The 60,948-nt window shown below is 43.0% G+C and overlaps 1 protein-coding gene and 1 long non-coding RNA gene across 4 annotated transcripts in view; both read left to right on the top strand.

Moving 5' to 3' along the window:
• The first annotated feature begins 2,136 nt into the window (after positions 1 to 2,136).
• Positions 2,137 to 35,838, top strand: LOC128315508 (uncharacterized). Of its 2 annotated transcripts, XR_008298313.1 has the most exons (5): positions 2,137 to 2,423; positions 30,464 to 30,539; positions 31,097 to 31,238; positions 31,826 to 31,911; positions 32,044 to 32,257. It is a non-coding gene; the product is annotated as an uncharacterized LOC128315508 (long non-coding RNA). The 2 variants fall into 2 exon arrangements; XR_008298314.1 differs by lacking the exons at positions 31,826 to 31,911; positions 32,044 to 32,257 and adding an exon at positions 34,860 to 35,838.
• Positions 35,839 to 59,331: 23,493 nt separating this feature from the next.
• Positions 59,332 to 60,948, top strand: part of TNFAIP3 (TNF alpha induced protein 3) — a 14,162-nt gene continuing 12,545 nt past the window's right edge. The window contains exon 1 of one of the 2 annotated variants that reach the window (XM_027056783.2): positions 59,332 to 59,464. The gene's annotated coding sequence lies outside the window, so the exon portion shown is untranslated. Of the gene's footprint in view, positions 59,465 to 59,726; positions 59,767 to 60,948 lie in introns of those variants that run through there. The other variant, XM_027056784.2, reaches the window with a different exon arrangement.

Below are 60,948 nucleotides of genomic sequence, written 5' to 3'. Positions count from 1 at the left end.
AAAATTGTCCTATTTCTTTTCTACCTTTGTAGTGATGCTTTCAGGGTTGGGAAGAGATTCAGAGAAGTTAAGTCACCTGTCAGGGACACCTTACTGCTGAGTGGCAGAGTTTAGATCGTGAGCTTGGGTTGTCCACATATCTACCCACCTCACTGTCTTGCTGTTGTATTACCAACAATAGCTTGTGGCTTCTAACTGTTCTTTAGCTAAAGCTTCTCCATACACTGTTCTATGGCCAATGAGGCCTCCATATCTGATCCTTTAGATCAGGGTTCCTCAACCTTAGAAATATGGACCATTTAGGCCATGTAACTCTTTGTTGTAGAAGCTGTCCAGTACATTGTAGGATGTTTAGCATCACACCTGGCCTCTACCCACTAGATGCCAGTAACACACCCAGTTGTGAAATCAAACGTGTCTCCAGACATTGCCAAATATTTGGGAGGATTAGGGGCAAAATCACTCCAGGTTGAGAATCACTCCTTTAGTGGAAGAAGTAGGGGACGCACGCACACACACACACACACACACACACACACACCCCCCATGTGCTTGGCCAGGAGCAGGGAAGGAACCACACATGGAAGAAAGGCTTTGACTTTGACTTTCACAGAATGGCTGAGGACCACTAGTCTGGTAGTTGGGGCTGCAGCCTCGTAAATCTTGTCCTTTCAGAAACAAGAAGAGACCAGTGTTGGCCGCAGTGTCCTCATTTCTTCACCCTATTCTTTTTTCTGGTTTGGTTGCAGAAATGCCTGAGAAGAGCAAGTCACAATAAAAACTGTTCTCCTTACCAAAGATGTTTGCAGCTCTGGTTTATTGTGTATTTCTCTATCTTTAGTGAAAACTAAAGTCTCATTAAGTCCCCTAAAAGATCTTTGGGGGGAAAATGTTAATGAGTTTGGTCCAAGACTGAGCTTCAGATTTTATACAGCTGCAGACCACAGCACAAAAGCGACTTCAGCCTGGAAAAGTCTCAACTTAAAGCCTGGGAACAATCAAAAAAATTTTTTTTCAGGATTATTTCCCTGCTACATTCAAAACTTTGCGTCTTTCCTCTACTAACAAGAAACATATATATATATATATACACACACACACACACACATATATATATGTGTATATATATGTATATATATCTATATATATGTATGTGTATATATACACATATATATATGTGTATATGTATATATATGTATGTATGTGTATATATATGTATATATGTATATGTATATATATGTGTGTATATAAATATATACACACATATATATACATATACATATTTCAGAGCAAGAAAACTTATGAACTGAAAATCAGCCTAATGTGCTTTCACCTTTTGCCCGAACATTCTGTACTTTAAATGTACTTGAGAACCAATGCCGTCTTTGTTCTGTGGCCATTTCCGCCCAAACTGTGTAAAGGACTATTCCTTTCCCGCAGTCAGCAAATAATCAGTATGTACCAAAGATCTGCTATCTCGCTGGTACTGTAGGAAGAACAAAGAATCATAAGGTCCAGTTTCTCTACTCTCAAGTTTAGGTCACTGCTATGAGAAAGCAGTTTTGTGTCTGAGATGGAATAACATTTGCAAACATTTCCAATTTGCGAGTTCTACACACAAACATGATAGGTTGTAAAAGTGGGCTCACCGCTTGTTGTTTATAAGTAAAAGGAGACCAAAAGGTGTTTACAGTTGTCTTGCTGCTTGATGTATTTCCACCAAACAGAAGTGGGAATGATTCCTTTCATGTTTTAGAATTGGACATAGGCTCTTTCTCTATACTCGGATACCTTATGGTTGCATTAGGCATCTTTTGACTGAAAGAAAACAGCTTCAACTAAAATAAAGATCTATTGAGGAAGATTATATTTCACTTGATGATCTTTCCAAAGTTCTCTGAAATCCCTTTAGCAACCACAGTTATGCAGATGCCAACAAACGTTAAATTTATGAAAACCTCAGTCATTTTTTTACCACATTTTTACCATGCTTGAGTTTGAGGTTATTAAGCCCGCAGACTAGACTTGCTTACATGAACCTTAGGCTACTGTGTATCTAGTCTCCATGCCTTGGCTGGGTAGCCTGATGGATCCTATTTTATATCTGCTATTACGAACCTAACGCTCGGCCTTGATCCTGATCCCTCTAGTACTTTCCACTACGCGGCCGCCAAGGATGAAGACTGCCTTCCAAATCTCTACGACGGGAATCAGGAAGCTTCTAACCTTGGGAAAATCCCTGCTAAACTGACTATGACGTCACAAACATTAGTACAAGGGTAGGCTGACCTGACCTCTCTACTTCTCGAAACCAACATTACTAGAGGGCATTGTACGGTGCAGGAGAGGAATAACGTTTCCTCTCCTCTCATGTTTGCTTCCCGGAGGCTGTGAAATAACCTGACTGAAGGAAACCAGAGCATGTCAGCCCAAAACATGCCACTTTGGCATATTGGTTATTTTGAATTCAAGGCACTTAAGAAACAGCAGGTACAAAAGGGACACTCTGATCCTCCTTTTCTCCCAGAAAGTAGGAGATAAAGCCCCCATGTGAAAGATGCCCTCCCTGTAGCGGAAGGAAGGCAGGCAGGCTTATCACCAGAGACAGGGAATTTGGGGCCAGGAAAGCTGTACTCACAAACCTTGTTAAACTCACCCTTATCTTCCTGGTTACTTCCTCACAACTCAGTACCCAAAGCCCAATCCCTTTGCCTTGTCAATTTTTCACAAGTGGATGGTTTCTTTATCTAAAAGGTATCACAGCTTCCTGCTCTTCATTCTCTTGTGAAGGCTTACCTGAAGGTGTTAATCGGTCTTATGTCAGTTTAATTCTTAGGCCCAGTTTAAGACACCCAAAGAGATTAGAGGAGATTTTGTCCCCCCTGCATGACAGAAGACAGATTCACAGGAGAAATGCATACAAATTTATTGGATGTTACTATTTTAATGTGATGGGGAAGGCCTGCAGAGGAAAGAAATGAAAACCCCCAAAGAAGACTCAGGCTTATGTACCATTTTAGCTAAGGGCACTAAATTATAAAGGGACTAGACGAAGGAAAGGGGTTTGGGCTTCCGGGGAGTGACTAGGAAATATATGGGCGAAATTAATGGAAGATAGGGTTATTTTCATAAGATCTGTTTGTGCAGAATCATCTCAGCATTAACTCTTGTCTCTAGTGATAAGAATATTCTCCTTTCTGGGGAGCCTGGGTGGCTCAGTCAGTTGAGTGTCCGATTTCAGCTCAGGTCATGATCTCACAGTTTGTGAGTTTGAGCCCCGTGTCGGGCTCTGTGCTGACAGCTCAAAACCTGGAGACTGCTTCGGATTCTGTGTCTCCCTCTCTCTCTGCCCCTCCCCTGCTCACTCTCAGTCTCTCTGCTTCACTCTCTCTCTCTCAAAAAAAAAAAAAAAAAAAAAAATTTTTAATTTTAAAAAATTATTTAGTTGGAAGAGTTTCTGTGGTGTACATTTGGAGGGAGCTATAATTCATTGTTTATCTCCTTCTAATCTCTTAGAAATAGTGTAGTGTAAGGGCAACAGAGGGAGACTAGGGATCAAGGTACTTGCCCTATTTCATTGCTCATTTGCTCTCAGACCCAGGTCTCTGGACCTCAATTTGGTTGCCTTTGAAAGGAAACGGCAGACTAGATTATTTGAATTTTGCATCCCAGTGCTTAGGTCCTATAAAAAGCTATTCAAAGCCATGCATTCCTGTTCATTCCAAAAGCTTTTACTGTGGGCAGTGTTCAGTGCTAGGTGCATTACACCAAAGGGAATCAAAAAGTGGCCATTGTTTGAGAGTTAATGGTCTAGAAGAAGACATAAGATAAGCACATAAATAACAATAAGCGATGTATAAAATGATAATCACTTTTGGGAAGGAACAGATAAAGCAATGTCTGTTTAAAGTTGGTGGTCCGGTGTGTGGGGTTATAGCTCAGGGGTCGAGCATTTGACAGCAGATCAAGAAGTTGGTGGTCCATTTATGGATAGCCAGGTAAGATGTTACCCCTCAGTCAGATTGCTTATGTAAATGTGATTAAGGGCAGGGAAAAAATGTGATTTAATTCCCTTTCTTTGTTGAAATAATATATTTTTAATGTTTATTTTATTTTTGAGAGAGAGAAAGAGAGAGGGAGAGAGTGGGGGGAAGGGGCAGGGAGAGAGAGAGAAAGAGAGAGAGGGACAGAGGATCTGAAGCAGGCTCTGTGCCAACATCAGAGAGCGCGATGTGGGACTCTAATTCATGAACCATGAGATCGTGACTGAGCCGAAGTCAGACGCCTAACCGACTGAGCCACGCAGGCACTCCTGAAATAATACTTTTTATGATTATTAAAGTATTATTAACGAAAATTCTAAATAATACTGTAAATAATAAAGATTATTAAAGAAAATGGGGGGGAGGGGCACCTGGGTGGCTCAGTCGGTTAAGCATTCAACTTAGGTTCAGATCATGATCTTGTGGTTCGCGGGACTGAGCCCCGTGTCGGGCTCTGTGCTGACAGCTCAGAGCCTGGAGCCTGCTTTGGATTCTGTGTCTCATTCTCTCTCTGCCCCTCCCCCTCTCGCACTCCACCTCTCTCTTTCTCAAAAATAAGTAAACATTAAAAACATGAAAGAAAGAAAGAGAGAGAGAGAGAAAGAAAGAAAAGAAAATGGGACTACCTGGTGGCTTACTCAGTTGAGCATCCAACTCTTGATTTCAGCTCAGGTCATAATCCCAGGGTCATGGGATTGAGTCCCACCCTCTGTTCTGGGTGTGGAGACTGCTTGAAATTCTTTCTCTCTCTCTCTCTCTCTCCCTCTGTCCCTCTCTCCCAGTCACTTGCTCTCTCTCTCTTTCTCTCTAAAGAAAGGAAAGGAAAGGAAAGGAAAGGAAAGGAAAGGAAAGGAAAGGAAAGGAAAGAAGGAAAGGAAAGGAAAGGAGAGGGGAAAGAACAGAAGAAAATGGGTGAGAGACTCCAACAGGCAGTCATGAAAGGCCAGTCAACACATGAAAAGGGGCTCGTTAGTTGACAAGGAAATGCAATTTACCATCCTGAGATACCACTCCACACCCACCCAAAGGGCTAAGATTAAAATGACTGATAACTCCAAGTGTTCATTAAAATGTGCAACAATGGCAACGCTCCTAAGCTGCTGGTGAGTGTGGAAATTCATACAATCATTTTGGAAAATTGTTTGGCATCATGCTAAGGCAACTAAATGTGTACCTACTGGAGGATCCAGATATTCTACTTCTAGGTTCAAACCCAACAGAAACGTATGTGCCCTTGTAAATGAATGAAAAGACATGCACAAGAATATTGGTAGCAGCGTGATTCATAACAGCCCCAAACTAAAAACAACCCCAATGTCCATCAGCAGTAGAATGGATAAATATTGGTAGATTTATGAAGTATATATAACTTCATCTCTTAGGGATACGCTGTAAAAACTATGGTATGTTTCTTTATGGGTTTTTTTGTGCGTATATAATATTAAGGAAACACACCCTACATCCTTTCCTTAAAAATGTAATAAACACTTCTTCATACGATAAAAATTATAAACATGTTAATATCATGCAAAAGTTGACTTTATTCTTGTTATTATGATACTTAACATGCCCTATTTGTCAAACGCTGTGTTAAGTATTTTGTATTCTTATCCAGCCTAACCCCCAAGTCTTGTGTTCCAACCCAACCCTGAAGTCCTGGTCATTTGCTTCTGGCCCCAAAGCCCCAGCCTCAGGCCTCTGGTATATTAGCCCGCAGACCATTCCTTTACGTCCTTACCAAACTGTCAGCAACCAGGGCCACCACCTTAGACCCTCTGGCTTAGACAATTCCATCTACCAGGGCAACACCAACACTTGTGACAAAGCGGTTCTAGAGCCATACTTGCTACTGGTATGGCTGTTCTCCAGGTCCTCTAGTCCTTTCTGAACTTTCTACCGTATCACTTCACTCCTGCCCAAACAGTCCTGCTTAAAAAACTAAGTTCAAGAGAATCAGAACACTGACAATACACTTCTATAATTGCCCTATTCCCTTTTCCTTCCCACAATCCCCTAGGCGGGAAAGCATTGACTTGACATCACCTCTCCTTGGCTGGACCTCCTCTTCCTAAGGTAGTAAAACCATATGGTCTAACTATAATAGGCCCAAAGGAAGTCTTTTCTATGCAATGATAGGAACTGTATGGTCTGAGTCCAGGCTCAACCCTTGACATGGGACCAGGAGACAACTAGCAATTAGTAAATATCCCACCCAAAAATGCATCCTGTACTATCTAAAACTTTAGATCCTCATCTCACAATTATTATTTTGGGTACAGCATGAGTGCTTGCTTCATATGCCTCTCCTGAAGTGTAATCGTCATTTATTTTTTTGAATCACCACATTTACAGACAAAAAAGAGAGAGAGAGAGCGAGAGAGAGAAGAAAAATAATCTTCAGTTATTTTAATTTCAATATTTTAAATTCCTAACATTGAAATGTTTTTCATTTGTTAACAATTTTTATTTCTTTTTAGTTTCATGCAATGTTGCATTTTTTCCTTATACTGGAGTTTTTCTCAGAGATTTTTATCATTTATTTTGAAAAAATCAAATATAACAATTGTTTGTCATGTTGGTTGAAAATATATTCCCCAGTTTATTTACCTTTTAATTTGGTGTATGTAGTCTGTTTGTTGCACCGAAGTTTAAAAAATTATGTTATCAAATTGATCAGTGTTCTCTGTTTCTCATTACCTTTAAACTTGAAAGATCCTTCCACATACAAAGATCTGGTAAATATTTACGTACCTTTTCCTTTTTTAAAAACATTTATTTATTTTGAGAGAGAGGGAGAGCAGAAGGGCAGAGAGAGTGAGAGGGAGAATCCCAAGCAGGCTCCACACTGTCAGCTAGACCCAACATGGGGCTGGATTCCATGCTTAACAGACTGAGCCACCCAGGTGTCCCATGCATGCTTTCTAAAATGTTTATGGTCTGATCTTTTTATAACTAAGGGTTTCCATGAGGTTAAAAATCTAATATGTTTACATTTATTCTCTTAGTAAGATAAATTTCCAAACTGGAAACTTCTTTTATTGACTACCTACTATGTGCCAAATATTTTGTATATGTTTTCGTTGACTCTGCTTGAAATGCTTGTAGATGGACATAATTATTTTCCCTTTACAAGATATAAAATTCAAGATCAGAGATATCAAAAGCACCAATTTGCCCCACAATGAGGACAGCTAGTGAATGGAGCAACTGGACTTGAACCCAGTGGGACTGATTATAGGACAGAGGGGCACTGTAGATCTTCCCGCCTGCTGTGGCTATTTGCTAAGCCAGGCACCGAAGGGCTGAGTCATGACTGCTAGTGTTTAAACACAGCTGATTTCTCCAAGTTTCCTTTTCAGTTTCCAAATTCACAGTGCTATTTCACATAGCTTCAGTTGGGGTAAAGAGAGTGACTGGGCCACATTTCTGAGGAAAATGATGATGGGTTTCTCTTCTTTTCATCTCTACTCCCACTCCCAAACCATGTTATTAAAAAGCAACAGCGGGGCCTGGGTGGCTCAGTTGGTTAAGCATCCAACCCTTGATTTCAGCTCAGGTCAAGATCTCATCGTTCATGAGATCAAGCTGCGTGTCGGGCTCTGCCTTGACGGTGGGTGTGTAACCTGCTTGGGATTCTCTCTTTCTCCCCTCCCCTCTCTCTGCCCCTCTCCCACGCATGCTCACTCTCTCAAAATAAATAAATAAACTTAAAAAAAAAAAAAAAGCAACACTATCAACAGATGTCCTGAACCTCTGTTCTCCTCTTGCCACACTATTGCACTACGGTCTGTACTAGTCTTGCTCAGTAGAATTTTCTGTGATGATGTAAATCTGTATTCGCAATGCCCAATATAATAACGTGCTACTGGCCACATGTGGCTATTGAGCACTTACAAATGTGGCTAATATGATTGAACGTTTAGTTCTATTTAATTATAATTCGTTTAGGGAGTCACACGCGGCAGTGACTACACCCGTGAACAGGGCACGCCTATATAGATCAATTCCTTGAGATTAAGGACCAAAGACTTCTAAACCCCAAACTTTAAATTAAAAATGCTTTCCCCCTTGGGGCGCCTGGGTGGCGCAGTCGGTTAAGCGTCCGACTTCAGCCAGGTCACTATCTCGCGGTCTGTGAGTTCGAGCCCCGCGTCAGGCTCTGGGCTGATGGCTCGGAGCCTGGAGCCTGTTTCCGATTCTGTGTCTCCCTCTCTCTCTGCCCCTCCCCCGTTCATGCTCTGTCTCTGTCTGTCCCAAAAATAAATAAAAACGTTGAGAAAATATTTAAAAAAAAAATGCTTTCCCCCATATTGGTCTAGTGTGGGTGAAATACTGCAGCTTAGCATTGGGTTCACTTTGCCCGCATGACATTATTAGTCACGTCTACCAGCAGAGAGTCAGGTCGTGATGGGCTGATGGAGCTTTGCTGTTTCTAAGGAAGAAAACATACGGACCTTACACAGCACGTGCATGATTTTTTGTTAAAATTGCTTGCATTGCGTCATCCAAGCAGGAAGGATAACAGCGTCTGCCATCATTCAATCCTAACCCTACCCTGCCTAGCTTTTCCACATCTGTGTTCACATCTCCCTGGAATCCTGAATAGAAATGGTGGCTGCCACCACAAATAACTGAAGGCCTAGAGACTCCCATTTCTCTTTGAACATTCACCTGTGGCTTCAAGCTTTTAGCAAGCAAGAATTGCAAAAACCAAAAGTAAGGTAGGGGAAGAAACCCAGAATGGTAAAAGTCCAATAAGTCAGCAGAAAAGTCTACTCTTCTGAATTGGACCAGTCACTACATCCTTTGGTTCAAAATAGGTAAGGTCCCTCCTCGCCCTGCTGTCCTCCCTTCCCTCCAGGGCTGGATCTCCTGGGACTTGCTCCTTTATTGTATATGGCTAATTGCCCTTGAGCCTTTTAGGTTTGTTCTGGTTCCTGACGGTATAAGGCACTTTTCTCTGGTTACCTTTGGCTTCAAACTGTGGCGCACTATTCTGACAAGGTCCTACTCCACTACTTTTCCAGGGTTTTCCACTGTTTGGGGCCTCCAAAATTCTACCTTTATTCCTATCCCATTAATTGTTTCATGTTGGGTGGTTTACCTATTGGTGTTTAGCAACCAATTGCCAAAACATGGTCCACCTCTCCCACATTGGGAATGAAGTAGCTGTTGAACAAATATTTTGTGAATGACTCATAACCTGGGAACATTTCAGTTGCAGAATGAATGACCAAGTCTGTCCCAACCAGGGGACGGATGTTGCCATAACTCATTTCATAGTAGTGTCACAACTACCAAAATACTTTAAACTTCTGTAACAGAATCACCATTTTTGAAGCATTGAGTCAATATCGTTTTGTTTCTAGTGATTCCTTTTCTGGAACTGTCTCACAAGTTACTACCCATTGGATCCATTGGGCAGAATTCAATGAGAATGAGAGCTGCCACTGCACTTTGTTTGAAAATGGATCTTAAAAGATTACAGTTAGACAAATGTCTGAAAAGAAACACTTTTGTTTTGCAAAAGCTGAGCCTTGCTGAGGAAAAAAAAAAAAAGGAGGGGTTAAAAAGGAAATGTGTGTGGTCTGATGGGCTTGATGTTGGAGGACTGGTTCTGGGGCAGAACGGAGAGACAGGTGGTTCTTAACCCCAAGAAGGGACTAATTCACTAAATCCCACAGCACCCTTCCTGGGCTGCAGAAAGGAACTGGATGGCCAGATGGGAGGGACAGGAGAAGGGCCAGGGCTGGACCAGAGCACAGGGTCAATTAGAGAGGTTTCGGGGAACCTGGGAACACAGCGTGAGCTTGGAGAACAGTCAGTTCTTGCAGACTTCCAGCACCCTTGACCTGAAGGAATGGACTGGCTTGGGGCTGCCCAGGGTTCCAGAGGGCTCACACACAGCAGCGTGGCGCTAAGATGGCAAGGAGCACATGTGACTGGGGGAGAAGGGAGGATATACATGCCAAGGGGACTATCTGACTGGATGAGGCCTGAGGACAGAGTAGACAATCCACAGACCCATGGAGACCTTGTGAGCAGGTCCCTGAACATCAGTGGGGAACAACAGCACAATATCCAGGAAGGATGGGGCTAATCACCCCTCTATGAACAGCAGAACTCAGGAAGCCCACTCCCCAACAGAAGGATAGGGGCTGCAGTGGGCAACTTGGGAACCCCCTCACCCTTCCACCCCCACACAGTCCTCCAGTCTTGAGCAAGAGAAGAGGGGGAGGGAAGTTCTTCAAAGGGGAGAAACTGTCCTGAATGAGGGTTTAAACTTTGAATGGATTCAGTATTTACCCCACAGAACCTTTGCTGGCCTGGAGAGAACAGAAATTGTCAAGGAAAAGATCCCCTTCTTCTCATCAGGATAAACAGGAGCTCTGAGCAAGATGAGCTTGTAAAGAAAAAGAAAGAAAGATGTACTCTTTCTTTTTATGAATATCTGGTTCATTTTGTGTGAATTTTGATCCCACTACAAATATTCCAAGCACTTTTCCATCAAGGTTAAGAGGGGAAAAAATGCCCCCCATTCCCCAGATTAGAAGCACTGATTACCAGATTGCACCTTAAATCCAGAAAGTTCCCTCACTCAATATAGACTGGGTTCTTGATATGCACCACGCAATGTGCAAGCTCTATAAGTTCAGATTAAAAATGTAATGTTTAGTTTGGACATTGTGAGCAAATTATCCTCACTCTTAGGGAAAAAAGGAAATATTCCTAGAAAAATAATATCTGCGTTAGTCATAATATTTTTAATGCCTTCACCCAAGACCTCAAACCAAGGTTATGTGTGTGCTCATTGTGATTTCATATCTACAGTTAACCCTCCACACCTCTAACTCTTCTTTGTAACCTATGTATTGATGTTTAAATTGTCACTTAAGCCCTTAAAGTTAAGCAATACCTCTATATGCAAAATTATATTCCTAAATTCATAATATATCATCACCATTAGCAATAACTTAAGTTTATTATATCAGTTATAGTTTACACCATGATTCACATTATTTCACTTGATCTGAATGGCAGGTAGGGCCTTTATTACACCCATTCTACAGATGAGGAAAGAGAAGCTTCTCTGTTCAATAGTCTTTCTAAACCAGAACAAACCCAGATCTTCAGATTCTCATACCTGCGCCAGCATCCTACTCAAATATCTACCTTGGCTTTTGCCATTCCTGGGAGAGCTGATCTGATCTTTGCCACTTACCGACAGCTGTACTTAAAAAAAAAAAAATTCTTTATTTTGAGCAGGGGGAGGGCTAGAGGGAGAAGGAGAGAGAGTCTTAAGCAGGCTCCGTGCTCAGCACGAAGCCTGATGCAGGGCTCAATCCCAAGACCGTGAGATCATGACCTGAGCCTAAATCAAGAGTGGAAATTCAACCGACTGAGCCACCCAGGCGCCCCTACTTATAATTTCAAAGTGGAGTGTAGTTCCAGATCCACTGTTGGCACAAACACTTCCCTGGCCAACCTTGTCCACACCAGCCTCACCTTCCTATTAACGCCCACAGCGTATCTGTCCTCTTGATATTGCCTTGGTAATTCATCATATACTTCCTCGAACACCTCTTACGCTGCTACTCATCTATCAATATATTTACATCTCATTGCCTCAACTAGACAGAGCTCTTAAAAGATCTGGTCTTTCCATACTCCCTGGCAGGGTACTTGGCACACCACAGGTGTGCATATATTTCCAGATTTGTTGATTGACAAAACAGTTCGCTTTCTCCCATTCAAAGAAAAAGGGCCTCCTGAGATTTCTGGACCCCTGGGACAAGAGGAGGACTCCAAAAAGCAGGCAACCACACTGAGAGAGCTGATGTCCCGCTTCACGTTTTGCTTACGACCACCCCCGCCAACCCCAGCAATTAATTTCTTATTTAATCCAGCCCGGTAAAAACTGGGTGATTTCGTCCTTCCAGCAAAAGTTCTCTTCTGTATTTAATGACTGAAACATGCATGTGTGGCTTGCAAGTATTATAGTAATGACTTGATACACAGATCAATGTATGCCCAGGCTACTGCCTTGCACAGCACTACCAAATGTAATCGGGCTTTCTGACCTTGTGACACAGCCCATCAGCTACAGAGTGCCCTATTTCCTTTACTTAAAAAGTACGTTCAATCTACTCTGGACTTTCCCATCTGTCAGTGCAGCTTGAGGTGACTTCCTGCTCTGTCAGCTGACCGTGAGTCACATCACGGCTGCACGTTAGTGAGGCTGCTTCTGCATGTTCAGCAAGCAGGGAAAGAGAAAGATAGGCGTGAGCTCTCAGACCTCCTTCTCAGATCTCACACCTCTGGGATCACCCTTTTTCCATGTCATTGAAAGCTTCCACAGTTGGGAGCTCTGATCTTCAGCTTCTGGCTGTGTGGTGATGCTTCAAAAGACAGGAAACCCAGTTTCCTACTTTCCAGAGTGAAAATGACATTTAAAAAAATCCACCTCGGTAGTGAATGAATCATTTATCGGGCAACCCCATTCTCCAAGAGGGTCCTTCCTTTGAGCCACATTTCTGGGATGTCTTCAGTGAGGTAAATGGCGATGACCGAAGGGCTAGTTCTGGGATTTGACATGATGCAAGTCGAGTTTAAAAGGAATTTCAAAATTACAGGAAAGTAGCTGTGAGGGTAGATAGGGTGGATGTGAAATCAAACAATAAAACTTCCTGGATTGAGGAAGCTTTTGGAGCAAAATCATGGGGAAGCTGGGGGCTTAAGAATAAGAATAATCTATGGTTTTATTAGAGGAATTTGGGGACCACTTCTGCCTTCTGCAAATATCTTGCATATTATTTAGCTTTTTAGGTTTAAAGTCGTTCTCATTAAAAAAAAAAATGACAATAAAATAAAAAATAAGGCCCATCTCATTAAAAGAGGATAAGAGAGCAGTGACACTAACTTATCTCATCTGATGCTTTAGAAGAAAAGCCAACGAAGTGTGATTGTAGTGTGATAATGTAAATAAATTAAAATGTAAATAAATTAAACATGTGCTTTTCCTAACTAGACCAGTAAAACAATAATCCAGTTCGTTTGTCATTGCCTCTGATTTATCCAGACATATGGCTCATTAGCAGTACCAAGATATTGCCTTGTTCTTTTTGTTTCATTCTTTTCTTTTTTCTAAGGACTTCTGGCATGAAAACTATTTGGAAAAGAAAAAAAAAGCAGATAAATTAGAGATGTGGATAAAAGAGTGTACATTTACATATACTCTCACACCTCCTAACAAGAGGTGTGTTTGATGGGGGGTGGAGAGGAACTGGACAGCCAAAGTCTTTTGAGGTTTAAAATAGAGAGGCTCACTGATCCTGACATAGTAAAGCTAAGGGAAGATCTGTAAGCCTCTCCCCCCTAAAATGTTCCATCAACATTCTACATATTTCAGTATCACTAGGGATTAAATTACTTGTAACCATTCTAACCAAAATGCCACCACCTAAGCTACTGACATATATGCAGTTTAAACACATGGCAATCTTCCATTCTGGATCTTATTCAACATCATCTCAATTCGAAACATTCTTGTCCATTTGCTGGGCCATGCATTGGATCATATAGCCTGATACTGACTTCAGAAAAAAATGTGTCAGGTTTTTTTATCGAGGAAAATCAGGCTAATGTCCGTCAAAGGAATAAGTGATGAATAATGGGAACTGGATACAAATTAACAGTGGCTTAAGAAAAGATAGAAGGCTCTTCTCATATAAGAGTCTGGAGGTAGGAACCTGGGTCTGGTATGGCAGCTCTCATTTCCAAATTTTTTGGAGGCCCAGGTTCCACCCAGGTTTCTCTTCTGCTGTCCCAAAGCTTTGGTTCTGAAGTTCTGGTCCAGGAGGGAGGTACCACTATCAGACCTACATTACCAGTAGAAAGAGAGGGGAAAGAAGAAGCCTAAAGGGCTTGGAGCACAGATATCATTGGTCTGCTAGGGAAAGTTCCCAGAAGCTACCACCGATGTGGCACTTCCCCTTACAAGCCATTAGTCAGAAGTTTATCACTCAGACACACCTAGCTGCAAGGGATCCTGAGAAATGCAGTCGTTTTCTGCATAGCCATGGACCCAGCCTAAAGTCCATCACTGAGAATGGAGCAAAGCTAGATATTAGGGGTAATTTGCCATCTCAGCCACAGAACCAAAGAGCATGATATATCACTTAAACAAGCTCTACAAACTTCCATGTAGTATGCTAGTAAAGTCATCAGTGTTGGGGTGAAAGTTTGGCTAGAAACAGAAATAGTAATTTATATTCAATATAATAATTTAGGGATCGTTTGGGGATTCTAAACAGGACATAACCATCTATTAGCTCTATCTTATCATGTGTATATCTAACTACTTCTTTATCCCGGCCTTTCTTGGTTGGTAACAATATAGATTTATGTTGGAGAAATAAATGTAGCTATTAACATCTTGGGGGCAGCACCTTTAAGCCCCAAAGAGAAAAACATGTGTGTAGGTCAGGGTCTTATCTTTAGAGCATTCATTGAAGTTATTCTTGGTGTGCTATTTTAGAGAAATTCTCTCCTGTACTTACATGCATGTTTACATGTCTTGTTTAACAAATTGGTTCAATTTTCTGTATTCCTTCCCATAAAATCTGGTGATTTTTGAGCAGTCTTCCATTGTCCATTTCATAAAATTTAAGAAAATTCAGTAATATAGATTGAGGATCTGGTGCTGCTCAATTAAATTGGAAAAAAACTCAAAATTGTAATAAGGAGAAGCTTTACCTGTTATCTAGAGATAATTGCTGTAAGATTAGCTATTGGTTTTTATTTAAGAACACCCTAAAACCTCTGTCATAGGGTTTGGACACTCTTGTTGTATCTGACTTACCAATGGAAACATGGTGATCATTCTCCAGGGTCAAACGTACTATTCCTAGAAAGGAAATGAATAATATTTTAAACTAGACTTGAAGTAGAATCTTTAGGAAATAGTTCATGAATCTTTCGATTAAAATGAGGCCGCCTTTTCAAGATAACATATTCTGTAAGGAATTTTTATAGGTCCTGAAATATGACTTTAGAGCCTAGCTCTAGTGACTAAACCCCCACGCCAGGGAAAAGATAAAATTCTGTCCTGACTCAAAGGCAGAATTCTACTACCTGAGTCACCTACGACACTTCAGCAGTAAGCTGGATTTTCCTAAAAGGATCCTCAGCCAAGGACTGGGCAGGTTGAACCATGTTCTGTTATGAAACCAGCTGATGACACAGTCACGAGGACTTCAACTCAAAGGTTATGGATTGGGCTGGTGCCAATCCTGGTGCAATGCCCTCCATTCAGTACAAAGAAATTGAATCTCTTTATATATCAAGACTCTTGAGTTCAAACATCTATGTTATCTGCTCATGGGAGAAGCCCTCCTTTCAACTCTATCTTATCGTGATAGCTAAGGGTATTTAGTCCATGCTGAATCGATTCTGTCCTCTCTTGACATTTATGGAAAACATGGGCTCATTGTCAGCTGCATTTGCTCAAAACCATTACTGAAACCATTGTAAGAGCCATAAGGGCTTTTAAAGATCTAGTCCAAACTCAGTTCAAAGCAGGGTGCCCACATCAGCATTCGCCAGTAGATGTCCAGTCAGGATTGGGCCCTGGAGGGGCATCTGGGTAGCTCAGTCGGTTAAGCCTCCAACTTTGGCTCAGGTCACGATCTCATGGTTCGTGAATTTGAGCCCCCGTGTCGGGCTCTGTGCTGACAGTGCAGAGCCTGGAGCCCACTTCCCATTCTCTGTCTCCCTCTCTCTCTCTCTGCCCCTCCCCACCTCATGCTCTGTCTCTGTCTCTGTCTCTCTCTCTCTCTCTCAAAAATAAACATTTAAAAAATTTAAAAAAAAATTAGGCCCTGGAAATTTTCAATGCCCATAACTTTGACACAGACATTACACATCTGGAAATTTAGTTCACAGATACTCTAAAATACATACAAAGATATTTGTACAAGTGCTCACGTCGCAGCATTGTTTGTAGTCAAGAAATACTGGAAACAGCCTATCAATAAGAGGACGTCTATCAATCAAAAGCTGATCGTTCAAAGTGATGGGGGCATGTGCAAGTGATTGCATATGTGGAAGGAGTGACAGAATGTCCACAAGCCTGTCTTAATAGTGGTTCTCTCTAAGGGATAGGATTGGCTAAGCAACAGAGGAGGAAGGCTGTTCACATTTTTTGTTATACACTCCTGTTGCAAGTTTTTAAAATGGAGCTGGTAAGGGGCATCTGGGTGTTGCAGTCAGTTAAGCATCTGACTCTTGATCTCAGCTCAGGTCACGATCTCACAGTAGGTGAGTTCGAGCCCCGCATCAGGCTCTGCACTGATGGCATGGAGCCTGCTTGGGATTCTGTCTCTCCTTCCTTCTGCCCCTCCCCAGCTTGTGCTCTCTCTCTCCCTCAAAATAAATAAATAAATAAATAAATAAATAGAAATAAACTTAATTTTTTTAAAGAAATAAACATAAAGTGGAGCTGGTAATGGGTAAAAAGAGCACAGGTGTGACTTCCTCTCAGGTGGTCACCCTCTCCATTAAAAGTGTCAGGGCAAATTTTTCCCAGCTTACTAAAAATGTTTATCAGCTTGCCCCTTTCCCTGCTGTCCAGATAATATAAGATAAACATATTCCACATTCTTTTCTGTTGGGTAATGCTGGAAATGTGATTTTTTAAAAGCTTCAGCACAATGGAAAATGATCCATTTTCCCCATCGATACGTTCTACAGCCTGTTAAGGTCACCTAGGTGATGATATGGGAGTTTTGATAAAACTGTGTACTTTCCTCCCTTACTGTGACACTCTTCAGTGGACAAACTATGGCCCTTTACTGGAATATTTCTCTCTCTGAATCCTGTGCATGGGGATGAGTCCTGGCTGTGATAACATTAATACTATAATTCAAGTTTCCTGTGGTCTTACCCAACTGTGCAGATGAGAACACCAACTCAAATTCCTTGGCTCTTTTGTAGCCTGGGAATAGCAGACCTTCAACCCTCCCTGAAAGGCATCTTTCAAATACTTCTGGAGGTCCCTAGAAGATATCTTCCATGTGTTGGTGAATCAGGTCCCTGCATGAAGCTAGTCTAAGGTCTCTCCCGGCCATTTGCTGGCCATCACACTGTCACTTGCTTGGCACTTCCTTCTACTTCCACAGCTGAGGCCCTGGAAATTGGAGACGTTCAGCCTGCATGGCATTCTCTTTTCGATAGGAGGGATGCTTCCTTTCCCCAACCCCGTGCCCAACCCCATGGAGGTTACTCAGCAGCGTGGCTTCTGGCCCAGTATATTACAGAATGACTCGTAATTCAGAATTTCAGTTTCCCCTTGCAGTTCCTCTACCTTTCAGAGGAATCAGGCTTTCATTTCTAAATATGTATTGACTCCCTGCTCTGTGCAGACACATGTAATATACACAGCAACGAATGAAACAGCTAAGGACGCTGCTATCATGGAATTTTCAGTCTATTCATGGAGAAAGGTAACAGACAAGTACATAAAAGCAAATAAATATATAACTGCAAATTGAAACAGATGCAGTGAAGACAGAGGGGTGTGCAAGAAAGGAACAAAAGAGCCACTTCTGATGGGGTGGTCAGAAAAGGCCTCTGAAGTAGTGACAGTTCATATAACAACTAAGTCACTGAAAATCCAGATTTGGGCACAGAGATTAAAGGCACAGCATAGGGCACATGGGCAATGGTATTATAATAGTGTTGTACAGTGACAGATGGTAGCTACACTGGCAGTGAGCATAGCATAACGTGTAGACTTGTTGAATCATTTTGTTGTACACCTGAAACTAATGTAACATTTTGTGTCAACTATACTTCAATAAAAAAAAAAAAACAGACTTGGAAAAGGGAAGGGAAGGAGTTTCTAAAAGAAAGAGAAGATGGTGAAGGAATAGGAAGAGGAGGGAGAGGAGTTAACATTTTTAGTTACTATGAACTAGGAACATTCTAGGAACTTCATATATACCCTTTAATGCTAACACAGTGTCCTGTGAAGTAGAACTATTGTTAGCTCCACATCACAGATGAGTAAAACGAAACATAGACAGGATAAATAATACCTTCGTCACACAGCTAGCAAGTGATGAAGGCAGAACTTGACTCCAGGCAGTGTAAGACCCTAAAGAAGGAAAGATGTTGGATTATTTCAGCAACTTAAAGGTTAGTGTGTTTGAAATAGAATGACAAAGGGGAAATCGGCGTGAGATGGAGTTGTCGAGGCCAGCAGGGACTGGACCACGCACAGGTAGGTGGCCATATTTCGTCCTCACGTAATTCATGTTTGATTAACACTACTCCACAGGAACAAAATTGTCCTGAGGAGCCAGCTGGAGGAATGAAGACAATGATCACTTATATTATTTCTATATATATATATTTCTATATATTATTTCTATAATATATATTTCTATATATTATTTCTGTAAGCTGAGGTATTAGAAAGTAATATTTCTGTAATATATATTTCTATATATTACTTCTGTAAGCTGAGGTATTAGAAAGTGAGGGTGCTTCCCTCATGAATAAGATAGGAGATCAAGATCCCGGAGACTGAATTACACCTTCTGGCACATATGCTGACCTGGTACATAACTTAGGAAATTACGCCATATCCAGCACCTCCCTGTAGTAACCTGCACCTGTGTTAAAGAATTATGGGTAGCCAAATCAAACAGCATTGTACTTGTGGTTGGATACTGAGTTAGTAAATACAGGGACACAGAAGGGAAAGGAAGGAGTCATTATCACAGTGAGCTGGTCCTCTCCAGGCAGCGATGAGTTTGGCCTTGCCAGGAGCAGCTCTGGGTGACACCCTTTTCATGGCCATTGGCTACAAACCTGGGACCTCTCTCTACACTACCTGACTTGGACGATAAATCCAAGATGGAGAAGAAGAAGTACCAGCGTCTGGTGAGCCAATGCAGAATAAGAATGAAAAGGGGTGACGTGACTGCTTCTTTTACAACACTGTCAAGTTCTATCAATTGAAAGAATGAAGAAGCAACAATTTTTTGTTTTAATCCTTAAAGTCGGCTTTTTTTTTGTTCGCTCTCCTGAATCCCTTTAGAAGATTCCTTCAACTCAGGAAATCTCAAACTCACCAAAAAATGAGAAAATAAACTCAGTCTAACCACATAAACTGAGTCTAATCTCAGCTCCGGTCACATAAACTAAGAAGAAGTCACAGAGAGGGGATTTCCCAAATTCTGTTTGCTTGTAATGGTAAACCTTTACTGGTTAACGTGCTCCTTGCTGACTAGCATGGACATCCATTCTGCACTTTCCCCTCTCCAGCAGCCCTTCAATTTCTGCTTGGGGACCCATGTGTTTCCTGAAAGGCTAATTCCATCTTGGTGGTAAAGAGGGAACATGTAGCTGAGGCTAAGCCATAGCACATCTTTTCTCCTGGCCACCGTGACTGTGACCTAAGCCAGTTACTTCAGAGTGACTCTCAGACCTCCTGCTGAGAATGCAAGATAAACCTTTTCTGTACCCCCTTGCTGTATTTGAATGACAATCCCCGGAGATAGAGCTGTCTGTGGATCACAGGAGGGGCCTGACTTAGGATAGAGTCAACACTAAGGAACACAAAGTAGACCATGAAAACGATGAAGAACTAGGTCCTGGATGACATCATTGAGCTAAAGGACTCCACCTCACCAGACACCTGGACCTTTCAGGGATATCAGTTGGTGAAATTGAGGTCAACAAATATTTATTGAGTATCTACTTATGTGCCAGACACAGTACCAGACCCTTAGAATGCATTAATGCATGAAACCAATACAAATCCACAAATCCCTGTCCTTGTGGAGAAGGAGACAAACAATAGGCAATAAGCATAACAAGTAAAGTGATAGTATGTTGGACAGTGATAAGTGCTGTGGGAAAAAGGAAAAGAAGTACAAGGTAAGGAGGTAGAGGATGGGGGAGTAGGAGCTGGGGGACGGGTTCTCTATCATGTAAGCCGGTATGAGTTGGTTTTTCTGTTACTTGCTGTCTACTACTTGCAAATAAAACTACAACCCTTTAGAACATTTTGAATATTTGTAACACCTCCACACCATCCAAATACACATCCAGAAGCAGAAATTATAATAGACTAAAATACACACATACATAAATATATAAATAAATAGCAAAGAAAAGGAATGTCAATTTGATTTGCCTAAGGAGGAAAAAAAAATGTTGCATTTGAATTCAGGATAAATATTGAACTAATTTATTTTAAAACACAGACCACATTTTTGGGCAGGGTTTGAGCAGGTCTTTAAATGCTTCCATCTAAATCCCATAGCATTTTGGGGCACCGGGGTGGCTCAGTTGGTTGAGCATCCTACTTCAGCTCAGGTCATGATTTCACAGTTGGTGAGTTCGAACCTGCGTTGGGCTCTGTGTGGACAGCTCAGAGCCTGGAGCCTGCATTGGATTCTGTGTCTCCCTCTCTCTCTCTGCCCCTCCCCTGCTTGTCTCTCTCTCTCAAAAATAAATATTAAAAAACTCTTAAAAAATAAATCCTACAGCATTTTGGTATAAATTACAATACTTTCCTGAAGCAGCAAGAGTCCTTTCCTCCCATTGCCTCTTAAAATTTAAAAATAATCTCTTGTGTCTATTTCCAACGCTCAATTTATGGAAAATGCAGAAAATTAATATTGACAATGCTTCATAGCTTGAGATGTTAAATTCTGTGACTAATTTATCAGGGACCAGCTGGCAAGAACTATGACACTGTGTAACTGAGTTGAATGCCAACAAGCAAGAAAGGTAGGAAGCAAAAAAGCAAGGAAGAAAGAATGAAAGAGAGAGAAAGAGCACATTAACTTAATATAGAGATGTCTACTCCCAACCACCTTTCTGAGTGTGTGTGGCTAGTGGCTTCCTGTAAAGGAAACATTTTGTCGACTCTTGTCTTAGTTAGTTAAGACTGGCATTCCCCCCTTTGTACAAATGCACGGTGTTGTGTAAAAGAAGAAACCATCACCATAGAGACTCAGGTCTCTAAATACTAGGATACTAGGCTGCAGATATTCTGTCCTTGTCAGAGTATTTACTTTTTAAGTGAGCATCTGTTCAGAAGCTGTGTGTTTTTAGATCTAATGCCAGACAAACCAAAGAAAGCTATACTCTGATAATGCTAGAAAGACATTTATTAATGTGACTAAATTAGCCTGGTAGGTTTTCATGCCAATGCATGGTGCCTTGACCAGTTTCAGATATTGAGTCCAACTTTCCCTAAATGCCTCAGAGTCGAGCCTCAGTGAGTCTGCTCCCAGTAGGCAGACAAGAGAGAATGGCAGAGCCCAGGAGAGAACAAATGCAGGAGAAGGTTACCCTGCCCCTCAAAGTCTCTCTCTGAGTCCTAGCAGGGTGAAGAAGAACCTGACTCACTACAGGAAGATACACTGAAGTGAAATAAAATTGGTGGGTTTTTTTAAGTTTACTTAATTATTTTTGGGAGAGAGAGAGAGAGGAGGAGAGCACACAAGAAGGACAGAGAGAGAGAGAGAGAGAGAGGAAGAGAGCACACAGGAGGGACAGAGAGAGAGAGAGACAGAGACAGAGAGAGGAGGGAAAGAGTATCCCAAGCAGACTCTACACTGTCAGAGCAGAGCCCGATGTGGTGTTCGAATCCACAAACCTTGAAATCACGGCCTGAGCTGAAACCAAGAGTCAAACACTCAAGCGACTGAGCCACCCAGGCACCCCTAAGTAAAATTGTTTTTAAATTAGTGACAAGAGATACCTTAAATCATTAGGAAAGAAAAGATTATCTAACAAATCATGTTGAGACCATTGGTGAGTCCTTTTGGCAAAAGAAGATCCTTCCCACCTCCCATTAAATTCTCAATGGTGAAACACATGCACATAAATGCACACCCACAAGTACTTACACACGCAGGCAAAGGAATCTAACTACATACAAGCGAAGAAAAAAATAGCAGAATATTTATTTTATCACTAATGATGAAGGGCACCCTAAGTCGGAGTCATGTAAGAAATCTCAAGGGAAATGATGAGAGCCCAAGCACATCAAAACACTGAACTTAAGGATATGAGATGGAAACATGAACATTTAAATACAGAGGAAGATCTATGATGAATATAATGATTATAACCTAACATCTTTTTTTTAAGTTTATTTATTTATTTTGAGAGAGAGAGAGAAAGAGAGAGAGAGAGAGGCAGAGAGAGAATCCCAAGGAGGCTCTGCAGTTGTCAGTGCAGAACCCAACAAGGGACTCCAACTCACGGAACCGTGAGATCATGACCTGAGCCGAAACCAAGAGTCGGACGCTTAACTGACTGAGCCACCCAGGCACCCCATAACCTAACATCTTTAAAACATAAAGAGCTTTGGAGCACCTGGACAGCCCAGTCAGTTAAGCATCCCACTTCAGTTCAGGTCTTGATCTCACAGTCTGTGAGTACAAGCCCCGCATTGGGCTCTGTGCTGACAGCTCAGAGCCTGGAGCCTGCTTCAGATTCTATGTCTCCCCCTTTCTCTGCTCCTCCTCCACTCACGCTCTCTCTCTCTCTATCAAAAATAAATAAACATTAAAATATTTTTAAAAAAACCTTAAAGAGCTTATAAAAATTGGTTAGAAAAACATGAAAATTTCAGAATAAGAATGGGCAAAAGACACCAGATAATTCACAATAGAGCAGATAAAAATGAATTTTAAAATAGATGAAAAATATCCATCTGACCACTTAACCACAGCAAAATTGAGGCAAACAGAAGGAAAAATTTTTTACTATCAAGTTAGCAAAAATAATTTCTTTTCCTAATAGTGCTGATAAGAGTACAATGCAACAGGAAATCTCATTCACTGCTGGCAGGAGTGTAAAACTTTCTGGAAAGCAATCTGTTGTTTCTCAAGAGGCCTCAAAGATGTTTATATCCTTTGACCTACTAATCCTACTTCCAAGAATTTATCATCAGTAATTTAAAATTTCCAAAAACATGGACAAATAATCATGCATAATATCTGCTCATTTCAGCATTGCTTATAAAAACGGGATGTGTCCTAAATGTCCACTACTCATTTCAATATTTCATTGAGTATCTACTATGTGTGAAAAACTGAGCTAGAACAGAAGTCAAATACGACACAGACCTGGTCCTTACCCTTGCAGAACTTTCAGTTCGGGAGAAGATAAGCAGTTAAGCAAGCAATTGTGACATTTGCTACAGAAACCAAGGGCAGAGGGAACCTGATCAAAGGAAGTGATGTTTAAACCGAAATGGGAAAACGTTAATCAGAAGGGAAGAGTGTTCCAGCAAAAAGGAACAGTACATGCAAAGACCTGGAGATAAATATCGGCTGGAGAACTTGGAAGTTCAGCAGGGCTGGAGCAAGGAGCCAACTGCGGACAGGAGCCAAATGGGGAACAGCTCTGTACATTGTATTAGAACTTTGGATTTTACTCTGAGAGCAATGATTTGATAAATTATGCCACATCTATTACATGAAAACACAAGCTATTAGGAGAATAGTTTCTATTTTGTTCTATCATCTGAGGAGACTCCCAAGAGTAAAAAAGGTAATTTTACTCTCTTGACTTACTCAAGGACATGGGAGTCCACAGATCCAGGCTTTGCTTTCTAACCCCGCTCAGGCAATTCTCACCCTTCCCAACTCAAGTAAGAGTGTCTTTGTATATCCAAGTGGCAATAAAGAGAGTCAAAGCCTCTACTTGGAAGATAAGGACCTAGCAGGCACCAAATTGGAGGGGGGAGATGTTAGGAAATGTCCAGTGTGCCCCCTCTCCCCCACCTGCTCTCCTCTTCCCTTAACTGAGGGAAGTTAAACATTAGGTACCGTGTCTTGAATTCACCAGAAAAGACATGAAAGCCTTGCTCATCAGGAGGATCACCCCCCTACTTCTGGAGGCACCACAAGGGCACAGCAGGGAGCTTGGGGCATGGCAGTCATGTTGGATGGAAGACCAGAAGAACCCCATATCTCCAGTTTTAGTTAGCGTCAGGTTCCAGGATGTATATGTGTGTGTGTGTGTGTGTGTGTGTGTGTGTGTGTGTGTGTGTGCGCGCGCGCGCGCGTATGTGTTTATATCTCCAGAAGAATAGTAGTCATCCCCAAACATGAATGAGATTAACTTTTCCAAAGAATCTTAGTGCAGTCAAGACAAACTTTTGACTTAGAAATTAAGAAATCTGTGATCTATGCAACATGTTTATAGGAAAAAAGAATATTTATTACAAAAAAAGATAACTGTTATATAACCAATAAGTTTATTTATGAAGAGTTTGTAAAAAACAAAAACTAAGCAAAAGAAAAAGTAAATGATAATTATATAAATGGTATATTGTCAGCTTTGCTTAAAACACCCACACAAACTCAGTCAGCAAAAAGCAAGAATATGCCCTACTCTGTTAATGGAGGTTACCTCTGAGTAACATTTTTTTCCTCTGCTTTAATGTATTTTTCAAATTGTTGGATGGGCATATTTTACTTTTGTAAATGCTTATTGTACATTGTAAAGGTTTCAGAAAGTTAGCATCTTTTTTTTTTTTTTTAATTTTAGAAAGAGAGAGCATGAGCAGGGGAGAGGGGCAGAAGGAGAGAGAATCTTTAAGTGTGCATGGAGCCCAACACAGGGCTCAATCCCATGACCCTGGGATCATGATCTGAGCCGAAATCAAGAGTTGGGATGCTCAACCGACTGAGCCACCCAGGTACCCACAGAATGTTAGCATCTTAAGAGAAAAAGCCTAGGCTTTTTTTTTTTTAAAGATTTTTAAAGATTTTTTTAAAGATTCTCTTAAGATTGAAAAAGTTCAAAGTCTCGCACATAGTAGCACTACATAGGTAACATTCACCAGTGAATGAGGTTAATCAACTTTATTGTAAGGGTATACACAAATTGTTAGGGTAATTAAAATGTGTTTGACCTACAAAGTGTGCACAGGTCCTGTTGATTCTGACGAATGACCTACTTGCTGTATTTAGAGTTTTCTTATTTTGGTGGTCATCTGCCAGTTACAAGTATATCGACCATTTCTTCTTTCCTTCACTCTTGACAAACAGAGAAGAAAAAAACTAAATCGTGTATTGTTTCAATGCTTTCAAATCTTTAGCCTTGTCACCACTTATTTTTTCAGGCTTTCGGAAAGGAGGCGTGTATTTCCCCTTACTTCCTTCTTGAAATTGCAAGTCCTATGGAAGTTTATTTAAATTAATGAAGAATTTTCTATCGAATAAATCAACAGCTTTACTTCTATGGTCCTCTTCACCTGGGCTAAAGGTAAAAATGCAACAAGAAGGGGCCGGTGTTTTCTGGTTAAAATTGACAAGTGTGAGACACATGAATGGCTGTCTACAAGTTTAGAAACAGGAAACAGGCTTGCTGCACTTGCCAAAGGGCATATAAACCGAGAACGTTGTCATGTAGGAAATCAAGATCAGAGGGTGAGTGCAAAGACCCAAAACAGTCTGTGGTCACAAGCAGTGACGCGAGGTTGTGTTTATATGAACCCGAGCCCTCTCATCCCAAAGCTGGTGACTAGAGTGTTTTCTTCACCCACAACAACTCTGTTGCCAAAGGGTATGGGGCTGTGAATTGTGGAAGCATGTCTGTCACTGTTAATGTATCAAACAGAGGTCTTGATATTATCTGCAGCTGATCAGTTGATTGGGTTTTACCTACAGGAAGAGCCTGGCCCCCGGGCTGCCACAGGCCAGCCACGCATGACGTGCACAAGAGTCCTTGTTACACCCCAGTGGGAGTGATGCAGGCGAAAAACACACCTCATCCCATCAGCCCTCCATGGCAACAGGGCTGCTTGGCAGGCCAGATAAGGATGGGCCATCGTCAGGAAGAGGCTTATCCCATGACCAGAGGGTGTTTTTTAAAGGCAACACATCAGCAACAATGCCTCAGCAACACTGTTTGTTATTGTGGTAGGTAGGGATACAAAGAGTGGGCAAGGCTGCTAGCATAGCTTGCACGTGGAACAGAAGGTGCCTGTCCTGGAAGAAGGGAGAGTACAGTCGTCCCCCTTGTCCACTGAGGATCCATTCCAAGATCCCCTAGTGGATGCCTGAAACCACGGAGAGTACTGAAGCCCACACATAATGATGTTTTTCCTCTACACACATACCTATGACAAAGTTTAATTTATAAATTAGGCACCAGAAGAGATTAACAACAAACACCGACAGAGGCACCTGGGTGGCACGTTCGGTTAAGCATCCGACTTCAGCTCAGGTCATGATCTCGAGGTTCATGAGTTCAGGTCCTGCGTCGGGCTCTGTGCTAAAGGCTCAGAGCCTGGAGCCTGCTTCGGATTCTGTGTCTCCCTCTCTCTCTGTCCCTCCCCTACTGGTGCCCTGTGTCTCTCTCTCAAAAATAAAGCATTAAAAATTTTTTTAAAAACCACCAACAGTAAAATAGCAATTATGACATACTATCATAAAATTTATGTAAATGTGGTCTCTCTCTCTCAAAATATTGTACGGTACTCACCCTTCTTCCTCACTGATGATGTGAGATGATAAAATGCCTATATGACGAGATGAAATGAGGTGAATGACGTGGGCACTGTGACGTCGTATTGACTAGTAGAGACCTTCTGATCATACGTCAGGAGGATCATCTGTTTCCAGACCACAGTTGACTGCAGGCACCTGAAACCCTGGAAAGCGAACCTCGGATAAGGAGGAACTTAGATATAAATGTTCTCTGTTTCCTGGGGTGGGGGAAGCAGATAAACATATGCTGAGTCGGAGCCTCTATTCATCCAGAAGCTATTTATTAAATGAACAGTACATCTTCCTCCTGAGCAGCTCAACACCTTGTAGAGAGAACTTCAAATCTCTGCCATTTGGGCTTGTGAATTGTAAGTAGAAGAAATCAAGGAAGTAACAGAAACTCAGTGAGAGAGGAAGGAAATCATGGCACTGCGAATCCAGGCAAGGTGGGACCCCGCCCATCTGGACTCCCACAGCTTTCTTTTGGACTTTACCAGAGGCTGTTTGGGATCTTGTTGGCTTGTTTGCTTAGGTGTCTATTGAGGGCAGGATCACAGTCTCCTTTTCATTTTGGTATCCATAGTACCTGGCATAGAAGAGAAGCTCGATCAATATTTACTAGTTGCTGGTGGTGATGGTGACAGTTGTTGTGTAGGAAGCAGAATGGACAGAAGTACAGCTCACTGATGAGACATTCTCTTTCCTAGGCCTTAGGCAGTTGTGGAGGTCCCTGGGATGTGCCAGTCCAGATCCTGGAGGAGGCCCTCTAGCGAGTCTAGTCAAGAGTGGGACCTCTCGTGGTGTCCTCCCCAAGAGAGGCAGGAGAGCCTGTTGAGAACATGGGCTTTGAAGCCAGATAACCCAGATTAGAATCCTGGCTTTACTCCAAGCTGTGTGAATGTTGGCAACGTGGTTCCCTTCCCTGTGCCTCTGTGAGGATGAAATGAGTTCATTACAATGGTGCCTAGTACCCCGGAAATGCTCTCTAAAGTTTAATTACCACTATTTCCAGTACTGCTGCCCCATTTAGGGAGAAGGAAAGTCCAGGTGATGAGAGTCCTTTGCCTCAGATTTTGAGTTTCACATTTGACTTTGCCCTCTTATTCCCTAGGAGCCCCTGCCCGGTTGGAAGATGAATCAGGTGGCTGAACTTTCACTTTAAAGCTATTATTTAGACCACTGCCAGTCTCGAAGAGTGCTTCTCATTTCCTCACTTAACTTCCCCAAATGTATAGCTAAGCCACTTGATAAGAAAAGATAAATGGTTCAAACCTGGCACCAAAAGATAAATGGTGCCTGCATATGGGGCGGTTAGGTTGCCCTTGAATTATTATGATTTCATTTCCAGGTGTGAAAGCACCTTGCCAGGTGCTACAGTCGGGACTATGAAGAGTTGATAATAAAGGCTGAGAAGACCTAAAGGCAAGTTAGGGAAATGACATCAATATTAGGTAATTAAAGTTAATATACTTACCTAACCAGAGAGTGGTCAGGTTGTTCCCCCAGCACGCACCTGCACACACACACATACACACACACTGTGAGCCCACAGAAAACTCAAGTGAATATGGGGATTTTGAAAAGGTTCTTTTTTTAATGTTAATCAATTTATTTAAAGAGACCCAGAGAGAGAGAGAGAGAGAGAGAGCGCAGTGTGAGCAGGAGGGGACAGAGGCAAAGGGAGAGAGAGGATCCCAAGCAGGCTCTACACTGTCAGCACAGAGCCCAGCATGGGGTTCGAACCCATGACCCATAAGATCACGACCTGTCAGCACAGATCCCAACACGGGGGTCCCATCTCAGGAACCATGAGATCATAACCCGAGGTGAGCCGCCCAGGTGCCCCAGTCAGTTCGCTCTTAAAGCCAATGATATAAGGTAATCCATAACTACAAACCAGCAGCAAAATATTGCCTGGGGCACTCTGCTTTATCCAGACCACCTTGAGCAGATTCTGTTAGAACAGAAAAAACAAAAAACAAAACAAAACAAAACAAAACCAAAACAAACAAACAAAAAAAACAGGAAGAGGGAGAGAGAACCATTGAAATAGTTTCCAGGTAACTATATCCAAAATGTCGAAAATTTCCATTAAGAATTGTAAGTCATTACAACAGGTGACTTTCTTATCTAGGATTGTATTCCCATTGCATGGCTCCAGTATAATTAAGTAAGAGGAATCAGTTACCTTGTCTTTTAGCTGTAAATATGCTGATGTGTGTGTGTGTGTGTGTGTGTGTTTATTTTTATATATGTATATACATATATATTTAAAGTGCAGCTCTAAAAATCATTTGAAAGTCACAAAACTATAAATAAAAGGAAGCAAAGATCTGTTACATAATTTATTAAGAACAGGGATTCATTCAACTAAAAATTATTTCTTTTTGCTTGGTGCTTTTCAAAGACAACAACTCTACGTCTGCCATCAGGAATGGTTTGCATTGTAACAGCCAGAAAGCACCCCCATCCCCCTCCACCCGCTCCCTGCCCTGCTTTAATAAACTCTGTTTATCTTAGAGCAGTTTTAGATTTACAGAACTATTGTAATTAGCACAGTAATATTATAGAGAATTCCCATCTACACCACACCCAGGTTTCCCTATTGTTATCCTATTACGTAAGTATGGTACATTTGTCACAACCAATGAATCAATATGGATACATTCTTTTCTCAATTGTTCCCCAGTGTCTTTCTTCTGTACCAGGATCCCACCCAAGATAACCACACTGCATTTCGTATCCATGTCCACTTATGCTTCTTTTGGCTATGACAGGTTCTGAGGCTTTCCTTGTTTCTGATGACCTTCACAATCTGGAGGATTACTGGTCAGATGTGACCTTGAATGTCCCTCAGTGGGGGGTATTTGATGTTTCTTTCTTGATCAGACTAGGTGAGCGTACTTTTGCAAGAGTGCACACCGCAAATGGTCTTGCGCTGTCAGGAGGGTTTTTAAAAAATTTTTTTTAATGTTTATTTAAAGAGAAACAGCAGCGGAGGGGCAGAGAAAGAGAAGGAGACACAGAATCAGAAGCAGGCTCCAGGCTCTGAGCTGTCAGCCCAGACCCCTACCTACGTGGGGCTCGAACCCATGAACCCCGCAAGATCATGACCTGAGCCAATGTCGAATGCTTCACCTACTGAGCCACCCAGCTGCCCCAAGAGGTTCTTTTTAATGTCTAAAGTAAAACCTTGTGTATAATAATAATAATAATAATAATGATAAATTTAAAGAAAATAAATACCTTTTGTTAGAACAATGGATGCCAAAGTGTGGTCCCTGATCAGCAATTATCAGCATCACCTGGAACTTGTTAAAAATGCAAATTTTGGGCCTGGTGGTCACAGACCCACTGAATCAGAAACTCTGGGGGTGGGGCTCAGCAATGTGTGTTTCAACAAGTCTTCCAGGAGATCCTGATGCACCTGAAGTTTCAGAACCACTGTGTCTGAGGTTGTCTAACATGTTTGGCCTCAATGTATACAGAACGTTTCTCACTGGTCACCTATTAACCATTGGCTGTCAGCCTTGCTGTGCTATATAAATACCTAGGACCAAACACCAGCCCCAGAGACTCTGATTTAATTTGTTTGGGGAGGGGTCAGTTATTAAAATGCTCCCAGGTGATTCTAAGCCTGGACAGGGTTGAGGGCTCCTGCCTCTGGCCCCTACCTGAGACAAGCCCTCCCTCTTCTACTCACACTTTCCACGCCTCTCACACTCCCCTTCTTCCCACCTCAGACTTCGGAAGAATGCATCAATCGGTAGCCTGCTTTCTTAGAAAACATCAAACGGGATTTAATACTATAGAATTTCAGAGTCGTAATAGCCATAAAGGTCAACTAGTTCAGTGGTTTTAAAACCTTTTCTTCTTTTTTTTCAGCAGATCCCCTTCAAAGGAGATCTTTGTGGGAAAGCCCAGTGTAGAAAACAAGAAAAAGCAGAGCGGCTCTGATGGAAGGGTGAGGGGCTTGACGGTGCTTCCGGTCGCCCTGGCACAGCTGGGCCACCACTGACCTTGTTTGACATTCCCAGTCCGTGGCTGTCCATCTTCTCCTTTGTCACCTCCCCTGGTCAAAGCTTCTTTACTGCTAAGCCACTTTGATTTTCAGGACTGCTCAAAGCCTTCATTCTTCTTGCCTTTGAGCCGAAACCTGTCTCCTGACATGAGGTCTTTGTGTGGCAGTAGAGAGGACACCAACAGCCTTTCCCCTCTGAAACCTCTTCTCGTTTCACGCTCAGACCTGCTGCCCTGTGAACAGGGGGTTTCAGCTTGACTGTGCGTTAGCATTTTAAAACTTCTGACGTCCAAACTGCCTTCCAGATCAATAATTCAGTATCTCCTTGGGTGTGACTGGGGAGAGGGACTTTTTACACGGTCACAGGCAGAGTCAGGGGGCAGAGAGCAAGCTGAGAGCGAGCCACAGCCACCTGCCCAGGTGAACATGGGTCTCTTCCACCTGCTTCCAAGCTGACATCACGTTGAACCTTCCCACCACCTTCTCTGCTTTCTCTGCAGAACGCTCCACTGCCCAGATCCCGACACGAGTCCTAACAACGCAATTTAGACGAGCTGGTTTTGTAGACCGGATGCAAAAGCTGCAAGGGCTGAGGTGGTAGAACACCGATTTCTTCCTTTCCTCCAGTAATGAAGATAAAAGGTAGCTATTATTTCCTAAGTCAACCATGTAAGCACCCCCCCACCTGTTTCGCCTTCCCCTGTCTAGGAAAGATCATTCAAGCCCTCCTCGCCTTCTCCGGACGGATTTGGCTTTTGTCAAAGGGAGCAGCCTTTACCTTCACAGCTAGTGTCTTTGCCCTGCCCTGGTTGTATGATGGTTTTTGATGAATGACCCGGTTGTACGAGGGGTGGCTGGTATGATGGTTTTTGATGAATGACCCAAGCAACTCCACCCAAATGGCCCAGTTCTTTGGTGAGGATTCCTCTCTCCTCCTCTACCCCCTCCACCTGTTAGTCAGCAAACAATTGAGCTGCGCAAAACACAGGCTGCCTGGGTTGTCAAGTTCACCCGTCTCCCAGGGGCTCCTCCCGAATCTTCTTAACCGGTATTTCCTGAATGAAGTTAAGATCATACAGGCCAGGAGCCAACTAGTTCTGCGGGACAGGGTGGGGTAGAAAGCTTCGGTGAAGCTTTGAAGTATCTCGGCTACTCAAGAGCCAATGATAATTACTCGTCTCCATCAGGCTGAAGAACGCATTTCGGTTATTTCTATTTCCTCTCATTAGCTTGCCCCCTCTTTATCAGATGACTCCTAGCCATGAAGTCCAAGGGAACACCAGAGTGATAATGTCTGCAGAGATTCTAAGACCAGGTAAACTCCACCAGCTGCTCCGGGCTGCAGAGCATGGCTGAGGCATGGTGAGTTTCACCTTGAACTCACATAGTCCGCCTTCAATGGGAGCCTCAATCCCCCCTTATAATTATGTTATGTTTTCTTACTTAGCTTGCCCCTCTATGCTCCACAACAGTGTCTCAGAAACTTCTTCCAGAGCACCAGCTATCTCCTCTCTACCATGGGGATAATCACAGCATCTGCCTGGACAGGTTGTTTTGAGTATTAAATAAAATAATGGGCATAAGGTTATAAACACATGGCAGGTATCATATGCACCTAATAAATACTATTATTATTGTTATTATGTGGATGTGATATATTATGCACGCTATTATTATGTAACAAATAAAAACAAAATAACAAAATAATAACTCTTATTTTCTAGTCATCTCAGAGTCAGAAATTTAATGCCAATTATATGCACTATTGTGACAAGCACTGGAATTTTGAAAAAATTAGTAAGACATACATAGCCTTTGTCACAGGGCAAAAGAGGTACGGAATGCTTTAAAGTTGGCACAGCACTTTGACAAATACCCTCTGAAGATTCCAGCTCCCACCCTTCCTCTCATTTTCCCTCATCTCATGGCCTTTCCTTCCTTAGTAAGATCAGGGCAAGTCAATGGAAGCCTTTCCGTATCCCTTTTAACTCAATATTTCTTCATATCACCAAGGTTCTTGTTTCTCTGTCCTCTTGTCACAGTAGACTATGGCCGCTCCACTCTGCGGTCCCGGCCACCCCCTCCTTCCTGTGGTGTCCTGGAGAGCATTCCCCTCAGCCTCTGCTGTAAGCTCTGAGCTTACATAGGCTTAAAACTGAGTCCTTGGTCTTGGGGCGCCTGGGTGGCTCGGTCGGTTAAGTGTCCAACTTTGGCTCAGGTCATGATCTCACGGACTGTGAGTTCGAGCCCCACATCGGGCTCTGTGCTGACCACTCAGAGCCTGGAGCCTGTTTCCGATTCTGTGTCTCCCTCTCTCTCTGCCCCTCCCCTGTTCATGCTCTGTCTCTCTCTGTCTCAAAAATAAATAAACGTTAAAAAAGTTTTTTTTTTTTTTTAAAAACTGAGTCCTTGGTCTTGAAGACATGAGAACACAGTTGAGGTGACAGGATAAAAAAAAAGAAGACACCCCCCCCCCCGCCAAAAACAAACAAACAAACAAAAAAACAAAACCTACAAGATGGCTCATAACAAGTGCCATGAGTCATTCAGGGGGAAAAAAAATGCCACAACCTTCAGCAGAAGAGAACCATTGAGCGCCAGTTGAAAAAATACTCTTTTCCCAGTAGGAATAAAGTTAATTCCAAAAACCTTTGTAATCACACTATTATTATTTATCCTATTAATAACGGTCTAATACGTTACAGGTTTTATAATTTCACAAAAATTGTTTCCTTTAAGCTACTCCCCTCAGTGATGAAGGTTAAGGAATGTTTTGCCCACTTTACAAATGAGGAAACTGAAGCTAAGAGAGGGGGGCGGGTGGGAGAATTCCCAAGGAGGCAGCCAGCAAATGTTGGAGTCAGGACTTCAGGATGGGTCTCGGGAGTCCCCTCCCCTGCTTTTTCTCCTAGGACTTGAACATTCGTTAACTCACTACGCGCCACCATTATGGTGGGAACTTCACGTGATGGTTTCTTACCTACCCTTTACAACCTGGGAGGTAGGTCTTACGACTTGCAGTTTGCAGATGAGGATGACCTCGCCAGGAGGGGCTGGCAAGGGAGCGAGCCTGTAAAGTAACTTGCCCAAATCCCACCGTCAGGAAGCTACAGGTTTGGCACAGAAATCCAGGCTCACAAAACCGGAATTCCACATTCCTCACATGTTAAGGACTTTTGCTCGTGAGAGCAAAAGATAATACAAAAAAAGTAAAGCGAAAGCTAACTTAAGAACAGGTGGCAGTGACAGCAGCTAAAACAGGACACAACCATGGTTGGGTAACTTGTCCATGCCGAGACTGATCCACAGTGCAGAATGGAGAGGAGAAGGCTCTCCAAGGTAATGGTAAATGGTAAATACCCAGCTATGTTTATGAACATTTTTTTTTTAATTTTTTTAAGCAGCCCTCACACCCAGTGCAGAGTCCGACACGTTTGAACTCATGACCCTGAGACCAAGACCTGAGCTGAGGTCAAGTCAGACGCTTAGCCAACTGAGCCACCCAGGTGCCCCCTAGTTATTTTTGAAAGGAAAATGATTTAATTTGGTCATCCTTTGGTTTTCATTGCTCTCTCTGAGAACATGAGATCCCCTTTTGGGAGCTCGTCAGTGGCTAAGTTTTATGGCAGTGATCTGTATGTCCATTCAGACCTATTGCTTACCTAGATAGCCTCTAGCAAACGATTTGATGGCTTATGTTTTTCAAATAAATTCAATTCTTTGTATTACATCGGGCACATAGATATATTTTTAAAGTACCTTAATTTTTTTTTTTTGAAAGAGAGAGTGAGCAGGGGAGGAGCAGAGAGAGGGGGAGAGGGAGAGCTTGCTTAAGCAGGCTTCATGCTCGAGTCCGACACGGGCTCGATCCCACAACCCTGGGATCATGACCTGCACCAAAATCAAGAGTCGGATACTTAACTGACTAAGCCACCCAGGTGCCCCATAAAGTACCTTAATTAACTTGAAACTTAGGATGTTAGCAAAAATCTGCTTCAAAGAAAAACATCAAGGAAGACATTAGGAACAAATTTAAAGAATATGTGTCCTAACAGAATATATAAAAATAACATTACCTAACATAGTGTAAGAAAGTTTATGGCAGAGACTTGACTTGACGTGACAGCCTCTTTGGAGTTTTCAATCTGGAAATATTTCAGTGGGTTGGATCTCGAAATTCGAAAGCGTGACTGAATAATTTTCTACTAGGTATAGTGTACTTTTATGAGGATTTTGTCCTTTTTTTCTCCTTTTTGTGTTCAGAGTGACTTGGTTGACGACGGTGACTCAGAAGATAGACTCACTAGTTGTGGTTTGAAGGGCATCACTCCAGAATTCTAATCTCTTTTGTCATGGACCATCCTGGGGATTCCAAAGTGCCCTAAAGGAACTCCCCTTCCTCAATAACCACGGCTCCCAACAAGAAGCAAGCAACTTCTGAGAGTGAAAATGGGACATTTTAGAAACATTAACTAATAGTAAAACCAAGTCAAGAAAACTCTCTCTGAAACCTATTTACCTTATAAGGAAAAGATGCATGGCAGACAGACAAAAGCTTCATAAGAAGTAAACTGGATTAATTTTGTGAAAAGCTTATTGACCGAAGATTATTGTTGTAACTGCTTCCAGCAACGAAATATGTTAGAGAAGAAGGAAGAGAGGATAAGTTATAACCTACGTAGAACTGATTGCCCCACTTTTTCAGATCAGAGAAAGCAATCATTCCTAGGCTTTCCTGAATCAAATTCAAGTCTGATCAGCATTTGCAAACGCCTGCTTTGCGCCGTCCTGGGTTAACAGGCACTGGGGAGTAAGTAATGCAAGGTCTTTCCCTTCAAGGAGCTCACTGTCCAGTGGAGGAGCTCATATTCACAAACATTTTAATATTTGTTATCAGAGTTATCAGGTACTGCTACCTACTAAGTGCTTTGCTCTGTCCTCAGTCTGTAAAAAGGAGAGGACCGGGCCGTGCAAAGGCCTCACATACCACCTCACTATAGACTTCCATCTGTGGGTTTATATTTACTTTCCTTAATCTGTGCCAGAGAGAGACACGTTCATTCATTAATGATACTGTAAGCACATTGCGTGCATCCCAGAAAATATGACATACTTCTATTCAACCCAGACACTTAACTCTTAAAAAGTGAGAGACTGATTGGAATCAAAGAGGAACCGACCTACAAATTAGAAGGGTGTGGTAGAAAAATCTCCAGAGGGCCAAAGTTAGAGTTAATGTGAGCCAAGGATTGCCCGACTGGGCCTTGGTGTCGATCAATACACTGTTTGCAAAGACAGAAAGGGTATAGGGATTTGCGCAAATCGTTTTCTAAAAAGAGTATATCACACATAAAATACTTCAGCTTTCCAGATTCAAAATTCCCAAGTGGAAAAGGAATTAGGGACTTTTTCAAGGGAGTAAATGACTCAGCCTGACTATCTGACTTCATTCAGTGAGTGTTTAAACCAAACAAACAAACAAAACACATGCATACACACACACACACACACACACACACACACACACACACACAACTAGCTCAATTACGCAGTTGGGTAATACACTCAAAACACCCACAAAGGTCTTAAATTTGTAAATTATGTCAAGTAATGGCATGTAGACTTTCACTCTGGATTTTCTCTTTCCTTTAACTCCCCCCACAGTAATAAGCAGAGTGTCATTTCCTTCCCAAACATTCATATTTGGTGATATGCCTTTCGAATGAAAGAACAGACGAATGAATGACTCATTCAAAGCTTCTATAGGCACAGATGTCCCTGGGTTGAAGAGTGTGAGGACTTGTGGATTTTTACCTTCTAAATTCTACATCAGAAAATTACAAAGAGCCCCAAGTCAATGTTTTCTAAACTTGTCTGCTTATTATAAGAATCACCAGGAACCACTTGTCATAGGTGCTGATTTCCAGGCCTCTTTCCTGGAGACTCTGATTTAAGAGGACCTAAATCTCCATTGTCAACAAGTAGCTCCTGGTGATTCTTGTTATTGAGCAAGTGTAGAGAATACCGAACCAATGGATTCACACTGCTCTGTTTATAACATTCATTTGTTTGAGGGTGTTAGTTTGTTTTTGCTTTTTTATCACAGACATTCCAATGGTCCTTTTCTTAGTCCCCACTCCTGCTTCCCTACATTTTCCACTCCTGGAGTTTCATCTATTCCCTTCAAGTGCGGCCACGTAGCCCTGTCCCAATCCATATCCCTAGCCTGGATATCTAGTCCTCCCAGTTTATAGTCATCATTGATAATACTTCATGAGAATCCCAATGGTTAGAGCAATACATATGTGTTTCAAGAACTTTTAGAACCCTTTGAGAGATCAAATAGTTTCTTATCATTTAATGAACTCCAGGAAAAAATGGGGGGAGAAAAGCCCAAAACTTGAGGAACTGAAAATGTCTGAGGCCTGAAGTCAGGAAATACACCAAAGGAACAAAGACCCAAATCTCTTGTTCATTCTTCCTTCAGACTCACTTATAATTTATTTGCACATTCTTACTTCAAAGAAGGTCATTTTCTGCTTTGACCAAAGTTTTCAGAGAGTGGAGATGATATTCATGTATTTGTATCATAACTGGCTCGCCTATGGGCGTGTGTCACCCCCATTAATGTGGGGAGGGTATTCCCACATTAATGGATAGAAATACCTATCCATTCATTTCTCATTTAGTCAGTAATTTGCAGAGTTCAAATGCCTACGCCATGCCATGTGCTATTCTTTGAGCTGGTATACAAAGACTGGTAAGAGATATTCTTCACCCTTAACTAACTCACAATTAATTGCAAAATAGACACACAAGCAAGTAATTGTGCTACAATATGACCGTTATATTAAGGTGAGGTGTAAGGTGCTATGAGGACATAGAAAACTGTATTGTGGGTATGGGGAAGGGTCACCTTTAGAGGGGAGATGATCAATTTCTTTTGTAGTTAGCTATTGCTAAGCCTATTTTAAAATTGTATACATAATATAATAATGTTACAAAGAACTTTTTTCTATCACTTTGTGCATTAAAGATTTTCTTTTTCCTACCTTCACATCCAGTCTTTATCCATACGTAAATATATATGCATATCATGTATATATAAGTAAATACATGTACACATATATATTACCCACAAGTAAATATATGTATATATTATGTATATATAACATTTCATTTGTTTGAGAGTGTTTGTTTTTGCTTTTTTATCACAGGCATTTCAATGGTCCATTTTTTGTCCCCACTCCTGCTTCCCTACATTTTCCACTCCTGGAGTTTCATCTACTCCCTTAAAGGGTGGCCATGCAGCCCTGTCCCGATCCATATCCATATATATACATAATATGTATATATAAGAATATATAACAATATATGACATATATATGAATAATAACATATATAAGTAAAAATTCTATAAAATACATATATTAGAATATATAATTAGATATTCTATATATCTATATATAATATATAATTCTATATATTATATAGAATATATAATTAGAAAGTCAAAATCATAGCATCTACAGCTGTGTTCCAAAAGTTTGCACACATTTGGCTTTTGAAACTTGAAATATGTTTTCCTATAAAAAGAAAGTTATGAAAGGTTGTTAGCTTTCCCAGGATAGTCTATTTAATACATACCACTCTTGCTATACTATGGTCACACAGTGATAGAGTAATTGTGTAGTAGTTAGAAAAAAATACTGTTTTTCTAGCAAATTTCTTTAGTAAAAAAAGAAAACAAATTGATTTTTAAGTATTTTTAAAATGTATTTCAAGTGATCATCCTGGAGGGGGGCTGATAGCTCCTAGCCAGGTAAGGAAGAGATGTCAGCCTGCTGCCAGTGGGATGGGCAATTCTGCTTCCTTTCAAAAACATTACGCATAGAAGGTAGGAGTGTTGCAGCCCAGGGCTACTAGAAGAGAACGGGAGAACAGCGTGGTTTTTCTAATTTAGAAATGGATACTCTCTCTGTGATGGGGGCAAAGCTGAGCAAATATGGATCGGGGTCAGCCAATGGCTAATTGGGAAAACTAGCATCCTGGAAAGTTACGCCATGTGTTTGGCAAAGTGGGGAGAGAGAAAGAAAAGCAAGGGATGGGGTCCACATTCCAGATGGCTTTTTGGCACAAGAAGCTGTTTGCTCTGTCTCCTAAGACTTGGCATGTATAGACAGAAGAAGTAGAATGACTGAATGCAAGGTGTTCCCCATAGTCTGGATCCTGGACCTTGGATCCCAGAATCTACTGGTTTTGGAAAACAGTAGCCCAGCAGCGAATTGGCTGGGCGTAATCGTCATTGCTGTGGGGGTTCCCAGGTGTCAGAAGAATGGTGTCCATGGACACTGAGGGGACATTAGTGTTCCTATATCAGAGTTAAGTATATCTTAAGGAACTTCAATTGTGCTCTGGGATAATTGTAAATGTGATGTTTCCAACACAGGGAATGCCTCTATATATGTGGTTTGTGTTATTTTTCTGAGCTATATAGAAGCTCAAAGCTTTAAGATTGTTAAATTAAAAGGCATCTCTTTATTACAAAAATTTCCTACTATCCCAGTGCAACCATGAATCAAATATGTGTGTGTGTGTATGTATATAAAAGCATATATAATAATCCATTTGGCTAGCACATAGAGTACATGAAGAATGAAGGTGGAAAGTTAGGTTGGGATTATATTGTGGATAGACATGATGGTTTAGTAGAGTAGCTTGTAAGCTGACTTGGTAAGCGATAAGAGGGACTTCAAATTAGGCTTTTGTAAAAATCATAATACCAAGTCATGAACATGGACAAAAATCCAAATAGTATTCTTTTTTATTAAGCATTCATAAAGTTTTCTATACAATCACAGTTTTTTGAGCAGAGGCTTGAGGCATTTCTGAAAGATTGCTTTAGAGGCAACGTGAAGGCTGGATTCCAGAGGAAAAGGAAGGACCGAGATTAAGGGCAGAGATCTTGCAATGGGAGAACTGGCAGGACTCGGTGGCAGATTGCTGGGAGGGGCCAGGGAGCATGAGCAGAGCTGACTCCCAGGATGCAAGTCGATGTTAATGGGGGACTATGCTTTTATTGACTGAAATATGGAATTATAAAGAGGGAAGTTTATAGGTTTATTTTTGAATTGTGGTAAATTTGGGGTTACCAGTAAAACCCTTATTTGGAAATATACAAGCCAACTTTCCAGACCAACAACCTACAGTTCTGAAGGAGGCTGAGGACAACAATGCAGGTTTCCAGCTCATTCACCTGGAGATCCCAGTTGAAATCTCTGGGATGAGTTGTGTAGAGTCTGAAAAGACTCGTTTCCAGTAAACAAGTAAGAAATTGAGTAAAGGAAGAAGAACCAGAGAAAGAGACAAAGAAGGACGATCAGAGGTCTAGGGAAAAAACCAGTATATTACTATATTCTCCCAGAAACCAATAATGAAGAGAATTTCAAGGAGGGTTTATCAAATGCTACAGAAATGCCAAGGCCACAGGGTTTGGTAATTGACAAACTTTGACAAGCTTTGAAACAAACTTTGAAATAGCAATTTCAGTAGATCCATGAACTAGAAACCAGAAGGGGTTGGAAAGGGCATGGGAAGTACAAAGTTCAAAGTGGTTTGGCAGTGAAGACAGCCATTTCATTTATTCATTCCTTTATTCATTCATGCATTCATGCATCCAACAGATAAATAAATTGGGCCTGTGCACAAGGCACTGTGCTAGACATTTGGAACAGATCCTAGACTTCATTCTACTGAAAAATACTTATATGTATGAGTTAGAATAATAAAATACTATTATAATAAGTGCAATTAAGAAAATAATTAAGTATGAGAGCAGCGTCTGGGTGGCTCAGTCAGTTGAACATCCAAGTCTTGATTTCGGCTCAGGACATGATCTCACAGTCCTGAGATTGAGCTCTGAGCTGGGCTCCGTGCTGGATGTGGGGCCTGCTTGAGATTCTTTCTCCCCCATCCCTCCCCCGCTCACGCACTCTCTCTCTCTCTCTTTCAAAAAAAAGAATTAAGGATGAGAGAGTGAGGTCAGTGCTGGGTGTGGGGGAAAAACTCCCATAGACAGGATGATTAGGGCAGGAGCTGAGGGAAGAGGGTTTGTTTTCTTTGAATAGGAGATGGCCCATTTGTAGGCTAGTGGGAAAAGTCAAAATAGGAAGATAAAAAAACGTGGAAGATAGAGGAGGAATAATTTATGGAGCAAAGTACAGGAAAAAATGGGATTGTATTTGATCCAAGGCACCAGGGTTGACGTGAACCTTGGAAAGGACCAGGGATACTTCTTCCTCAAAACAGGATCGAGGAAAAAGAAGGGGCATAAAGAATCTTCTCTGGAAGGGCACCTGGGTGACTCAGTTGATTAATGGGCCGACTTCGGCTCAGGTCATGATCTCAGTTTACGAGTTCGAGCCCCGCGTCGGGTTCTGTGCTGACAGCTCAGAGCCTGGAGCCTGCTTTGGATTCTGTGTCTTCCTTTCGTTCTCTGCTCCTCTCTCTCTCTCTCTCTCTCTCTCTCTCAAAAATAAATAAACATTAACAAGAAAAGAAGAAGAAGAATTTTCTCCAGAAGGAAGGAAGAAGAAGGAGACTGAAGGGTCCCACATGAAGAGAAGTGCGTCTCAGTAAGGTGGACCATAGGATCATTTGCCAAGACAGAGAGGTCGTCTTTTGGTGTGGTGACCTCCTCTGAGTTGCCATTTCAGGACGGGCACTGTGCTGCGTGCAAGGTGGAGCGATGCGTCATTCCTGTCTTCACCGAGCTTGGAAGCATTTTGAAGAATAGAGATTTGAGGACATATTACTGCGACCAAGTATAGTACATGCTCTGATAGAAAGAGGCACTAGGTAGAGTGGGGCCATGGTAGAAGGAGGGATCAGAACTGCTGGAGGAGGGGAGGAAAGGGGCTCAGGAACTGGTGAGCTGAATCTCAAAAGATATCAAGTACGTGGGAAGTAACCTGGGTGGGGAAAGAGGAGCACCAAGTCCAGAGGCATGCGCTAGCATGGTGGGTTACAGGAAGGAGGGCAAGCTTGAATGGATAGAATTCAAGGTTCAGAAAGTGGAATGAGGGCAGGAGAAGGAGGTGGCACACCTGAGCAGGAAGGTGGGTGAGGCGGGCAGAGGCCAGGCCGCAGACAGCCCTCTTTTGTATATAAGGATGTTGGACTTTCCTCTTATAGACGATGGGAGTTATTGAAGAGTTTTTGTAAAAAAGCAATGACAAGGTTAGATATCATGCCGGAGGCCTTGTGGAAGAATGACTGGAAGAATTCCAGATGAGAGGCAAGAAAACTGAGAGTCGGAATTTGGGACACAGCTACGAGGATAGAGAGAGGCAAATGAAAAAGAGAGGCTACCTTAGTACATTTGACAGGGTTCAGCCATTGTCTGAATGTGTGAGTGAGGAAAGAAAAGTCCAGAAGATGCCCGGGGTCCTGGCAAGGGTGCCGATCCCTGGGACAGGAAGCAAATGTGGGAGAGCAGGCTTGGGGGTTAAGGCAACAACGTTTGAAAGCGGTTAGGAGGAATGAAATAAGCAATAGAATAAAAATAGTTACCAAGTTGCATGAGGGTCAAGTGGAAGCCAGGAGCGTGAATTAGTACCAAAACCTGTAGTAAAGCAGAGTGTCCCAGCAAAACTCAAGACAGGAGCAGGGAAAACAGGCTCGCCAGCTCTCTGGAGGGAAGTGGGGGGAACGTGAGGAAGAGGAAGACAGAAGGTCAAGCAGAAAGAGAGCGCTCAGGTACTTCAGTAAGGGTTCCAACAAGGTGCCTGAGCTTGAGCTCTGTGCTGGGCTGTCCATGCGAAGCCAAAGTCAGAGAGGGACCCAGTGAGTGAGCCAGGAGGTCCAGAATGGAAGGGGAAGGCGCTCTGGGGCCACAAAGCAGTTCAAGGGGAGACGAAGGCATAAGTGGCTGTGGTCACAGGGAGAATTTCGGCATTTCGGATAATAAAGACGGAGCGCCTCGGGTTGACCTTAAAGCGTAAGGTGTGGCCATGTTCAGCGGCAGCTTACCTGCGGGGACACTGATGTGATGGCAGTTCTAGGAGGACTGATGTTGCTGGGAAGTCACTGTGACTCATGGCAGGCGAAGGCAGAGGGCACAATCAGGAAATCAGGAAGGTTGAGAAGGGTCACGAAAGCCCTTACGGAGGCTTACAAGGCCCAGGCCGCTGTGCGTCCCCCTCCTGCTCCCCATACCGCTCAGTCTGCACCCTGCCAGTCTGGCACAGCTGGCCTTCTTTCAGTTCCTTGAATGCTCTTGGACTCTGTTTCACCTCAGGGCCCTCACAAATACAATTTCCTCTTCTTAGAATTTCTAACCCCCTCCAGCTTCAACTCTCCCTTCCTCACTCCAACCAGATTTCACTGTGAATGTCACTTCCCCAGAGAGACTTTCCCCAAATCCTCAGGCTGCATTAGAACCTTCTGCTAGACTTCCCCATATTACCTCGTATTTCTTAGCATTTACCACAATCATAACCAACTCCTTTTGAAATGATTTGCTTACAGCCAATCTCTCCCAATGGGTAAGCTTTCTGAGGGCAAACCCTATCTGTTTTGTCTACTGAGACAACTCTCTGTCCCTAATAGACTCCCCATTTCTGTGTTTTTACTTAGCCTTGGTCCAAAGGACTGGATGTGGTACAGTGCAAGGGTACAGAGTATTTCTTTTTTTATTTTTATTTTTTTTATATGTTTTTATTTATTTTTGAGACAAAGAGAGACAGAGCATGAGCGGAAAGAGGGGCAGAGAGAGAGGGAGACACAGAATCTGAAGCAGGCTCCAGGCTCCGAGCTGCCAGCACAAAGCCCGATGTGGGGCTCGAACTCACGGACCGTGAGATCATGACCTGAGCCGAAGTTGAACGCTTAACCGACTGAGCCACCCAGGCATCCCTGTACGGAGTATTTCTATACAAAATACCAAAACAATATTACATTGCATACAATTAAAATATTAGACAAAATGTCTAAATGAATGTGAAGGTGAACGGTTCATTGGCTCGAGAAAGAGTTAACATCTCCTGAATTAAGACACTAGAGTGTATAAAAATATAAGAAGCTCTCACCCAAACGACTAGCTCTCAGTCTGTCACAGAGTACCCCACTGCCAAATCAATCTTCTTTAAACAGCATGTTTATCCCAGAATTTCCCTGCTGAAAGTTTTCCGACTCTCCCCTTTCCCTTTCTGAGCAAAGCTAAAGTCCTTTGGTGGCTTGCAGTGACCTCTGTCCTGTTTCCAAGCCCAGTCTTTTTACTCAAGGCAGGCGAGTTTTCTCACTCCCTAGCTAATTTGCTGTTCTCATTTCGCACCTCAGTGACCCGGCCCACATAACTTCCCTCTCCTGGAAGGCCCTTGTCTTTCTCCAGAACCCATCTGACATTGTCCCTGTCATTTAAGACCCTACTCCACTCTCAGTTCCTCCATGGACCTTCAAGTTCTGGCCATTTCTCACCTTGTTAACATACAAATTCCTACAGCATTTGATAAATGTAACATAAAATAGTACTTAATTGTCTATCGTCCTGGATTGCTCAGTGTAGATTCTTAGGACTTACTCATATCTCAGCATCTCCTAACAGATAATAACTTTCTCATCTAACCAAAGGGAACCAAAGCTTAAAATAACCTAAATTACCTTTGAATTCCCCCAGACTGTGATGCTGGTTAGGTTATCTATTTACTGAATGTCCAAACATTCATAGAAATCATTTTGCCTCAAAAACTTATTTTCAAATTTAAAATGTTTTAGAAAACGTATTTTAGCCACGCATTTTTTGTTTCCTGCCTGCCCCCCCCCCCCGCCCCCTCCAGTCTCATGTAAGCAAATAGTTATGGGGCATTTGGGGTTGGTTTATGAACAATCTCTTTCTAGAACACAAAATCAACACTTTAGTGCCATCTGTCTCCGGTCACTTACTAAAGTCATACGTTATTTATGAGTGAGGCTGGGGTGGGGTTAGGAATTCCTGGTATTCCGTGTATTTTTCTAACTGATTCCACAGGCTCTCATAAGATATTAAGAAATTGCTACGAAGCATGTTTACAGAATTCAGGACTTTTTCTATGACTGTTTTTCGCTTCATTAAACATCTCTTTCCAATGATTTTCTTGGCTGTATATTTCATAGAAATTGGGCAAACTCTGCCCTTTGGCCACTGAAGACGTATTTCTTAAAAAAACTCTAATTCCTTCCATTCAAAACCTTCAAGTATTAAATCAATAAGAAAGAAAACTGAAAATAAGTTTACATCACAAATGCTAAGTAGTTATGTGTCTGTATGAAGTCATAATAGTCATGACTATCATTACATTAATAAAAGTAGTATTGCTACCTGTTATGTTCTATTAATAAAATATTACGTATGTTAAGATGTGACATATCTGTTACTCTACTGGAAACAATGCAAAGGCACAGAATCATTAATTGATTGGAAGGATTCCTTAAAGAATTTGGAGAATTTGAGATTGTTTTGCTTAACTGTGACACTAATGCTCCAAGCTTATGAATACAGTTTTTTATAACCATAAAGATATACAGTGCATATATCTTTTTTTTTTTTTTATCCTTTGAGAAAAGATAACATTTCTAGGTTCGGTGTTCCTCTCGCAAATTAAAAAGAAAAAGAAAAAAAGTGGTAGTGGTAATTCTGGAATATCCAGGAAATCTGATCTCACTAATGAGGAAACTACCAAATATGGGCACAGCCAGTGAGATAATTTTCCAGTGCAAATTCTCTGAGGTATATTGAGTTGGGAATACCCTTATTAAAAATTCCTTTTCCACATTGAATTTAAAATGATCTGCTCAATTATTAGAACATAGCTGATGGGGAAAACAATAGTCATGATGTGGGGAATCACCCAAAGTTTTCTATAGACTCATAGGATCCAAGTAATCAGAGGCACTAATTTCAGGAGACCTGGTTCAAGTGACATTTCCTTCTGATCCATAACGGGCATCTTTCTGTTTCACATTGCCTATGCGCAGTCCACAGATGAGGCCAGGGTCATCACCCACACAGAAAATAGATAAAAATATGTATGCCACCCCCACCTGCATCTGAAAATGAATCTACATCAAGACATATAGTCTGAACTCACACTGTCTGCTGTATGAATTAGGGCAGAACTCTGGTTTGAGCGATTAGTAAATGTGAAATACAAAGACAAAAAGAACTATTTCCATTTCCATATGAATCAGATTGCTATCTGTCATAACTGAGTGGCATAAAAGAATTGCAAATCCTCAGGGCCCCATTTGCTCCCAGAATGTCCCCTACCCTGCAGTCCCCATGGCCAGCCACGCTTAATTTATCTAGAGAGTCTAGAGAGCCTTAGGTGAAAATTTCCAGGGTGGTGATTAAGAACGAGCGCTGGAACCAAACTGTGCCGCCACTTAAAGAAAGGGTGGCCTTGGGGATGTTACCCTTTCCAATGCCTCAGTTTCCTTATCTGTGTAATGGGGATAATAATAGTGCCTACTTTATTAAGTGATCGTGATGGTGAACTAGATTACTGCTTATAAAACACTAGAACATTACCGAGCACATGGTAAGTGCTGTGAGGGTCAGCTCCAACATTTCCTGTCTATGTAGACTTGCCTATAACATTGAACTTGATCCTCAGGTTTCTAATCTGCAGAGTGGCTCCAAAAACATCTACCTTTAAAGTTTACTTGGAGGTACAGGGATACTATCTATAGTGGACCCATCACAGTGATGGCCACACGGCAAGCCCTTAAAACATAGAAACTGAATGGAAGGGCCAAAGACTGTGGACACCGGGCCTCTGGAGCATATGATCTTTCTAATTAAGAGTCTACCATTCGGGCTCCATGGAAAATGAGGAAACTGGCAAAACTTTTCAGTGCGTTTGATCAAAAGCAAAGACCATTTCAGTGTGTGCTACGGATTGAATGTTTGTGTCCCCACCAAATTCACGCGGTGACCCTAATCCCCCATGGGGTGGTATTTGGAGGTGGGGCCTTTGGGATGGGATTAGGTTATGAAGGGGGAGCTCCCATGAATGGGCTTAGTACCCTTATAAGAGACATCCCAGAGAGCTCTCTCGCCTTCTCCCCCCACCTGAGAACACAGTAAAAGATGGCCATCTACGAGCGGGGGAATCAAGCTCTCACTTGGGTGCGGACACCCAATCTGCCAGCAGCTTTATCTTGGACTTTCCAGCCTCGAGAAACGTAAGAAATAAACTCCTGTTGTTTGCAAGTGACCCAGCCCATGGTACCTTTGTGAAAGCGGCCTGAATGGGCTAGGACAGTGTGTTTGATCAGAAGGGAAGACTCCATAAAGCTGTCCAAGAATGAGTAGGGAACAACTGCCTTCTCCTCCAGCTCATCCTCGTTTCCTCCACCTGGGCCCTTGACCGCCACCTGCAGGCTCAGCCCCACCCTAGGCTCTGGGATAACCACCGGCTTAGTCAGTGTGCAGGTGACTCAACCTCAAGTCAGCCCCACTCAAGGACCTGCTGGCGCCACATGCCCTACATTCAGAACCCGGGTGCCTGCCTTACGCCTCATGCATTCACTCACCGGATACTTTTTTGAGTATCTCCTGCGTGCTGAGCAGAGGGCTTCCTGAAGACAAGACAGCAGTGGGCAAGACAGACATGCAGTTCCTAGGAGCAAGGTTCCCCCTACACCCAAACACCAAAATACTCGACTTCCTCCTAAGTCCCAGACTTGCTCTGACACCTAGTCCTGCCGGCGTCTCGTGCCAATGCTGTAACTACGTGGGTCTCCACATGCGCCTGTTCCCAGGCTCTCCCTGTTGGACCTCACTGACGCTGACCTTCCAAATGCCTGCCCCCACTCTCTCAGCGGTGGTTCGCAGGCCCCATGCCCTCCACGCCTGACTGGAGCCTCCTCTGTCACAGAGCATCCCTTTGGGTGCTTTAGTGACAATCCCTCATTCTTTAACCGTGACAGGCCTCACCAGCTTGCGTGGAAACAAGCCCAAGCTAATCACATCAATGGAAACTATAAAAGGAACTCTGGCTTTGTTCATTCACCTTTTTTGATCATGGGATAGTCCTTATGTTTTGTGACTCATGCTGAAATGCTTCGAGTGTGCTCTTCCTTGGGCAGTTTCCCCTGATTCACCGGCCACATGCTTTTTCCCCTGGGGGGTAAGCAGTTCACTGGATCACCTTCCAGATTTGCTGAAATATTTATCAGAGGTTGGAGAAGTTACCTGGGAAAGGTCAAATGGAGGTGTGACACGAACAAGTTTTCTATCAAGTGAAGGCATTAAAAAAGGAAGAGAAATGATTGAATAGAGAGCAAATAATTGAATAGAGAGCAGTCCTCTGATATTGTTGCTAGGGCACATTCAGATCACAGGAAAATGTACATCTTGTTCCCTGAAAGCAAATGCAGCTGAAAAGACAGTTCATTTCCCCAGGATTTTCTCAGGTTGATTTTCAAGGAGGACCAGGATTTTCTTTTATTTCTTTTTTTTAATATTTGTTTATTTTTGAGACAGAGAGAGAGCACGAACGGGGGAGGGTCTGAGAAAGGGAGACACAGAATCCGAAACAGGCTCCAGGCTCTGAGCTGTCAGCACAGGGCCTGATGCGGGGCTCGAACTCATGGACCACGAGATCATGACCTGAGCCGAAGTCAGCCCCTTAACCAACTGAGCCACCCAGGCGCCCCAAGGACCAGGATTTTCAAGGTAGCCCTCAATGGGGTATAACTTTACTAACAAAAAGATCCTGACTTAACAATACCTAGCATGACAATGCTACCATTCCAGATGAAGAAGCACGCTCTGATGTGCAAATAGTATTTTAACTTTTTTATAGTCACCATTATTTAATTTGCTTCACAAATGCTAATTTAAGCATTGTGGTTAGTATCACAGACTGTAGAGACAAGCCAATCTCTAAGAGAGGTTTTGTGAATTTCTAGATCTGTGACCTTAACCCTCAGTTATTTTATCGGTAAAATGGGATAATGATGCCTATTTCTGAAGAACTTAAATGTGAGAAATCAAATAGAACATTTAGCTCAATACTGAGCATACAGTGAGTGTGCTATAAGGGTATATAAAATACACGGATATGGGGCCCTGAGTGTAAGAAGATGATAAGCCAGACTCTCCATTTGATTGACAACAAAGCAATCTTTTTTTTTTAAGTTTATTTATTTATTTTGAGAGAGAGAGAGAGAGAGAGAGAACCAGCAGGGAAAGGGCCGAGAGACAGAATCTCAAGCAGGCTTTGCACTGTCAGCATGGAGCCTGATGTGGGGCTCGAACTCACAAACCGTGAGATCATGAACTGAGATTCTCACTTCTTTTATTTCAGAGTGAGAAAGAACTTCCTAAAGACGATTAAAAACCCAGAAGCCATAAAACAGTTTTTAAAAATTCTGCTTGAGGGGCACCTGGGTGGCTCAGTCGGCTAAGCGTCCGACTTCTGATTTCGGCTCAGGTCATGATCTCATGGTCACGAAATCAAGCCCCACCCAGGGCTCTGCGTTGACCCTGGAGTCTGCTTGGGATTCTCTCTCCCCCTCTCTCTCTGCCCCTGCCCCACTCATGTTCTCTGTCAAAATAAAACACTTTTTAAAAATGAAAATACAAATAAAAAAATAATAAAGTAGATCACATGTGCTGATATGGCACAACTCCAAGACATTTGCAGTGAAAAAATATGTAAGCCTGAGGAAAGAGGCTTCAAGTGAAGTAACTTGCCAAAAATAGCCTTGCTGTTAAGTAAGGTCCTTGGTGGTAGAACTCAGCTCTTTCCAAGTATAAAACCCTGCTTGAATGGATACTGGGCCCTGCTGTTCTCCTACTGTGGAAAAGTCATGGCGCGCTGGTAAGACGGGAAGGGTCAATAGACTGCACATCTTCTGTGCCTCTCTGGACCCATTGTTTCTTTAGGCAGTTTTTGAAGGAGTAGGGGACAGGGCTTGGGGTGGAGGATTAACTGTAAGACTTTGACCTGGTTAATTATTTCTTGAGCAATGTATTAGAGCTTTCCCTCTTAATAGCCGTCACACGTATCCCGCACTAGCAGGGAAGGTATGGCTTATTGATTCCTCTCTGGGCGACTGGAGCAGACGTGAAGCTGAGAGATCAAGTTCTGGAAAATGTAGAAATTCGCTCCCTAACGGCCTGCTGCTCCTCAGGAAGCTTTTTGTACCCACAAGAAAGCCAGGTACTTATGGCAACATTTTTTTTTTTTTTTCATTCTGAAGAGGGACAAGCATTCAGCAAACTAGGGCATTAACAGTTGCTGAAAGGCATGTGCCAACATCACAATTCAGTCCCTGAGAGGAAGTGAAGGCAGAATTCTTATCTAATTAAAACAGCGTGGGGAAAGAAAAGTGGGCAAAGGATAATTACCTAGTTTGGCATTTGGCCTGGAAAATAAAGGTAAGTATTCTTCTTGCAAAAACTGTCAGGAAACTTCACAAATTATAATGCTTGCCTTAAAGCATTATAAGGGAGGGAATTTTTCATCCTGAATCCCATGGTGCTTGACACATATGAATTATCTGTTCCTTGGGATGCTTCATTAAAAAGCAATTATTCATTTCTCTATAGAAAATCAAACTTAGGTACTGAAGATCTTACAAAACAATCCACAGGCCCAGTCTGGCATCTTCTTTAACTTCTAAATTCTAGTTCTCTTGGTTTAGTCTTGATTGCTTTCATCAAGTGGAATAAACCCCACTTGGCAAAAATATGTTGGTGTTTCCTAGAGATGCTCTGGGGCTTTCTGGTTGTTGGTGTTTGTGAGTTTGTTTGTTTTTACTTTAACCTGTTGGAAACTTTCCACAGCGGCATAGTGTAGAATGTGGTTGATTAGGCAGTCAGAAATCTGGGTTTTATTTCTGGTCTGCCATTCACCTGCCATGTGTCCCTGGCTATAGCAATGCGCTCTGCTGAGGCTCACTTTCTTCATCTGTAAAATGAGGAAATTTGTGTTAAATTATGAAATTCTTACCAGGAATTGCAATGATGTAAAGTAGTTGGGAACACAGCCACTCTGGTAGAATTAGGTGACAGAGCATGGAGACTCTGCATGGAGGTCTGCACCCATCCTGCGTGGCTTTGAGGATGACCTTCCTATCATTTCCAAGGAAATCTGATCCCTGGGTAGAGGGAGACACTGGTCAAAGGTACAAACTCTCAGTTATAAGATTAATAAGTTCTGGGTAACTAATGATTAGCCTGGTGACCTACTGGGGCCAGGAGGTGAGAAAAATGAGATTATGGTCAAAAAGTTCAAAGTTGCAATTATATAGGATAAATAAGTCTAGAGATACCAAGTACAGCATGATGACTATAGATTATAATACTATATCACACACTGGAAATTTGCTAAAAGAGTAGATTTCAGGTGCTCTCACCACACACACACACACACACACACACACAAATGGTAACTGTGTGAGGAGATCGATATGTCAATTAGCTTGACTATAGTATTACTATGTATATGTATACCGAAACATCATGGTGTATGCCTTAACTGTATATAACTTTTGTTTTATTAAAAATAAGCATATATGAGCTAAAGTTAGTTGCTGTGCTATGTTTTTAAATGGACTGAAAAATGTAAATGTTCTATGGAAAATAATAATACTATATTGGATACTTGAAATTTGCTAAGAGTGGGGTATTTATTCTCACTGCACACATACCAAATGGTAAACGTGTGAGATGATGGGTGTGTTAATTAGATTGGTATGATAATCATTTCACAATGTGTACATGTATCAAATCACTACATTGTATACTGTAAATGTATACCGTTTTTATTTGTCAATTACACCTCAATAAAGCTTGAAAGACATTTATTAAAAGAACTAAAATATGATCATAAAGAAAAAAGAATAAAAAAGAATCACCATTCTTGATAGTTTCTAAAGCCCATTCACATTTTAACATTCCATAGTTCTATAATTCTGTATTTGTAAAAAAAAAAAAAAAATGAGTAAACGTATAAAGGAATTCTTGAACTCTCTTGCAAAATAAAGGTAATACTCTTACCCAATAATATGAAAAACAACCATGAAATGCCTTGCATGATTAATTCATACAATAAAAGACTTGGAATAAAAAGATGTGTCCTGTCACTAAAATGAACAAATAATAATAATTAACATTGATGTGCCAATCCCGGCTCTAAGCACATCACATGTGTTAATTTATTTAATCCTCCTAATAACCATAAATCCTATTATAATCTCCATTTTTCAGACACACAGAACTAAAAGCAGAGAGCCAAAGTAACTTGCCCAAGGTCATTTAGCCAGTAAGTAGCAGAGGTGAGCTTTGAACCTAACAGTGTGATTTAGACCCTGTACTCAGATTTCTGTGTTAAACATAGCCCACTGAAATATTAATCCATCTGAAATGTTCTTGATAGAACTACAGAAGGATAAAATGTTGGAGTTGAAATCACTCTTAGGGATCAGTGTATTCCAAATCTTTCATTTTACCAGTAAAACCAATTTTAAAAGGGAAAAATAATATCTTGGCTCTGCTGAAAGTTCTATCAATTTCCCTAAAGTTTCTCAAAATGATTTCTATCAGAATTTTCAACTTAAGGACTTACATTTCTTTTTAAAAAGTAAAACAATTATTAGCTCAGAAAACATCAGACAAATAGAAGCTTTAAAACTTAGAATAAATGGTCATTAGCTTAGGAGATTGTTTCCATTTTGTTGTGGTAAGTTTTCCATTCAAATCGTCTGATTGAGGTCTAGAAAGGCACTTTGAAAACACAGCAACATCCAGAGGTCTGCAATGGGTAGTTCAGTTATCAAAACAAAAACAAAAACAAAACCCTACCGTAGTTAGGCAATAAGACATAACAGGTTGTACATTTCAGAGTGATTATTGTTAAATTGCCCAGGGCCAAGAATTTTTCAGCCACCCAAGCAGTACAGTAATTTTCCTGGAGTTCAAAGCCAGGAATGTACACATGAATTAAGTTCTTTCATTAAAAAAAATTTTTTTTAGGCTCTCATTTGTTCAAGTTTGGATGTCTGACATCATTGAAAACCAACCAAAGATTGAGTGTTCGGGTCAACCAGAGAAGCTGGAACCAACCACGAGAGCCTGAAGAATCAAGGCATTTCTTCTTAAGGATCTATTTCAGAGCGGACGTGTAATAAGTTGAGTTTTGGGGAGTACTTCTATGATATACCATTGTTTCAGCAGAAAACTAAATTTGATTCTGCAGATAAAGCACGATGCCTATATATTATTTTTTCTAGAGTGCTGAACATACCTCAAGACAGATTCGGCAGATTTATTCCAAGTGTGAAAAAACACAGGCAACCCCAGGCACTTGTTTTTCCCAAAGACCTTCGGCTCAAAATAATCAGTATTACAAAGTGCATATTTTGGGATTGACGTGCCTTGAGTTCCTTCAACTGTCACCATCCATGTTTGGATCTAAAGCTTTTTGGAGTTTTATGATTCTTCGGAGATGATTTTGGCCCTTGACTGTTGCGCAATGAGGTGCTAAGACAGGCTGTTTTCAGAAACTTGGTTCCTCTGTTGGCGTCCTTAGAATTTTAGGATTGACCATGAAATTATTTTCCTTTAAACTTCTCTTGAAGTTCATCTAGAAATGGAGAGTCCTTTAAGATACTCTTTTCAGAGACAGGTGCCTATTCCAGCTTTGGGAAGGCATTTGGAATTGTCTAAGCCTTCAGTCTCAAGGCATGGTCTGTATCTCTATTACACACTTAAACAGCTTTATCTCTATGTGGGGACCTTTCCTCTAAGGTCCCAAAAGGCCACTGGGTTGCTGCTTTACCAGAAATAACCAAAGAGCAATCATCTCTCTAACGATGAGCATTTGCTTCTCTTAGAATATTTTCATGTGCTTTTGTTCTGCGTTTCTCTATTTTAGCTTCAATACAGCATCATAATGTGTCTTGTAAAGATACTGTATTTAACTAACAGGAATCGAAATTAAAGTTAAATTGAGCTCCTTGCTGAGCTGGAAACACAACACAACAGGGGTGAGTTTTGCTGTGTGTGTGTGTGTGTGTGTGTGTGTGTGTGTGTGTTTTGCTGATTAAGTTCAGGGCATGCAACCCCAAAATATGCACTTTGGTATATTGAATTTTTGAGCTAAAGGCACTTGAAAGGCAGAAAATATAGGAACAGACTTTTTTGGATCTTCCTTTATCCACCTAGGGACAGAACCTCCAAAATGAACTCAATTGTTATGGATCCCTGCCCCAGGAGCTTTATCAACCAGACAAGACTGACTCATCACAGGAGAAGAGACTAGATATTGCCACCACACCCAAACTTTGTCACAAACTGTCACATTTCCTATCTTGTCCATCCCATTTATCTTCCCTAAAAACCATCTGCTCTCCCTTAAATTGCCTACATGCTTCCCTCCCTTCCCCTACACAAGCTGTCAAATCTCACCACTGTTTGGGATATACACTGTTTTCCTATGATGCCCCTATATACGTAATATTAAAAATTAACAAATGTGTTGGGGTGCCTGGGTGGCTCAGTTGGTTGAGCATCTGACTTCAGCTCAGGTCACGATCTCACTGTGAGTTTGAGCCCCGCATCAGGCTCTGTGCTGACAGCTCAGAGCCTGGAGCCTGCTTCAGATTCTGTGTGTGTGTGTGTCTCTCTCTCTGCCCCTCCCCAACGCACTCTCTGTCCCTCTCTCTCCTTCAAATATAAATAAACATTAAAAAAAATTTAAAAAAAAATAACAAATGTGTATACATTTTCTTCTGTTAATCTGCCTGCTGTCAGTTTATTTCACAGACCCAGCTCTCGAGTCTCAGAGAGAAGAGGAAGTCTTTCCTTCCCTACACAGAGAGGAAGAAAGAGGAATATGATGACATCAATAAATGTAGCCCACTGTCAGTGAGTAAAAGAATGGACATGTGTACATGAAGCTGATTATTAAGTCCATGGTGTATCTTATAACTGTGGACGCTCAGAATCCTGGAAATATAACAGCTTCGTCTCCAGCCTGCCAAAGTGCTTGGAATTTCCACCTTTAAAGCTCTGGGAAGTTCTGGTTTCAACAGGAATGTTTCTCAAGAAGTACAACAAAATAACACATTGCAATCTTTTTTTGAAAATGAACATGTTTTACCTTAGATTAGCCAGTCCCCCCAAAAGGCCCCTGAAAAGATGAAAATTGAAAAACTTTTTTTTTTAAAACATTTATTTCTGAGAGACAGAGAGAGACAGAGTATGAGCAGGGGAGGGGCAGAGAGAGAGGGAGACACAGAATTCGAAGCAGGCTCCAGGCTCCGAGCTGTCAGCACAGAGCCCAATGCGGGGCTCGAACTCACAAACCATGAGATCATGACCTGAGACGAAGTCAGACGCTTAACCCACTGAGCCACCCAGGCGCCCCCGAAAAACTTTTTTTATGGTGATGGGGGGCGAAGAGTAGGGGAGGGGTAAAGAGGGAGAGGAGGCAAGACTGGCAAGGAGACAAAATTATGGGCACTCCAAACCTGACTGAGGGAATTCAGGCACAAGTGACAAGAAGAGGGGAGCATCGAAGGCCGATCTTCACAATGGTTGTACTACTCCAAATAAAAACTAATTTATTTCTGTTAACACTCAGCTTACTGCTAACCCAACGCAGCATACCATTTGGCTGTAAGCAGCACTCATTTCAGGTCCATCATGGTTCATATCTGGTCCTCAACAGCAGCCTCCACAGAAACAGAAATGAAACCAAGACTTGAATATTTACGCTCATAATGTCAAATAAAACAATTTTTCCAAGTGTTTCAGCCAGGTATCGACAGGAAATTAAACCAGAATTCATGGGGGAATGAATTTTCTGATAGGTTTTAGAGTCCAGCATCCCATTCCTGGCATAAGAGAAGCCATTCCTGGCATCAAACCAACTCCCTCCCTTCCCCTGGAAGGTCTTTGTTCCTATTATAAGTGACTCATTAGATTACCACAGTTAAGTCCCGTTAGCTCAGTGGGTCTTTGTTTCCCTACTCACCCCCAGATAATACCTACAAAGGATCTGAGGTTCCTAGATAAGAGGCAGCATTTCAGGAGAATCTGGCATTTATATCATGATGAAATCTATGACATCATCATCACAGTTCTCCTTGTCATTACAGCCCACTAAGGGCTTCCATTGTCTTTTCAGAACTAGCCTTTGAAAGTGGGAACATCACTCTTCAGTAATCTCGAAGCTCAGCCAAGGGTTATTAAGTGTGAAGCAGGAGGGGTGCCTGGGTGGCTCAGTCGGTTGAGCGTCCAACTTCGGCTCAGGTCATGATCTCACGGTTCATGAGGTCGAGCCCCACATTGGGCTCTGTGCTGACAGCTCAGAGCCTGGAGCCTGCTTCAGATTCTGTCCCCCTCTCTCTCTCTGCCCCTCCCCCACTCGTGTTCTCTCTCTCTCTCTCTCTCTCTCTCAAAAATAAACATTAAAAAAATTTTTAAAAAAATTTGCAGCAGGATTCAAAGCTATCCTGCCATACTTACAAAAGGCTAGTTTAAGATATGTTTAATATGGATCTTCCTTTGCAGCAGCAGAGCCCGATCCTGGGGAAGAGAGAAGAATGGAACAACAGACACAAAATGTCCGATTTCCGTTTCACACCTGATTGCCAAGCCCTAGAATTCCACACGCTCTCAGAAACACGCATAGCTGTATCTTGATCAAGAAAGGCTCATGAAGCACAGTTTGTGCTGAGTCAGATTCAGGTTCCCTTGCCAATTGTCATACCTGCCTCTCTCCAATCTGGTTTCTCTTGCTCCCTGTCCCCCGCTATCTTGGGATGCCCACCTTTCTCACAACGTGGCATGAGCATACAGGCTGCAGACACAGTCCTACAGACTAACTCCAGGAGGTCACCTGTCCTCACCGTGTGTGATCTGTGACCTACGGACGCTGGCAGCACAGTGAAAACGGCACAGAATTCGAGAATTCTTCAAAACACTCCATATAAGGAAACAGGTTCTTCCCTCCTCTGTGTCCACTGGATGTTCATAACCATACTTTCCTCTTTGCAGAGTTCTATTCGTCTTGATAAAGTCTATCATGGAAACTAAAGTCCCCCGCAAGGCTTTGGGGCGCTCAAACTTTGGGTTTCAATTCATTCCACCAATCTCTCCAAATTTTATATCTCTTTTCTTCTACCCTTTCCTTCTAACTTACCTCCAAGAAAAATTCCTATTGGTTTTGCCCACATGCCAAGTGTTAGAAAGGAAACTGTGCATGGCCAAAGCCCTGACTTTGAAGACAGAAAGGACAGTCCACGCTGGGGGAGGGCAGGCCTGAGTAACGGTCCTCAACAGAGACGGTCGCTTCACCAGAACGGACAGAGCAAAACTGAGTGCTGCAGGCCCCTCCTGCACCTGACCGCTATTACCTCGTCACAAACCCCGGCAGGCAGGGTGGCATGGTAGCTTCCCCGGGACGCTCGGAAGCGGCAGATACGGTCATGGTCTTTCAGGCTTGTTACTCCTGCTATTGTCTCACCAGCTCATCAAACCAGGCAGTAGACACGGACCCAGAAAAAGGCACAATGGCAGCTCCAGGAGGGGGTCGGGGGCCCGAGCCAGACAGACGTGAGACAGAGCGGGCACACTCTGTTTCCGAAGGAGCCCAAAGGGAGAGTGGTCGCAGGACTGAGGATGGTCGTCCACATACACCATCTCTTATCATCTCACCTAGCCCAGGAGGTTTCCTGAGGATGAACCAAGGCCTGTCTGGCTCCCAAGCTCACATTCTGCCACTGCCCCGTGTCCCCAGTCTGACTAAGTGACTGCCAGGTGTTTGTGAGGCTGGGGCCCAGGGTCGAAACAGGGGCCTTGGGATTTCAAGTCTGGGAGATCTTTTCTGAGAGTCATAGTTAAGACTTAACAGCGTGTACCTTGGAGTAAACAGGCCCAGTCCCAATCGCCGCTCTGCCACTGGCTGAGTAGTAGAAGTGTAGACTTCAGGCGAATGGCTCAAGCTTCTTACACGTCAGCTCCCGCAGCTTCAAAGTGGAGCTGTTGTGAGGTTTCAATGGCAGAGTGCACTTTAAACACCCAGCCTGGACAGTGACACATAGTAAGGACTTCCTAAACATTATCATATTCACTATCCATTGTTTGAGAGTCGGCAGCTGAAAACATTTGTGAATGAGGAGTTTATGCCAGGAAGTGTAAGAAGAAACACCCAGGAGGTCTGGAGTTGTCAAAAGTCCCGGGCATCCGTTTCAAATGGCCAGCACCACCAGCCTTGGAAATTTGGCTCCCACTGACTCTCTATTCTAAGTTTCCCTTTGGCAAAAAAGTGCCACCTTCGACCCAGTCCCCCATCCTAGTCTCTGCAGGTCCCTACTGGAGACGGAAGCATATTTTTCTAATTCCAAAACTGGGACATATAGCCTGACAAGTATAGTTACGTCTGGAAGGGGACAAGGCACAGAATATCTCAATCTGGTTCTAGTTTAGCTATTCTAGGAAATGGGTCAAGGGGGACCCCCAGGCAGTAAAAGTGCCTAACGCCTCCCCCTCCACAACGCATGCACCTCGACGGTCCAGGTGGCTGACACCTATTCCCACAAGACATCGTTTGGGTAAAGACGGTAAGTTACCCCACTATTTAATAAGGGCTGGGGGTGGGTAAAAAATTATTGCCAGCTGTCGGCACCTTGGCATGAACTAATTGTCAGGATCTAAAAAGACTCCTAATAAGGTCTCACGGGGACGTGGCAGGGATAGTAATGGACTAGAAGTGATCTCTAAACTGCAATCCTACCTGAACGTTGGCATCCCCTGGGCACCGGTGTGCAGAACTGAAGAAGGGGCAATTAAGTGCAGGACAGGGTTGATAGTTGCTCTGATTCTTAACGTCACCTAGGTTGGTTTTGCCCCTGCAAATGTCAAGGCTCTGGGGCCTCAGGAGTCACTTCAGACCTGCATCCCACCAGCGCGGGGTCCGGGTGGCAGGAACGCTGGCGTGGGGACCGAGGGCCGTGACCGCTTCTTGTTCTCGAAATCCCCGCCGGGGCCCAGAGCACGGCGCTCCCCTACGGGCTCATCACGTGCACAGCCCCGGCGTTTCAAACCCGGCCCGAAGCCTGAGGTCCCGGACGCCGGGGTGGTTTTTAGGGTTTTCTTTCTTTATTATTTCCCTTCTTGTTCTCCACAGTTGGTGATTTTCTGCAGAAAAACGGCTGAGAAAAAAAGAACCTATTTCATTTCCAGTTCCCATCACCGCGATTTCCACATGGATGTGACGTGGGCCAGCTTCCGAAATGCCCAGGTGACTCACGCGGGGACACCCGGGGGCGGGGCGCAGGAGTTTCTCGCGCGGAGGGCGGGACGGGGCGGGGCGGAGCGGGGCGGGGCGGGGCGCCGCTCGCCTCCTGCGCCAGCTGCCCCTCCAGCGCCTCCCGCGCCTCGCGCGCGTCCCGCGCCCTCTGCGCCCCCTGCGCCCCCTGGCGGCCGGCGACCCGCGGCTCTCGGCGCCGGGCCCGGCGTCACGTGACTGGAAAGTCCCTGGGTGGAAATCCCCCCCGACCCTCCGCCGGCGGTAAAACAGAAAGGGAAAAAGAGAACTGGCAGTCTGCAGACTTCGCAGCGGGCCAAGTGCAGCGAGCTCGGAGCCCGCGGGGGCGGAGCGGTGACAGCAGCCGCCAGGAGAAGTGCGGCGGCGGTGGCGGCGGCAGCCGTCTTGATCACACCCCCGGCCGGCCCGGCCAGCGAGCGAGCGAGCGCCTGGCTCCGGCGTCCATGGGGCGCCTCCTCCGCGCCGCATCGATCCCGGCCCACTGCGCGCGCCGGTCCTGACCTGGACTTGGGACTTAGGAAGAGGATCGCGCGGCCGGGACAGGTAATCGCCGCGTCCCCGTGCCGTCTGCCCAGCGGCTCCGCGGGGCCAGGGCTGCGGGTGTGGAATTGGCAGCGTCTCGCGGGCTGGCCTCGTCTAAGCTGGCGTGGGCTTTGCAGCGGTGCTGGGGGGGAGTTTGTTGGCCGTATGTGCCCATTGTAGCTCTTGAAATGCTAGGACTTGAGGTCGCCGCGCCAGATGTTGGGGTGACAGCTCTGGATTCGTCCAGCCAACTGGCCCTTTTACATGCTGCAAAAAAACTTAGGCTGCAGCGGACTGGTGGAGAATCGCCTCCGGACTGCTAGGTCGGTGGTCGGTGGTGCTTTGCTCCTTTTCGTGCCTTTCTTTATTTTTAAGTCAAGCTCTGCCTGCTTTTGGACACGTAGACCTTGCAGAACCGCTGTGGCTTCTTGGCAGATTGTGCAAACCCAGCCCACCGCCGGGTGGGGTGTCGCAGAGGCAACTGAACCGGCGGGGGTGGGGGACTCAGCCAGCCTGCCTGTCCAGGGACAGCTTGCAGAGACACTCCAAGTTAAGTGCAAGGAGGTGGGTGGGGTCGAGGGACAGGCGTTCCTCTTTTTCTGGTGGAAGCAGCGTTAAGACAAGTGTGCGCGTTGGCCTGCTTTTCGGGTGCTCCTCGGGTTCACAGTGCTCTGCGGGCCCCTGCCCCAGCCCCTACCCCGCAGTCAGGCAGTCTTTGTCAGCCCGGGTCGTCCCACATCCTGCCACCTGGCCTCTCAGGAAAGCAGTGGTATTAAGTAAGGACGGAGCTCAGCTCTTTTGAGACCTATTTGTGTTCGGTTCTCCCTGTCTCTGATCTTCTTTCCTTGGAAGGCTGGTCTGGTCTAGTGTCTGGGGGCAGCATTTGGAGAGAACCATCGTTCATGAAACAGCTCTCTCTGGACCACAGCCCTAGTGTCCCCAGTGACTGAACAGCCAGTTACTGCCCCCTTCTCGCTGTCTAAGGTGCTTCTTTGATTTTTACAATTCCTCGTGCAATGTTTGAAGTGTCGGCGGGATACTTTTCCTGAAATTCGGGTGAGGCATTTGTGGATAAAAAGCCAGTGAGGTAACCGACGTAAAAGTAACGTTAAGGGTAACAGCGTACATCTTGACCTGGAAGGGCATGACAATCATAGGTCAGGAGAATCTATTCCTTAATCTTAAATGTGGAGAAGTCCAAGAACGGGGAGCTTGGGCTGTGCGTTTTGCTTCTTTTAAGGAGGCACTTCTGCACACTGTGCGAGGCTAAGCCTATGAATGAGATGACCTTGAGCCATCCAGTATTGACGTTTGCATGTCTTGCATATGGTTTACAGCCCTCACTAGTTAAGGTCTTTGCTGAAAGATTTTTAAGTCAGAAGAGAATAATAGAAGACCCAGAAAAACAAAAAGGCAGCACTTAGCTTGTTTCAAATCTTTTTCCTTCCCGCCTCTTCCCCTCTGAGAGCAGCAGGCGCTTGTGGGAACACCTTGCGTTGTGGGAA

The sequence above is a fragment of the Acinonyx jubatus genome, chromosome B2 (assembly GCF_027475565.1).
Source record: "Acinonyx jubatus isolate Ajub_Pintada_27869175 chromosome B2, VMU_Ajub_asm_v1.0, whole genome shotgun sequence".
In the NCBI taxonomy this organism is placed as follows: Eukaryota; Metazoa; Chordata; class Mammalia; order Carnivora; family Felidae; genus Acinonyx; species Acinonyx jubatus.
Note: the sequence above shows the minus strand (reverse complement) of the source record. Positions and strands in the feature narration are given on the sequence as shown.